Source organism: Trichomycterus rosablanca, chromosome 22, assembly GCF_030014385.1.
Source record: "Trichomycterus rosablanca isolate fTriRos1 chromosome 22, fTriRos1.hap1, whole genome shotgun sequence".
NCBI classification, from domain to species: domain Eukaryota; kingdom Metazoa; phylum Chordata; class Actinopteri; order Siluriformes; family Trichomycteridae; genus Trichomycterus; species Trichomycterus rosablanca.
The window spans coordinates 3,829,355-3,901,443 of NC_086009.1; the positions used below are offsets into that span (position 1 = coordinate 3,829,355).

At 39.9% G+C, this 72,089-nt stretch overlaps 2 protein-coding genes and 16 non-coding genes across 18 annotated transcripts; 1 reads left to right on the forward strand and 17 right to left on the reverse strand.

The window, feature by feature from the left end:
• Window positions 1-13,255: 13,255 nt before the first annotated feature.
• znf281a (zinc finger protein 281a) lies at window positions 13,256-26,752 on the reverse strand. The gene is made up of 7 exons (XM_063018994.1): window positions 26,638-26,752; window positions 20,999-21,481; window positions 17,332-17,433; window positions 16,662-16,785; window positions 15,427-15,510; window positions 15,215-15,333; window positions 13,256-14,944 (listed from the first exon to the last, which is right to left on the reverse strand). Exons 2-7 carry the CDS (start codon window positions 21,422-21,424, stop codon window positions 13,388-13,390), a joined length of 2,412 nt encoding a protein of 803 aa, XP_062875064.1. The 5' UTR covers window positions 21,425-21,481; window positions 26,638-26,752; the 3' UTR covers window positions 13,256-13,387.
• A 4,215-nt stretch (window positions 26,753-30,967) lies between these two features.
• kcnj19a (potassium inwardly rectifying channel subfamily J member 19a) lies at window positions 30,968-53,728 on the forward strand. The gene is made up of 4 exons (XM_063018461.1): window positions 30,968-31,167; window positions 31,626-32,333; window positions 49,477-49,693; window positions 52,937-53,728. Exons 2-4 carry the CDS (start codon window positions 31,665-31,667, stop codon window positions 53,578-53,580), a joined length of 1,530 nt encoding a protein of 509 aa, XP_062874531.1. The 5' UTR covers window positions 30,968-31,167; window positions 31,626-31,664; the 3' UTR covers window positions 53,581-53,728.
• trnac-gca (transfer RNA cysteine (anticodon GCA)) lies at window positions 37,353-37,424 on the reverse strand. Its single transcript has one exon. It is a non-coding gene; the product is annotated as a tRNA-Cys (tRNA).
• trnac-gca (transfer RNA cysteine (anticodon GCA)) lies at window positions 37,780-37,851 on the reverse strand. The gene has a single exon. It is a non-coding gene; the product is annotated as a tRNA-Cys (tRNA).
• Window positions 38,388-38,459, reverse strand: trnac-gca (transfer RNA cysteine (anticodon GCA)). The gene has a single exon. It is a non-coding gene; the product is annotated as a tRNA-Cys (tRNA).
• Window positions 38,687-38,758, reverse strand: trnac-gca (transfer RNA cysteine (anticodon GCA)). The gene has a single exon. It is a non-coding gene; the product is annotated as a tRNA-Cys (tRNA).
• trnac-gca (transfer RNA cysteine (anticodon GCA)) lies at window positions 38,921-38,992 on the reverse strand. The gene has a single exon. It is a non-coding gene; the product is annotated as a tRNA-Cys (tRNA).
• Window positions 39,142-39,213, reverse strand: trnac-gca (transfer RNA cysteine (anticodon GCA)). Its single transcript has one exon. It is a non-coding gene; the product is annotated as a tRNA-Cys (tRNA).
• trnac-gca (transfer RNA cysteine (anticodon GCA)) lies at window positions 39,557-39,628 on the reverse strand. The gene has a single exon. It is a non-coding gene; the product is annotated as a tRNA-Cys (tRNA).
• Window positions 39,856-39,927, reverse strand: trnac-gca (transfer RNA cysteine (anticodon GCA)). The gene has a single exon. It is a non-coding gene; the product is annotated as a tRNA-Cys (tRNA).
• trnac-gca (transfer RNA cysteine (anticodon GCA)) lies at window positions 40,040-40,111 on the reverse strand. The gene has a single exon. It is a non-coding gene; the product is annotated as a tRNA-Cys (tRNA).
• trnac-gca (transfer RNA cysteine (anticodon GCA)) lies at window positions 41,799-41,870 on the reverse strand. Its single transcript has one exon. It is a non-coding gene; the product is annotated as a tRNA-Cys (tRNA).
• trnac-gca (transfer RNA cysteine (anticodon GCA)) lies at window positions 42,199-42,270 on the reverse strand. The gene has a single exon. It is a non-coding gene; the product is annotated as a tRNA-Cys (tRNA).
• Window positions 42,391-42,462, reverse strand: trnac-gca (transfer RNA cysteine (anticodon GCA)). The gene has a single exon. It is a non-coding gene; the product is annotated as a tRNA-Cys (tRNA).
• On the reverse strand, window positions 43,052-43,123 carry trnac-gca (transfer RNA cysteine (anticodon GCA)). Its single transcript has one exon. It is a non-coding gene; the product is annotated as a tRNA-Cys (tRNA).
• On the reverse strand, window positions 43,239-43,310 carry trnac-gca (transfer RNA cysteine (anticodon GCA)). The gene has a single exon. It is a non-coding gene; the product is annotated as a tRNA-Cys (tRNA).
• trnac-gca (transfer RNA cysteine (anticodon GCA)) lies at window positions 43,720-43,791 on the reverse strand. The gene has a single exon. It is a non-coding gene; the product is annotated as a tRNA-Cys (tRNA).
• Window positions 44,152-44,223, reverse strand: trnac-gca (transfer RNA cysteine (anticodon GCA)). Its single transcript has one exon. It is a non-coding gene; the product is annotated as a tRNA-Cys (tRNA).
• Window positions 53,729-72,089: the final 18,361 nt, after the last annotated feature.

A 72,089-nucleotide genomic window follows, 5' to 3' on the forward strand; every position in this document is an offset into this window, starting at 1 on the left:
TCCTGACCTCTGAACAACTTTGGAACAGCCCTTGTACCACACCTTCTTGTACAACATCAGTGCCCGACCCTGTGTAAAGTCTTTCCTGAAGAGCCGAAACTGTCATAGACACACAGCGGAGGCGAGAACTCATGGTTTGGGAATGGGATGTTGTCAGGTCATACTTTAGGTCAAAATAATGTCCATGTCCCACATGCATCTTTTCTGTTGTTCATTTTAGTTCATTTCAGTCTACTAAGGTTCCTCTTCTAAAATACAAAAGGAAGTTTTTAAATGACAGTCACATCACGTACGTGTTCAAACATGCTGCTCACGTTATTGCAGTCTAAAGTTCACACGCCAGCTATAAAGCACTGTTTTAACTCATTTGTGCAAGCCATACTCACAAATTTCCACAGACACACTAAAAATTTCTGAAGGGAGGATGTTATATTTTGGCAGTATAGGCAAAAAAGTGGAACAAAACTAACTCAAACAATGTAAAGAAATTAAAACAAAAAGAATTAAAAAAAAATTAAGACCATTTAAAAATGGTACTGACCTTTTACCTTCCTACCAAACTGAGCATTGCTTTTCTCAGACTGATCTCACCTTCATGGCTGAATAGCAGCGTTCACATTTACAGCTGAGACACCTTGAATTCCTGTAAAAGAGTTTCAGTGTGAAACAGTTCGTTAAACACTTTCATAAACGTTAGGGGAAATTACTGAATAATAAGCTATTAACTCCTCGTGGATTCTATTAATATTTACCTCCGATTCAGTCCTGATCAGGATCACAGTGGCTTTGAACCCCACCTAAAAACACCGGGTGGAAGGTGGGATTACATTCATTCACACACACAAAATCCAGTCTGGCCTTTTTGTGTCTGGGGTGTAAAAGAGGGGTCTTCTTGGGTTTTTATTTTACCAATGAGCCTATTTTGATTTAGATTCAGTCAGATGGTGAAGTTTTCTCAGCTATTTCTCAACCATCTTTGTGTTCAATCTTGGGCCATTCTATCTCTTGTGACCATGTTCAGTGATGCTAACTACAGTTCTTTGGGCCTTGAACTTCTTAATAAAGTTGTGACATCAAGTTTTTTCGAGATTATCCTCTTATCTGTTTTAAAGCATACATTTAGTGGGATTATTGTTAAGATTATTTGTCAGAAAGACCATAAACAGGTGTATTTCTGGCCGATACCAACGCATTGCGTGAGCAGTTAAACTAATAAAAAAGTGCAGTAGAGTCAAATGTTAATTAATAACAGGCTATTCCGACAGGCCTTGCGTATAAGTTCCAGATTCCCAGTTCTCATTACATTTTCATTGGCTTTATTTAGGAGTGGTGGATGACTAAGTTTAACAGTACAGTATTACATTATCGTTAGCATTACGTTACTGGGCGTTGTGAGTCAAAGACTAATGGATAAACCTGACCGAAAGACAGAGATTTAGCGTGTACTCCAGGCGAATGATAATCTGATTACATTTCTGTTTTACTCAGTATATCTTTATGTTTCTATGTACTTTTTACACATCTTACTGTCAATGCTCGAAGGATAATAACATCCAACAGCGTCCTGTGATCCGAAAGTGTTCACTGATAAAAGACAAGGGGAAGATTAACACAGTGTGCATAAAAATAGTTCTAGTCTCTAATTGTCCAATTATATTCAGTATTGACAGTGTATGTGTCCATTATTTAAAAAAAGCCTGTAACATTGCTACACCTGATACCAGAACAAGACACACTACTATGTACTTACCATGTTAGTGTTATTGCAGTGCTAAGAATGATCCACCAACCAAACCAAACATCATCTGGTCAGTGGGGATCCTATGGGGGTTCATTTTGGTTGACAGACAGGGTACAAGTGGGCTACAGTCAGTAACTGTATACCCACAATGTACATCTCTATGGTAGGTGTAGCTTATAAGACAATCAATGAATGTACATGTCAAATGTCAAAATATTAAATGGATTTAATAAAGTGCTCGAGTATTGATAGAATTACAGCCCACAAGAAAAATGTAACTCCATTTTTATACGACATTGTTCATTCTGTACACAGACGTGTTTTTATTAGGGTAAATACACTGTCGTTCCATATACAGTGTATCACAAAAGTGAGTACACCCCTCACATTTCTGCAAATATTTCATTATATCTTTTCATGGGACAACACTATAGACATGAAACTTGGATATAACTTAGAGTAGTCAGTGTACAGCTTGTATAGCAGTGTAGATTTACTGTCTTCTGAAAATAACTCAACACACAGCCATTAATGTCGAAATAGCTGGCAACATAAGTGAGTACACCCCACAGTGAACATGTCCAAATTGTGCCCAAATGTGTCGTTGTCCCTCCCTGGTGTCATGTGTCAAGGTCCCAGGTGTAAATGGGGAGCAGGGCTGTTAAATTTGGTGTTTTGGGTACAATTCTCTCATACTGGCCACTGGATATTCAACATGGCACCTCATGGCAAAGAACTCTCTGAGGATGTGAGAAATAGAATTGTTGCTGTCCACAAAGATGGCCTGGGCTATAAGAAGATTGCTAACACCCTGAAACTGAGCTACAGCATGGTGGCCAAGGTCATACAGCGGTTTTCCAGGACAGGTTCCACTCGGAACAGGCTTCGCCAGGGTCGACCAAAGAAGTCGAGTCCACGTGTTCGGCGTCATATCCAGAGGTTGGCTTTAAAAAATAGACACGAGTGCTGCCAGCATTGCTGCAGAGGTTGAAGATGTGGGAGGTCAGCCTGTCAGTGCTCAGACCATACGCCGCACACTGCATCAACTCGGTCTGCATGGTCGTCATCCCAGAAGGAAGCTGACGCACAAGAAAGCCCGCAAACAGTTTGCTGAAGACAAGCAGTCCAAGAACTTGGATTACTGGAATGCCCTGTGGTCTGACGAGACCAAGATAAACTTGTTTGGCTCAGATGGTGTCCAGCATGTGTGGCGGCGCCCTGGTGAGAAGTACCAAGACAACTGTATCTTGCCTACAGTCAAGCATGGTGGTGGTAGCATCATGGTCTTGGGCTGCATGAGTGTTGCTGGCACTGGGGAGCTGCAGTTCATTGAGGGAAACATGAATTCCAACATGTACTGTGACATTCTGAAACAGAGCATGATCCCCTCCCTTCGAAAACTGGGCCTCATGGCAGTTTTCCAACAGGATAACGACCCCAAACACAACCTCCAAGATGACAACTGCCTTGCTGAGGAAGCTGAAGGTAAAGGTGATGGACTAAACCCAATTGAGCACCTGTGGCACATCCTCAATTGGAAGGTGGAGGAGTTCAAGGTGTCTAACATCCACCAGCTCCGTGATGTCATCATGGAGGAGTGGAAGAGGATTCCAGTAGCAACCTGTGCAGCTCTGGTGAATTCCATGCCCAGGAGGGTTAAGGCAGTGCTGGATAATAATGGTGGTCACACAAAATATTGACACTTTGGGCACAATTTGGACATGTTCACTGTGGGGTGTACTCACTTATGTTGCCAGCCATTTAGACATTAATGGCTGTGTGTTGAGTTATTTTCAGAAGACAGTAAATCTACACTGCTATACAAGTTGTACACTGACTACTCTAACTTATATCCAAGTTTTATTTCTAGTGTTGTCCCATGAAAAGATATAATAAAATATTTGCAGAAATGTGAGGGGTGTACTCACTTTTGTGATACACTGTAAGCTGTAACAATGCCCTCCACACTGCTCTCCCATGCATGTCTTTATCTAAAAAGAACTCACAAACAAGAAACAAAAGCACTCAGTAAATGGACCTCTTTGTTACTGAGTTCCTCTTTAGTCCTGACATTTCTTCATAACTTCATAAATAATTACTTCCACCCTTTTAAAGTAGATTTTTAATTCTTTGGTTATTTGTTTATTAGGATTTTAACATCATGTTTTACACTGGTTTCATTTGTGACAGGACTGGTGGTTACAGTTCACTGTCCAACATCGTCATGGCCAGTTTTGTATCTTCAATTCACCTCACTTGAATGTCTTTGGACTGTGGGAGGAAACCAGAGCTCCTGGGGGAAACCCACACAGACACAGGGAGAACATGCAAACTCCATACAGAAAGGACCAGGACCCACCCATGGTTGGAATGAGATGTACAATATTGCTCATGCTTTTTGACCTCTATAACTGTTCACTTTTGTGACTGAATGACTGGAACAGACCTCATTGTCCAAATGAACCCAAACTTTGGAAGCTTTCTCTCATTTCTACAGCAACTTAGATTTAAATGACATTTGGCTTTGATTCCTTGTTGGTTGTTTTAAACATTGACTACATTTGGTGACACTTTCTGTGCCTCTCTGAACAGGGCCAATTTATCTGCACCCATAAAAAGTCATGAAGCAACTGTGGTAGAAAATCTGGTCACCTCATACTAAGAGAAAATTGTCAGATGCTAAGAACAAAAAAAAATGCACGTTTGAAATAATAATAAATAAATACGGACAAAAAGCTTTCCTTAAAATCAGCAGAAACTGAGGCGATTCACTTGAGACTCCAGTGGTTGCCAGTGGTAGGGGGCGAGTGTATTTTACCACTGTGCCACCTAAGCGCCCATGTCTAATATTACAATTAATTGGAAGACGGTGGAAAAAAAGCAAAAAAGAATTCTGGTGAAAGGGAAATACTTCCACGTTCCTATGTGGAACAGGTGTGCACAAACTGGCTGAATTTTATGGCTTTATGGAGTTCAGCTCGATCCATGAAAATAAAAATGTGCACCATAAAATGAAAACATGATATTAAGCTGTAAGTTTGCCGAAGCGAACGATGCTCTATAAGCAAAGTACTGCAGTAACAGAGAAATATTTCTGTGTGCCAGAGCGAATGCAGAAATTTGCATGACATGTTTTAGTGGTATTTTTATTAGATCACATGGATCAGTTAAAACAAACAATTACTTACAGCCTAGTGTGTGAACTTTAGACCACAGAAACATAAGCAGCATGTTTGTACACGCAGGTGGCGTAACATCTGATGCAAAACCTCCTTTTGTCTTTTATAAGAGGAACTTCGGTGGAAAATAAAAGTGAATAATGGAATTGTTAAATGTATTTATAGTCAGAGAGTATATTTATATGCATACACACATCTGTTAATTTGATATGTTATTTGATACGTTCATATGTCATTTGGGACACAACCAAAATATTGGGTTGGATGTTTATTTACTTCTTTAAGTGACTCTAGATCAAAGTATAATATATAAAGAGAGAGAGAAGGAAATCGATAGATAGATAGATAGATAGATAGATAGATAGATAGATAGATAGATAGATAGTTGATAGACAGACAGACAGACAGATGATAGATAGTTGATAGATAGACAGACAGACAGACAGACAGGTAGATAGATAGATAGATAGATAGATAGATAGATAGATAGTTGATAGACAGACAGACAGACAGATGATAGATAGTTGATAGACAGACAGATAGACAGATAGACAGACAGACAGACAGACAGGTAGATAGATAGATAGATAGATAGATAGATAGATAGATAGATAGATAGATAGATAGATAGATAGATAGATAGATAGATAGATAGATAGATAGATAGATAGATAGATATTAAAGTTCACAGGTAGAGAGAGACTAACAGATTGGCACTCTGACCATGGTATGGTTGCTGGCACAAGACCGGCGGGTTTATGTGTCAGAAACAGGCAAGTCCACTGGGATTTCAAAACATGTAACTAATAAACAAACAAACAAACAGTCCAGTAAGTGGCAATTCACCTAGTTGTTAAGAAAGGTGAAAAGAGATTGAAAGCTGATTGAAAGGCCAAGGCAAATCAAACAATATTTGTAACAATATGTACAATATGCCAAACCGTGAGATGAATAAGCTACCACAAGTGTTCCATACGTGTCGGCCAAAAACAGAAACCTAAGACCACAGTACATTCTGACATAAAGATACTGAACAGTTAAAGATTAGAAATATAAAGGTGCCTGAACTGATATCTGTCGGTTTCTGCTGCAACAGAAAAAGGTAGGGTCAGGATTTTGCTTTAACAGCATGAATCTCTGTTAATGGTGTTCACATCACAAGCAGGTTAGAAAATGGTAGTGTAAAACAAAGGCTGTGTTCTAAATCACACTGTATATAGTAAATCAGGAGCGCCAACATCAAGCATCCAGAATAACTGGGAGCCGCTAAAGAAACCAGCATGTCAGTCAGGAAAATGGAATGCAATTCAACTTCTGCAAACATCCTAAAACCTGTGCAAACATAAAGCATTTCATGACATTAAAACATTTTCTCTCTTAAACAGAGAGCATAAATCGTGATTAATGTTGAACAAACATGCTAATCATTCTTATTTCCAGACTTCCTGTTACTATGGACATTTTGTTCCTCTTCTAGTCGTCAAATATGGCTCATACGAACACCTCACTTTTCAAATATTGACCTACAGTAGCATAAAATAGACGTAAAGGCAATAGAATGTACACACAGACTCATAACTCAGAACTAACACATTCTTAATCACTGAAGTAAGAAAATGATTCTTGTGTTATTTGATATACTTTCAACGGCATATGCTGATGGACTGGCACCCTGTCTAGTGTATTCCTAATGTTTCCCAGTGAAACCTGGACCGGACCCAACGCGACCCTTGTTTTTAACAAAACAAACCTGAACAAAACTAAAACACATTTGTTTTCCAAAGGAGGTAAATGTACATGCATGGCCTCGACTGCTAACCTTTGGCTTCTGGGACTAATCACACTGAACAAGAAAGAATCCTGGGGAAAGACAAGGTTTAAGATCAAAGTTGATCCGTGTTTTGTATTTACAGAATTAAAAGCCATCTTGTAGATATTTGCACCACAAATAAACCAAATAAAAACATCAAAAGTGATTGATTTTTTCCACTATGAATCAGATTCGACTCTGGCTCTATAACCAGATTATATTCATTAATTAATTCAACCGCTTTATGCTGATCAAAGTATTTTAAAGCCAAAGCCAGTAACAATAGATGATGTAGACTTAAAAAGATCGTTATTTTACTTTGGCGAATTTGTAAAAAATTAACACAATAACATTGTGTGAAGTTTGATGCCTTCAGCACATTCAAAAACAAGTTTAGACAGGAGCATCTTTACCACCGTTACATCACCTCTCCTTATGACAACACTGGGGGCTAAAGATACCAACTCATCCAGTTTTTAAGGTTTTTTTTGTTTTTTTTCTCTTATGCCACCCTGGCTGCATAACCACACAGTGCCTTGATTGTGCACCAGTTTTTAATAACTGACAGGTCTGCACTGCAGGCAGAGTTTCAGTCTGTGGTTACACATGCCGTATTAACAAGTGCAGGATGAGGCTTGGCTAGGATGAACCTGTATACAATGGTAGCATGAAGGTCTTGCATCTTTAGCAGCCTCCATGTTGAATCACATTATTATGCGACAATATGCTTTCTTGTAAAGTCCTACAGAAAAGATATAAGATAAAAACCGGACACAGTACTCTAACTTTAATTGTCGTTTGATTTAAGGCATGTAAATGTAACATTTTAACCTAATGACGATGTTTCCATAATTGCGTAAGAGAGGTAAATGTGTAATGAAATACCTGGGTTGGTCAGTTCTTTTCTTTTGTCTTATAAAATAATGAATAAGTGAAGACCAACACACCCACTGATAACAGCATTTTTTTATTTTCTCCTAATCAATAATAAATTCATCGACTGGTACAGACCTGTGAGTAAGACCACAAGAATCTGTAATAAAATAAGACAGAACAAACACAGATTTGGTGTTATGACAGAGGGCAAAATAAGAAACAATGTAGTGTTCTGGTTAAGCTTCATGTAAACAATAAAAATACATCATTTTGGTAAAACATGTTCAGGACACCGTACAGTTCTTAACGGTAAAAATAAACACTACAAAAGTGTACCAGTTCAACAGAGATTCACTCAAGAGAGACACACGGCTATGCTAAAGCCTTTTTACTGCTTTAGTACAAGTCTTACAGGAGTCTCTGAATGTCTGAAAGTGAACTGACCTCACGCCCGGATGAAAGTGTGTCAAATTATAACGATTCCAGTACACTTACATCTGTAAGAGCCAGCAGATACGCAAATACATCAAGACCTGAGATATCAACAAGTTTTTGGTTTCGATATCAACGACCGAAACCAAAAACAAAAAAAACAAGTGGCACAAGACAGATCAGCCAGAATTATTACTGTAAGAGTCATTTTATTTACTTAAACAGCTTCAGACCTGAGAAAGGAACGCTGCCAAAATCAGTTCATGCCTTAAAGTTAAAAGCAATGATTTGACCCTAAAAGCATGATTATTTTCTTTCTTTTGTAATGTTAAAACGATTTTTGTTTTAGAGATGCACTGATTCAAATTTTCCAATTGATGATCTGATATTGACTGACACACAAGCATCATTCTTGAATCCTACAACACTTGGGAATAATTTTAGTCAGTCAACCTGGATTCCACTAAGATTTTAGGGTCATACTGTAAAATGCTCAGAGCTTAAACAAATCTGGCAGGGAAATCTTAATGTTTAGAAATAAATCAATCCAGTACCTGGACTCAGACATCAATAGATCTGACATGTATCTGAATCTGAAGTACAGGTGGATTTAAGGCAAGAATGTATGCTTTGTTGACTGACATTATCATGTGTAAATACAGGACATCCTCATTATACCAAGCATGACACTGGTTTAAATAGGGCAGCTCACTTACAGTAACGACAATGCCACCAGAGTATCGAAACAATATAAAAACAATCATTTTTTCATTACATTTATATTTTCAGCATTTAGCAGACGCTTTTATCCAATTGAGCAATTGAGGGTTAAGGGCCTTGCTCGGGGAGAGTGGCAACTTGGTGGTGGCGGGGCTTAAACCGGCAACCTGCTGTTTACTAGTCCAGTACCTTAACCACTGAGCTATCACTGCCCTTCATTATCTGTTGTTAGCTGAATATACAACAGGGGAAAACAAAAGAATTTTTTTACAAAGTCTTAGAACAGTCTTAAAATATTTAGAATTTCTGGCATTTCCTTATATGTTTTCCATACACAGTTTCAATGTGTGTGTGAAAAACGGCTGATAAAAACCTGGCTGTTAATAACTAGGGTTGCACGACTTGCTTTAAAAATGGACTTGTATTGGACAGAATTCAACATTATCCAACATTATCCAACATTATTCGCTACCGTTTACACAATTCAGGTTTGTTCCCAAATAGGTACATTTGTTTACATTTGCATTACGGTAAACATTTTAGCTGAGCTGAGCAAACAGTGGCAGAGCCAGAATTTAAACTGACTTGTCCAGAAACTCAACTACTCAACACCCACTGTCTACAACCAGTGGGACAACACAACGGTAAAAGATTTGTATGAGTAGAATTCATTGTTCTGACCATGATCCATTTGTCAATTCTACCTGGTATTTAAAGATTTGCAGTCCGGTTTGTTAAAAGGAAAGTGATCCGTTTGTACAAACACATGGAATTGGGGCCTGAACTTGTGTACATTTTGCTACAGTTAAACGTGCTTTTGGCTTTGGCCTACTGAGTTAAAAATCGCTAGCCATATCTGAAGACACGTCTTACATCAACAGGCACATATCGTTTAAAGTAGTGGCATCCAGTCAACAGCAGCCAGAAATAAAACACTGGATTTTAATCACCACTAGAATTTGTATGTTTTAAAAGTAGGTTTTAGTGTGGATGTCGGTATTGGGTAAAAGCTTTGATATTGTGCATGTGTATATATATATATATATATATATATATCATTAAAAAATGGATTTGTGCATTAATATTAAAAATAAGCAGTGTGATGATGCATAATGAACATAATATACATAATGAAATGGGCAAAAAAAGACATTACATTTATGTAATTGAGGCAGCAACATGATTCTCACAAAAAATAACCACTTTTAATGCAGTTGTGGTATTTCCAGCAACAAGTGTGTCAATGCAATGATGTGGAAATTTAAACTGAGTTTTTAGTGTATTGACTAGGGAAACCTTAAAGCACAAATAATTAAACAAAATGTAAAGCAAAATTATTGTTGCTACATGCAAACTTCCTTTTTTTGTTTGCCTTCTTCTCACTGACACGAGGTAATAGTGATTAACCGTTGTGACTGGTAACAGTACCCAGACTTGCTACAAACACAGTATGTGGTTCTAGTGGTCACGTCCTGATTCCCAACATTCCCAAAAAACGATTACGAGGTTTGGTCTACAGAATTAGTCAGTGCATAAAGAGGCCGTACTGATCGTGATTCAAGGACGAGTCGGCAGCAGTGGTGGAAGACAACATGGTGACTGATTTATAATACTTTTAAATAAAACATTACAAAAACAACGTTATGTAGGTAAATTAAACATCACCCTGCATGCTCACGACAATATTACAGACTTGCACTGCTTTTTGGATCGCTTCAGCCATCACTCACAGCAAAGAGTGGCACATTTCAATGACCTTTCAGTTACGCTAACAAGGGGCCGTTCTGATCAGCTAAAGAAATAAAACTAAACTAAGTTTCTTTAAAACTAAAGAAATACCACCTGTCCTCCCAAAAGTACAAAAGAGACACACCCACACACCGAAAAACCCACCCAGTTCCAAACTATCAAGATTAAGCTAATAAAATGTAAGACCATGTCACTACAAAACACTCACCCACCCGTTACTACACCCCCCCCAACAGCATTCCCAGCATCCAAACATGGGCTCTTTTAAACCAGTATTACTGCTACAGTGGACATCCTGCATGATCAACCCGGAAAAAAGCAACGTGTTTAAAAAGTGCTTTGCGACTGGACTCTAAAATGAAGAAGGGAACCAGGTAATGAAGGGACAGGGGAAGAGGTGGGGGTGAAGAAGAAGAATGAAAGAGGCACAGCTAAAGTCCTATGAGCTGGTGTGTGCCAAAGGCACTCGTACATGTTACTTGTTAATTCATAGCGCCCTCTACTGATCCACATGGCCTAATGTTTTGTATTGTATTGGCCTAATGCAAATCTCCAGACTGGACTTTTCCAGAGGCATTAAACTTTTGAAATATGTAATAAATACAGTCTTAATGATAAATAAATAAAACCGCTTTACACAGATTTAAGATCACATTTTTACCAGTCAGTTCTACCTTTACAAAAATGAAGCAGTACATTAAAACCTAGTGGACGCCAAGCAATTCAGCAATTAACTTCATTCAACAATGAAGATGGACCAAGTTTTAGTGGTTCTTTCTAAAACCATAACACTGGTCTTTAAATCAGGTATCTTTCTTAATAATGAAAAATTAATTTGGACCCTCATCTAGATCTTTATCTGTCCTGAACAAATATTCCATATTATTAGTGTTCGCTTACATTAATATTAGTGTTTGCTAAACAAAGAGAGAGAGGAAGCTGCAGCCCTAACAAAATTGCTGTTGTGCATGGCAGAGAATGTACAGCTGTAGTCAAACACTTACAAAGGGTGGCAGACTTGAGTTTTAATATTTTAGTAAATATTTGGATATTTTTTTCAACCTTTTTGGTGACTAAATGATTGGAACACACTTTTTTTTAAACAGAAAAAAATCTGTTAATAGGTTCACTGCACTCCTGCCAGATCAAAAATACTCAGACAGAAACTTGGATAATTATTTTGGTGCTGTAGAAGGTTCCATAATTCTCGTTTAACTTTGTAGTATTGGCTCCTAATTCCTTGCAACAATGATTGACTACAATAAGCGACTACTCAGTGCCCTCATGCCCACAAAAAAAAACAGGACTGGCATAAATTTAAAGCAGCCGCATTAAAAACTGAAGCCACTGTTACAAGTGTATGTAAACTTTTGACATTAAGTGTACTTTACCACATTACAGTCGAATGTAATCTATATAATTTTGTATTACAATATGTGTCATTTATTTTTTTTATTACTTATTATCTTCTTGTTGTTATTCTAAATCCCACTGTGGTACTACCAACCTTGACTGTCCATTTACATACAGTAGCTCTGGAAAGGTTTGAGCCGCTCTGGAAAGGTTTGAGCCGCTCTATGGTTGCTACAGTTTGTACACAGTGGTCATTCACTCCTACATCAGTGCAGCAGGGCTGTACATTAAGCTTTTAACCAAAAATATCAGCCGAGGTATCGGCTTTCTATAATTTGTCTTTTAGTGGATTATTATTTAAATGGCAGAGGAATACAAACATGTCAGAGTACTAGGACCATCAGAGTCCACCTTAAGTAAGTCATTATTGCTCTGAATCCTATCACTTCACTTTTCTCAGGCTGTTTTTTTAACCTATAGAATTACTCTAGGTTACACTGACCTATATTTAACTGTCTGGCTTGGTTATCTGAAATAGCCATTATAGAGGTCACTGCCTCCTAAAAAAGGTTTAGTAGTGTTTTATTTAGCCGTTTCATTTTCATTCATTTCCATGCGTTCCACTGCAGTGCCGTGATTCATGTCACGTCCGAGTCGATCTGTCGCGTATAGCTGGAGATTTACATTAGGCCTATACCTGACACCCCCTTTTCCCCTCTCTGTATCTCCCCACATCACCCACTATTCCCCACAAAGGTTGTAAATGTTATTTCACACATAGATATTCTTATAAATATATATATGGCCCTTATTGAAGGAGAATGTGAGCGTTTCACATTGACATAAAAGTACCATAATCTCTATACAGCTAAGTGGAAAGTGTTATCAGTTTAGCAGAGCAGGCAGCAGTTTCCTCACATACGCGTCACGCATTTACAAAGTAATACAAAAATATCAGCCAAAAAACACAAAGCTTTTGAAATTGCAAACCGTCCGTCTCGTCGATGCGTTATTGCTGCCCCTCTGATACAATTCTCCTGTACACCTTTACATTTATTCCTGAGTAATACTTAAATCTTGTAACAGACATGTTTTTTTTTAAATTATTCGAGGGTTACTCCCTGAAATGGCTACATCATCACTTACCATGCTAAAACTCGAATCATTTGAGGAGGAAAATACTAACTTACTACTCTATTTTTTTTCTTAAAACGTTAAATCGATTAACAGAGCAGATTCTACAACACTACATAGAGGAATAAAAAATTACTAATTGTTTCCTTTTTTTTTAGAAAAGTGAAGAGAAAATTGTAAGAGAAAACTTCATTCGCATTTCGATTTGAATTCTCAGGCCAGATGGGGTGAAAACTTCATAATAGCAAAATAATTACCAACTCAAAACAATACAAAAATAATAATAAAATAACTAAATAATTAATAATAATAACAATAATAATAATAACATTAATATGATACAGGAAAGGACAAAATAGCAGAAGACGTGAAGGCGTAAGCTCTGCAGCCGCTTTACTCGTAGCTTTGGCTCGGTGGACTTTTGGCGTCACTTACGTCAGCCAAGAGGCTGCTGTACCCTGAGAATTGCTCCACGTCCACACCCGAATCCGTACCGAAGCCGAGTGGTCTGCGTCCACCTTGGAACTGCCCCCCGAACGCCTGCGCAAAGTTTTCAATCTGGTATGAGCCCTTGGTCGGGATCACAGGGAAGCCAGTGGCGTCGTTTTTCGAAACCTGGCCATTTTTCTGGACGCTGAGGTCAGTGGGTGGCGCTAGGATCTGGTAGGTGTTGGAGTTAGGGGTGTGGGGGGGAGCGGGAGGGGAGGTGGTGTGTGGCTTCCCTAGCTGTTCTGTGAGCTCCTGCGATGGCGTGAGCTGTTGATGGGGATGCTGGGATTGGGATTGCGAGTGCACCGTGTGATCCAGGCCGCTTGGAAGATGATGGAAGCCCTGCAAAGGCGAAGAGCTTCCTAGCAGGCCGAAGTGGGACTTCGGGGCCGGATTAAGAGTCGTGGAGGAGGACGAAGGTGGCATACCGAAGGAAAACTCCATAGGGGAGGTGGTGTAGGTAGGGAAGGACACTACGGCACTTGAGGAGGAAGAGGACGAGGAAGGTGTCGGGCCGAGGACGAAGCCACCGTTGTGACTCGTTCGCTCCAGAGCCTGCAGAAGGAAGCGCGAGTATTCCTGCATTATGGATGTTCTTTCCCCACCACCTGGGTTGGCATCAGGACCCAGAGAGTCCGCTCCCTCTGCCACCCCTGGCTCCAGGTCCACGTGGGATAAATCGAAATTCATGTCGGACTTGTAGCCGTAGTGTTCCAGCAGGCTGTGCAGCACATCGTCCGGGATGGTCAACTTGTCCGGCTTGATGTCACCCAAAGCCGATGAGTCGAGGAGTCCTAAAGAAGTGTCGCCATCCATCACCCCGGAAACGGCACACTGAACGACTACGGGCTGGGGCTGCATGTGGCCGACACCCACGTCATAACCGGGCGCTCCAGTGGATGCAGCTCCGTTATTGGCCGTGTGCAGGTAGCGCCGCTTCTTTAAAAACTGCATGGCATCGTCGTAGTTGCTACTGTTCTGTTCTGCCTTGGTGCTCTGCATGAGACTCATATCGTCCAAAGCAGCATTACCGGTCAGCACCACGCTGTCGGGCTTGGACTCACCGTTCTTCTCCAAGCCCTTCCTGTGACCCTTCTTAAAAGCCATTTTAGGCGCTTGGCCAGGTTCGGCGTGCATGCTGGGCCCGGGCTGGACCTCCGAGGATGAAGATAAAGAGAGTCCATGGTTGTCCACAGTGCTAAAGTCGTGCAGGCCGTAACCCTCCGTTTCCTGACTGTGCGAGGGCGCTGGAGCCTTCCTGCGCCTGCCGCCCACGCCACCCGTTTTAGACTTGCCCCGCTTGCGCCCGGGGGTGCCCACGTTTCCCTGAGTGATTGAGTAGCTGCCGTGCCCACCTTCTTCCTCACTGCCAAACTCGAGCTCCTCACCGTCCAAACCTTTCCTTGCAGTGTCTCCGCACGTCCGCTTGTGCTTCAACAGCCGGTCTGTCCGGGAGAAATTCTGTAAAGGAGGCACAAACTCACTTACTGGGTGGTTTAAGAATTCAAGGTAAAAATTTGAATCAAAATCTTCACCTCAGGTGAAAGCAGTCTGATTTATCAGAATTTTACTATCCAACTTTAAATAATTAAACAAATTTAATTTCATGTGTACTCTATGATGGGAATCCAGTTATAAAGTTAAAATATCTGAGTGTCTGTAGTTTGTTTGTAACACTGTTGGGCCTAGAAAATGAAGTGCTAGTTTGGGCCGGCTGCGTGCGAGCTTTACCTGTTGGCAGGTGTCACACTTGTATGGCTTTTCTCCACTGTGTGTTCGTTTGTGTCTCTCCATGTGGTATTTCTGAATGAAGCGCATGTTGCACTGATCACAGCTGAACGGTTTCTCTCCTGAAAAATAAACGCAAGCAGATTAAAATAAATAAATAAATAAATAAGAGCAAGCAGGATGAAAAGTCGATAAAGAGTGTAGATCTTACTCACCACTGTGGATTTTCTCATGTCTCTGGAGGAGGTATTTCTGAATAAAGCTCATGTTACACTGACTACACCGGAATGGCCTCTCACCTGGAGTAAACACAACACATTACTCATTAAGCCTTACTCACCACCTGTATTAAAATCACAGACAATATTAGTTTATTTAGATGTTTTACGCCGTGTTTACACAGTGGTTATATTCAAGGTAGGAGAGGTAGGTAATTCTCATATTTCAGTTTATAGTCCTTGTCAAGTGTTGTTCCTTAGATGTGCTCTTTAAGACCAATTTTTTCCAAAAACTTGAGGGTTGTTTTCATTTCGGTTCGATTACAGTTTTTTTTCCACAGACAATACAAATACATTTACTGTTTATAGTGTGGGGAAACGTATACAGACAAGCCAAAGCTTCTAGAGTACAGGCTGAGTATGCTGTCAAACATCTCTGACCTATTAAAACCAGGCTCAATTAGACATCTAAAGGAGTCGTGTTTGTTTATTTGGATTTTAACGTCATGTTTCACACTCTTAGGCTACATCAACGACAGAAACGGTAGTTACTCGTTACACAAGATTCATCAGTTCACAAGGTTATATCAAACACAGTCATGGACAATTTTGTATTCCCAATTAACCTCACTTAACCCGGAGTAAACCCACGCAGACACGGGGAGAACATGCAAACTCCACACAGAGAGGACCCGGACCGCCCCACCTGGGGATCGAACCCAGGACCTTCTTGCTGTGAGGCGACAGTGCTACCCACCGAGCCACCAAGCTGCCCGTTTATAGTGTGTGAAACAGATGCAGACGAGCCAAAGCTTTCAAAGCACTGGCTAAGTATGTTGTCAAAACATCTCTGACAAGACTATTGGAACTAGGATCCATAAGACATCTAAACGAGTCCTGTGGTATCTGGGACCAGGACATTACCAGTACATCTTTTAACATCTGTATGTTTTGATCGTCCTACCGGGCATCCTGGTGCCATCTCACACCACGCACATGATCATAGACAACAGAAGGATCCTTCCTTGATTTAAATCTTCTTCTTTAGCTCAAATGTCCAGTTCTGATGTTTAAACTTTGACTGGACTGCAACTAAGCAGCCTGAACAGAAGGGTTTGATGCACCGTGTGTTGTGATACGTTCACCTCATTATCAGTGTTTCAGTGATCTGGAGTTTGAGTCAAATCTATGTATATACAGTCTGTCTGCAAAGTCTGGTAAACTACACTGACCTGTGTGGATGAGAACGTGTCGGCGGAGATGGTAGGAGCTTCGGAAAGCAGCGCTGCAGTGCTCACAGATGTGTGGTTTGGAGCTGGGAGATGCCGTTTCTCCATCTGGATCCAGCATCATAGACTACAGGTACAAAATAAACGTAGTCAGCACACACAGCACTCAAACAATATTAATGCAAACCTAAAACCATGATTGCTTATTAAAATAAATTACTGCCTTCAACAAACATGAGTAAAATTGAAGTATCTGCCTTATTTATACTGTATTCTCGGTCATTATTAACATTTGGGGGAAAATAGGAGGAAAAGCCCCTTAGACACTTATGGTTTGCACTCTCATAACCAGAGCAACTTCAAATGAAACAACCAAACATGCAAAAGTCTGGATGCATGTTAAAACTGGCGCACTACTAATTAAAACCACAGTAATTTATACACTCTTTAAAACGCTGGTAAACAGTAAAAGCATCTTAGAAAGCACAGCATGTCAAACCAAACCACAATAATATTGATTCATGTTACACGAGTTACCAGTGTTGGTGGTTTATAAGAGTAAACTAACAATTCAGATCATCCTCTTTTAACAAAAGCTTTATTCTTATTATATACTTAAAAGACTGACATTTTTATTAATATTGTTTATATTATTAAAGAGCAGGAATAGAACCTTAGATTCTCCTCGTTTCCGTCGCATCTTGCCTTCCTGTCCTTCACCATTTGACCTTCGGCCTTTCTTTTCTGAGGAGTCCTTTCCCAGCCTCCCTGACAGCTGGGGCACAACAAAAGAGAAGAGCAGAGAAAAAGAGAGAGCATAAAAAGATTAGCATACATCATTAAAAAAACCATGTCTGTGAGCACCCTGTCTGAAAACACAACACTGGGCCAATCAGTGAAATATATGAAACAACAACACGCCACGTAACCAGTCAAAACACGAAATTCTGACACTTTAAAACTGCTCATGATTGGAGCTATGATGAGGAGCTGGTTTGGGCATCAGTAGAGCTATAATTATGTAGCCTTGTGTGTGTGTGTGTGTGTGTGCGTGCGTGCGTGCGTGCGTGCGTGCGTGCGTGCGTGCGTGTGTGGCAGAAGGCATGGTAATAAAAAATTATTTACACCCCGCAAAATCTTTCCCCTGAGAGCAAATGTGCTTCCTCAGCCTCTGTCATTTATGTAAAAGACCGTTCGGATTAATAAGCAGCTGAGTGCAAACGAGTGACGACGACTTTCATCCCAGTTCACAGCTGCTTCAAACAAAGAGCTGCACCTCACAAAGCTGATCCTCTCAGTCTGCTCTTTAAATACTGAGCCAAAACAAATAGAAAGAGAGCGAAAGAGTGTAGAAGGAAAAGAGAGCCGTATTAAAGAAAATGAACCAAGAAAAAAATTTATAAAACGGTTAAAAATTGAAGGTAAAAAGAGAAGAATAGAGCAACAGGAAAGAAAAAAACATTGCGATAGAAAATCAAACACAACAGAACTATAAATTATAAAATGCAAAACACAATAGGAAAATCAATTAACAAAAAATTAACAAATGAGCTAGAAAATATACACGAGAGTGAAAGGCAAGAGTAAGAACAAAAGAAAAATGGCAAAGGAAAATAATGAAGAACTCATTTAAAAAGCCATTAAAAAGGAAGCAAGAGCCCAAGAGAAGAAGAAAACAAATGAGGACAAAATTAAAAAGGGAGCAAGACAAAAAAAAAGCTAACAGTTAAATGTTGTAAGAGCAAGAGGGAACAAGAAACCGAGGACAAAAGAGCAAAATAACTGAAATAATAAAATAAACATGCAGAAAAACATTGAGAGAAAAGAAAAGATGTAATGAAAGAAGAAGAGCCAGGAAGTAAGAATAAACTAAGATAAAACAGAAGACATTTCAGTAAATTTGAGTACATTTCAGACAAACAGTACATTTGGCACGTATTCTGAATTAAATTAGACAGTTAGCCGAAACAAACCCACATTTATTCATTTCCTCTAAGAAAGAAAAATAACCACATCTCCACACATGCTAAAAGCTAAAAAAAAAAAAAAAAAAAAAGAATATAAAAAGAGAGATCGTATCTTGACAGAGTTGCCAAGATGTGACAAATTATTTGACGTTTCTCAGCTGAGTGTGAATTTAAACGGCCGATTTTTTTTTTTTTTTTTTTGCAAATGTGAACAATTAGTCAGCTGCCGACGCCTGCAGTGAAAAGACACAGATGCTGAGAGACTCGCGGCCTCAGACTAATTTACCCCTCAGCTGTCTGTGCAGCAGCAAAGCTCATTTATATATAATTATTTATATATATATATATATATATATATATATATATATACAGTATATATATATATATATATATATATATATATATATATATATACACACACACACGCGCACACACACACACATATATATATATATATGTGCGTGTGTGTGTGTGTATATATATATATATATATATATATATATATATATATATATAAAATCAGGCATAACATTATGACCACTGACAGGTGAAGTGAATAACTGAAGCAGGAAAAATGATCAAGCGTGAGGATCTGAGCGAGTTTGACAAGGGCCAAATTGTGATGACTGGGTCAGAGCATCTCCAAAACTGCAGCTCTTGTGGGGTGTTCCCAGTCTGCAGTGGTCAGTATCTATCAAAAGTGGTCCAAGAAAGGAACAGTGGTAAACCGGCGACAGGGTCATGGGTGGCCAAGGCTCATTGATGCACGTGGGGAGTGAAGGCTGGCCAGTGTGGTCCGATCCAACAGACGAGCTACTGAAGCTCAGATTGCTGAAGACGTTAATGCTGGTTCTGATAGAAAGGTGTCAGAAAGGAAGCACAATACAGTATTAAGAAGGTGGTCATAATGTTATGCCTAATCGGTGTGTGTGTGTGTGTGTGTGTATATGTATATATATATACAGAGAGAGATAGATAAATATAGATGTGTGTTTCTGCCTAATTTGTGCTCTCATGAGCATACTTGACAGCTTTATGCTCTGAAGGTGTGTGTGTGTGTGTGTGTGTGTGTGTGTGTGTGTGTGTGTGTGTGTGTGTGTGTGTGTGTGTGTGTGTGTGTCTTAACATATCCTTACTGTCCTTGCCAAACCTCCCTCATTCATGTTAATGGAAGGGTGATGACATCACTGTTCACACAGAAGAGATTTATTATCAGCCCTGAATCCTCTGCAGATTTATAGCTAATCTGAGACTCAGCTTTGCTTCTTCTATATGAGAGCTGAAGCACCGATATACCAGAACAGGACAAAAATAATTATATACCAAATATACATCAATCAGGCATAAGATTATGACCTAATATCCTAATATTGTGTTAGTCCTTTTTTTTGCTGCCAAAACAGCCCAGCAACTGTGATGCTCTGTACATTCTGACACATTTCTATCAGAACCAGCATGAACTTCTCCAGCAATCTGAGCTACAGTAGATCGTCTGTTGGATCGGACCACACGGGCCAGCCTTCACTCCCCACGTGCATCAATGAGTCTTGGCCGCCCATGACCCTGTCGCCAGTTTACCACTGTTCCTTTCTTGTAGCACTTTTGATAGACTGGAAACACCCCACAAGAGCTGCAATTTTGGAGATGCTCTGACCCAGTCGTCTAGCCATCACAATCTGGCCCTTGACAAATCCATTTTTCCTGCTTCTAACATCAACGTTGAGGATAAAATGTTCAATTGCTGCCTAATATATCCCCCCCCCCACTAACAGGTGCCGTGATGAAGAGATAATCAGTGTTATTCACTTCACCTGTCAGTGGTCATAATGTTGTGCCTAGTTGGTGTATGCACTAGGTCTTAAGTAAAACCTTTGTCAGTTTTTATAGATCTGTGTGTGTGTGTGTGTGTACAGAAATACAGTTACGACAGAAAATATTTAACCCTTAAAGAAAATAAGGGATTTTAAACCCACATAGACACGGGGAGAACATGCAAACTCCACACAGAAAGGACCCGGACAACTCCACCTGAGAATCAAACCCAGGACCTTCTTGTTGTGAGGCGACAGTGCTACCCACCAAGCCACCTCCGCCCTGATAAAAGCTAGATGTGGCCGCAAAACTTCAGATCACACACACACACACACACACACACACACACACACACACACACACACACACACACACACACACACACACACACACACACACACACACTTCCAGTTCATTCCAGATTTCCGGCTTAGGGTACGTATAAAGCGCTACAGAACCTCATCCAATAAAAGACAGAGAACCACAGTTGGCACTTTATGATGCGCGGTGCTTTGTGGTCTCACACATCAACACATGAACACACCACACACACACACTTACGTTTCCCATGCTGAGGTCATGCACCAGCAAGCTCTGATGGTTGCTCAACGTCATATCCAGCAGCTCAGTACCAGCCTGTCCTGCATCACCTGAGTACAAGGGCAACCTGTAGTCTAGTTCAGACACCTTCTCCTGTTTAATGCCCATAGCGGGCAAGTAGTTGACCGCACCGTGCATCATGCCCACGCCGTCGGGCAGCCCTCCCCCTCCTCCTGTGTCTGCGCTGCAGTCGGGCGAGTGCCGCTCCTTCTTCAGGATGAGCTCGTGCGGCTGCAGTTCGGCCATGACGCTCTGGCCTGCCAGGCGGGTGAAGCTGGTGACAGGCGGCAGGTGGCTGAACATTAACATGCCCGGGCCGAAGCCGGCGTCCATGCCCCCACCTGGGCGTAGGAACTCGCCGCCCAACTTGTCCTGGATTAGGCTCATGGTGAAGACCGAGTGACGCCAGATAATGGAGTTTAACACACGTCCACCACGGTCATCCTGAAATACAGACAGAAAAAATACAATTTATTTAGGTACTAGATCCTACAACTACAAAGGGTGGCTATGATTTTGCTAAGCAGTTGGTTGCTAGATTGTTGCTGTGGTATTTCAGGTGGTTGTTAGATTGTTGCTGTGGTATTTCAGGTGGTTGTTAGATTGTTGCTGTGGTATTTCAGGTGGTTGTTAGATTGTTGCTGTGGTATTTCAGGTGGTTGCTAGATTTTTGCTGTGGTATTTCGGGTGTTTGCTAGATTTATGCTGTGGTATTTCGGGTGTTTGCTAGTGTGTTGTTAAGCAGTTGTTACAGTTTTTCAGGTGGTTGCTGGGCTGTTCTTGGGGCATGAAAGGATGCTTGTTTGGTATTAATTGGCTGCTTTAATATTTCATGTGGTTGATAACGTTATGGTAATCTAGGTGGTTGCTGGGATGTTTCTAAGGCATTACAGGACGCTTGTTTGGTGCCAAATGGCTGCTTTAATATTTCAGGTGGTTCATAAGCCGTTGTTATGGTATTCTAGGTGGTTGCTAGGTTGTTGCTTAATAATTGCTATGGTATCCCAGGCCCTTCTTTCACCAACAAATCCCCCCCCCCCCCCTTTTTCTCCCCTTTAGCGCATCCAATTGTTCAATTTGCATCGTGCTTCCTCTCTGTCTATGCCGAACCCTGCCCTGACCGAGGAGATCAAAGCTAACCCATATCCCCTCCGAAACATGAGCAGCAGCCAGATGCATTTTTGCCACCCACACATTGATGTGTGGCGCCACCTAGCGCGAGAGACACACCCTAAGGGCACTCTTCCTCATCTCTTGTGCAGGCGCCTCTAATCAGCCGGCAGAGGTCGTAATCGCATTGAGACAGAGAGAGACCCACATCCGGTTCTTTGCCCCAACTGAGCAACCGGCCAATCGTTGCCCATACAGCCACTCAGCTTCGAACCGGTGAAGCAGAGCTGGATTCGATACCACGTACTCAGAATCCAGCCCTGGTTGCAGCGTGTCTTTTTACCGCTGCGCCACCTGAGCGGCTATTTCACCAACAATTTTGACCGTGCATAAAAATATGGCAACAGAAAATGTATGTATAATAAAAAAACAGTGAAATATTTATACATCTATATTAATTTTTCTTAGTAAAAGCCTTATTCTGGTTAGAGTTCCAGTGGGTCAAAGAAAAGCACAGTATTAAACTCTTCAGAGTAACTACAGTAGAGGAACAAACCCAGGACCTTAGGACCCATGCTGCTGTGTGACATTCAGTCCACCAGCCACACCGCTGTGCTGTTACCAATGCTTTATTTAGATTATTAAAATAACAAACATACAGGAAGATTAAATTGGGGGCAAGTACGGGATGTCCTTTAACAGCACAGAGTGTGACGGAGGCATTTTGCTCCTCAGGGATTCCAGAAGTGAGCTGAGTGATTCAGCCATTAAGTGCTTAGCAGTATTAATCACACCGGCTAATGGGTCAGCCAGAAAACACTGAGCCTGCCAACACACTCATAAGCACACACACTTATGCTAGCCACTCCATCTACCTTAAACACTACACTGTATGAACTGTACACAAAGCATTTCTGTACACATGAAACAGCAGCATCCATTACGAAAACATGCCGGAGTGAATGTCAACTCAGTGAGCTACAGACTGTCTGGACAGGTTTGGAACTAAGTAAGCAAACAAAAGCTTTCAACTAGTCTTTAAGTAAATAGCATGTAAATATACGCAGTACAAACTGTTTACACATGCATGATCTCTGTGCAAATAACATTTCGAGGCAAAAAGATTAAAGGCACTGAATTTACACAACTTTCTACAGTTCGTTTCTGGATGAACCTGATTGTTCCAGGCTAGCCGTACTGCACAATTGGTGAGGAATATGGATGCCAGGTTACTGAGTTTCTCCACTCACACACACACACATAGAATAGAATCCAAAAAATTGAGGGTTAAGAGCCTTGCTTCGGGTCCCAACAGAGACAACTAGATGGTGATGGGGCTTGAACCAGGACCTTCTGATCACTAGTCCAGCACCAAGTTAAGAAATGTGCCAGCAACCAAAGATGGCACAAGACGACAACACAACGGATGGATTTAACCCAGCCTGTGTAGATGATGAATGATAGCGATGGTCACGTCTTTTAGACCATCTGGAGGCTCCTTAAAGTGGATTTACACTCAGTGCATTGTCTCTGGTGCTAAGGTGCCCCACACGAAGCATGTTCATGCATATTCTAAATGTAATGCACGACTGCTGAGCCTCTACAGGCATTTATATGATCCCTCAATAAGAATGGAGAAAATAATGGCTTAAAGTGCAACAACCAAAGCAATAGTATAAACACATAAAGGCTGATATCAGGTTCAAGCCACAAGTACCCAAGTAAATGAATATAGCCTTTTAAATACGAGAAGCACTTTAGCGTTTACGCCCTAATAAAAAAACACAAATTCTTAAAGACCATTAAGCAATATTTGAAAGAAGTTTAAACTTCAAGATTCAGGTTTATTTTATTTAATGTTTAATGCCATGTTTTGCTTCTACTGGATGCATCCATGAAAGGATAAGGTAATGTTTTAGGTCACTGACTTGTACATGTGTGTTTACAGTTTTATGTCTTCAAGGAAACTATTTTCTTTTCTGTCCTGTTCAGGCTGAATAAATCTTTGATTGTTCCAGGTATGGATGCTCGTCCACTTTCTCTTTGGTACTTTGGGAGTTCGATCAGAATGTTTTTCATGGTTGTAAGTATTCTGCAAGCTTCAGGACCTGTTAAACATTTAACTAACAAATCGGATTGTTTTGCTACAGTGCAGTTGTCCATGTTATTGAAAGAAAAACTACAGTGTGTTACAAATAAATAATTGTTTAATGACGACTGTGAGCAATAAGCTAGCTGATGTTAAAGCTTAATTTTCATTCTTAACAGCAAACTTTATTCAAACGTCATTCAAATACTATTTACCGATGTGAACAATTGAAAAGCAAATGCTTTTAGACTCTCCGTTCTGACTCTCTATGCCTAGAACTTTAAATTATGCAGTTATAAACTATACTGAAAAACAGCAAATTCTTAACCAATGTAAATTAAATATCACTTTTAAAATCTGTGGCTAAAAGAATGATGTGTGGCATAAACATACTGGCCAGCGTTCTTTCGTAGCTACTATATTTGCAGCTTCATGAATGAGTGGGTGCTGTCAACACAAACACAGATGTTCAAAGCACTTCAGTCTGAGAGGCTGTTAAAACCAACACTGTACAACAGGGCTGACAATAAGAGCCGTACGCATCGCTTATAATCAGCCAAATCCCTGGAAACAGGGGTGAAAAGAGTGTGAGAATATTTCCTATGAGGAAGCTGAACGCATGCGTGAAATGAATGGTGGTTAATGGGTTCAGGATTGAGCTTTTCAACACTGCGTTAATTATTCACACTGCCGCACACAGTCCACTGCTCTTTGTTAACAACGGCTGGACACGGTACTCTCAGCTATGCAAATGGACTGAACCTGTCTGGCAACTGCAACCTGAACTCTGACTGGGACGTGCGTCTTAAAATCAAACCCCATCTTAAAGACATAACACACACACTAACACACTAAACCTGGCTGTGGTTGCTCAGCAGTTAAGGTACTTAGACTAGAAATCAAAAGGTCAGTGTTTTAAGCCCCACCACTTCCAGGTCAGCATTGCTGGGCCCTTGAGGAAGACTTTTAATCCCCAATTGCTTGCACTGTGTATAGTCACAATTGTAAGTTGCTTTGGATAAGTATAACTGAACTATTGTTACTCTGAGCGATAAGATCTCACAATGTTTATTTTTCGGGTCACTGGAATCAACTATTGAATAATTTCATAATTGATTAATGACAATTATTTATTATTTATTCATCAATTAGTCGATTTACATTGTTATCGATATACTAAATTCCACAAAAATGGAAATCTTAATAGAATGCACAGTGCCATATTCTTGATTAAATCTCATGTAACAAATATAACTACAATAGAAATACAATTCAAGTACTGGACACTAAATAAGTAAAAGAACGGTCCACCCAAACATTTAAGGTCTATGCAGAAAAGACATTCGAACAATAAACTTTAACATTGTCCACATTAAGCCCATAATAAAGTATACCTCCAAAGAACCCACCAATCTAGCCATGGCGTGTATATTAATAATAAAGCAAGGGACAATCGATTAACAAAGAATCCACTCATAACAGCTCACAGTTGAGTAAATTAAGAACAGAGCTGCAGATCTGTCACACACATGAGCAACACCACAAGGAAATCCAATGCTGTGTTATAATCTGAGTCAGCTTTGTGTGCAGCTGACTACAAATGCTCCAGACACGATGGAGACATGATGGAATTGTGTGTGTGTGTACATATCTGTACATCTATAGTTTTGCTGATTTTCTAGGTGGCCCTCTGTACAATTTACTTAGGTTGACCTGGCAGTTGTTTACTTAATATATTATTATAAAACGTGGCATGTGTAAGTGATGTTGAATGCTAAAATATAAAACATTAATTTCAACAAATAAGTAGCATTTAAATTATATATTTGTTTGTCCACATGGGGTGTTATTTTCACAAAGAAAGTTCACACACAAATAAATAAATAAATATATGTACATATGTGTGTGTGTGTGTGTGTGTTCTATTGTATGTTCATAAATATATGGATACATACAGGATTGTATGAACATCCCATCACATTCAAAAAACATCCAAGAACATTCGCAATAACAGTTAAAAGTGAAAAACAGGAGGTATTGGAGGCTTAAAGTAAATTCAAACCATAAAGGATAAACACAATTATGAAGTAACGCGGTGTTGGTTATTAAAAGCTCCGCCATGCGTCTCTGTGCGGGAACAATTGATGCTGTGTCTGTGCTAGGTGGCTAATGCTAGCGGAGCGTCAGTACAACTGATGCTGGGTTCGTGCTAAGTGGCTAATGCTAGCGGAGCGTCAGTACAACTGATGCTGGGTGCGTGCTAAGTGGCTAATGCTAGCGGAGCGTCAATACAACTGATGCTGGGTGCGTGCTAAGTGGCTAATGCTAGCGGAGCGTTAGTGCAGCGGTGCCTTTGTTGTCTGACTGAGCGAGTCCTCTCCCTGCTCTCCCGCTTACTGACCTTCAGCAGGCCCGCGTTGTTCCGCCGCTCCCCCGCTCTGTCTTTTCTTCTCCGTACTCGTTCCCCACAGCTCGGCTCGGTCCCGTCTTTCACTCCTCAGCGCTTAAACATTGTTCTCCCGCGCCCCCTGCGCTCCTCCATGTTCACTCTGCGCGGGGCACTGTGGGTAACAAACGAAGACGGGTCCCGCGAGGAGCCAGCCCGCGTGTGAGACGGGATGGAGGAGGGGGGAGGATGGGGGGAGGATGGGGTGATAGGGAGGGGGAGGTTTACGTTCCCATCCTTACTCACCAATCAAGGGCAATTATAATCTGCCCCGTGTAAATACATATAAAAATAAAGGGTAACAGAATAGAACAGAATCGAACTTAAATAATAGAATGTACAAACATACCACAAAATTAGGAGTACTACTCACATCCAGCGCGCACTTCAACCAGTTAAGATCACCAAAACACCAGAATACTGCACATTACTGAGCTTGGGGTTGTACTGGACATACCGTGTCTGTCTGTCTGTCTACCAACCTGTCTATCTATCTGTCTGTCTACCAACCTGTCTGTCTATCTATCTGTCTGTCTGTCTGTCTGTCTATCTATCTATCTATCTATCTATCTATCTATCTATCTATCTATCTATCTATCTATCTATCTATCTGTCTGTCTGCCAACCTGTCTGTCTACCAACCTGTCTATCTATCTGTCTGTCTACCAACCTATCTATCTATCTATCTATCTATCTATCTATCTATCTATCTATCTATCTGTCTGTCTGTCTGTCTGTCTACCAACCTGTCTATCTATCTATCTGTCTGTCCTCCTGTCTATATAACTGTCTGTCTATCTATCTATCTATCTATCTATCTATCTATCTATCTATCTATCTGTCTGTCTGTCTGTCTGTCTGTCTGTCTGTCTGTCTGTCTGTCTGTATTTCAGTCTGTATGTCTGTCTGTCTGTCTGTATTTCAGTCTGTATGTCTGTCTGTCTATCTATCTACCTGGCTGTCTGTCTGTCTACCTGTATGTCTGTCTGTCTATCTATTCATCCATCCATCTATCTGTCTGTCCATCCATCCATCCATCAATCCATCTATCTACCTACTTACCTGTCTGTCTGTCTATTTGTCCAGATCATCTATCTATATGATGTACACGCATAGCTGTAATGATTAATTGTATATTGCAACATAGATCCTTCCTGTCATGCCAATAACGCTTGATGAATTTGAACTTGAGTCATTTTGTTTGTTTGATCGGTATTATGTTTGAGTCTGCTTATTGTTCCTTGTTGTTATATTATGGGTTAAACTTAAATCAGAGAGAGAGAGAGAGAGAGAGAGAGAGAGAGCGAGAGAGAGCACTGCTAAAGAATTGGGAGAAATCAAACAGCTGTTTAGTCTCATCAGCACCAGACTGGTGGGGTAACATTATATTTATTTGTTACCAGTCCCCTTTCTTTCCAAGACAACAAACTAGCTGTAGGGAGAACACCCGCTGTTCCAGTGCTTTATTATGTATTAGGATTATCTTCTACTCCGACAATGGTTGCTGAGACAATCGTGAAGAAATCTGTGTGATTATCAGGACCCATGGAGAGTAATCTGTGTGTGCTGATGCATATTAATTTAATAAGAACATGGATAAAAAGACCAGTACTATTATTACTCCATAGTGAGGGTTCATCATCATTGTTTATCTTCCACCTTAGTGCAAAAGATGAATAAATAATTAAATACAGAACTGCACTTTTGCATGAGCGTGGTGGTTAATGGCTGAACTCAGTGGGTACTGAACTAGTAATTGGAAATATTTGGCTGTTTATGAATCTAAAACACTTAATACAAAATCTTTCCAGATCTTTAAGGTGCCAAGTTTACATGTTTTATAGTTTGTTTTACAGCATTTACTACTAGTAAAATTGCGCCCCCTTGTGGATACTACTGTATGAGATCAGTTTATCAAAGAACCGACCCTGCTTGCGTTAAAAATAAAGAATTGTTGTGTTGTGTTGGTGGTGTCTCACAGTGATGAATTTAACTCACTGTGTTCAGTTCTCTAGGATAGTTGAATAGCTTGGCGACACAGAGGCACACACATGGTTCACTCCCACAACTCTCACCAGCTCACCAGACTTGAGACTTGCATCTCATCTTGACTTTACAGAAGAGAATTTAAAGCTGCTTTACAATAATACGTTTTCATACACATGTTTATATTCTGTACTGTTAAATATAAATAAATAGGTCAAAATAGTTTATTCTTACCAAGAGGACACCACACACAAACATCAGAAGCACCATCAACATGACATAGTGCCTAACATAAATTAGCACAACTACCAATCATATAGGTACAGTAATGTAAAATTGTATTTTAACAGAGTATGCCCTAAATATTCATTTGTTTTGAAAAGTTGTAGTTTTTTGTTATAAAAGAAATGTATATTTGTATATGTAAATTGTATATAATGTTTGGTACCTACACAGGCAAAGTAAGGGAGGTGGTTACCAGGGCTACTGCATTTAAGTATAAACTTGGATTTAAAGTATCTATAACCAACTAAAAAGCTCGATTAACAGGCGACTGAGATTTATAATTATTTTATTATTATTATATTATTATTATGTCATGATAATGGAAAATCCTGGTTCCTTATTGGAACACAGGGGCACTTTAGGAGATCACCTATAAATTAATGTGTTTAATGTGAATAGTTGACCTAATGAAATGTAACCATGATTGAGTTTAATCATCAGTCAATAACAAGATTATATTTATAAAAAGTTAATAAAAGTGAAATACAGTATAAGAGGGGGGAATTCACAGCAATAACTGAACGCCACTGTGATGTCTATGATGAACACCAGATGGCGCTGTAACATTAGTTCAAATTTAAGTTGCAGGCAACTGGACTCAAGAGTTTCAAGCGTAAGAAAAATAAATAAATAAATAAATAAATGAGCGAGTAGAGAAAAAGAAAGTTGAGAATGTCAATAATAAACAAATGAAATGAATGCAGAGCTTCACATGAACACATCAGAGAACACAGAGAGCTGCTGTGTTCCAAATACCATCCTATATACTAACAGTATGATAAATCTGGTTTCGACCAATGGCAAGGCTGTATAGGATAGTAAGTACAGATTGAGACACAGCCCTTAAGCTTGCAGGTTAAACTATCGTCCTCTTTACTCTTGGTCTGATACAGCAGGCTTTTTCAAACTTTATTTCAAGCGACCCACATTTTGTGCATGATTTTTACGCGACCCAGGCAAAACAATGCATCTCTATACAATATGTAACATAAAGCCTCCACAAGGGGGCGTTCGTGTGCAAGCTTAATAACAATTAACCTACCTACAGCAAGTTTTAGTTACGTCCCTACTGGGCTGGGGCCGAAAATATGGAAGGCACATTGTGGTACGTAAACCTAGCCATGGGGCGCATATCAGTGCACCCTAAGTGCTGGTCCCAAGCCCCAGATACGTAGGAGGGCTGTTTCAAAAAGGGCATACGGAATAAAACTGTGCCTATAAATATTGCTTGTTTTATTTGCATTATTACCTTTTGCTTTTCTACTAAATTTCACTATACATTTTTCTATTACATTGATCCATTCACAAATTAGACTTGGCTGTGCTTTCTACATTCTCAGCAACCCCAAATCTGGTTGTAAAGCACTATAGGTTCTATAATCTGGCTATACTGCAAATGCATTCTAAACATTCTGCATAAAATGGACCATTAACAGACAATTAACAATTTTTTTATACTGTGTGTGTGTGTGTGTGTGTGTGTGTGTGTGTGTGTGTGTGTGCGCTGAAGCTTTTTCAGTGTACAAGTGTAGCAATATATATAAGAAAACCTGTATAGTAAGTAAGTTCATAAACATATTCGTTAAGTTCTCTCTGTGGTCAAAGGTAGCTGTATATAGGAAGATAGAAGCGTATTTAGTCTTATTGGCTTCATTACTAACAATGAAAATAAAGTAATCATCGGTAATAGTAAATAGTAGTTGACGGAGATGGTAGGAAAAGGGGTAAGAAATAATAAAGAGATATGCAGGAGCGGGGGGATCATTTAAAGAGCGAGAGAAGGGGAGAGAGAGACTGAAAGAAAGACAGAGGGAGGGTGGGAGAGAAAGAGAGAGAGAATACTACATCGGTGCCGACCCATACTCTCCTCTTCCCTCCTCCTCCTCTCTTAGTTCCTGAGAGCTCCTGTATCTCTCAGAACTGATCAACCTGCAACACCAGAGAACCACACAGCATCTCTCTCTCATTTTTATTCTGATTTATCCACTTCTAAAGGAAAGGAACTCTATACATGAGATCATCACCAAGGACCAGTTCACCAGGACTTGAACTACTTCTTTCCAGAATTGCTTAAGAAAAAGTCTGGAAAATCAGAACTGTACCGGGGTCAAGAACCTCAGTGAAGTATCAGACATGAACTGAATTTCATGACATCTGAGGCTGAGATACCTGAGAATGAAGTCAGAAACAAGTCTTCTGATTCCTCATTAAAAGGTAATATATTGGTATTTTTTGCTTTATGTAAATTGTGCCTTGGAGATACAACATGTTTAACATTATTAAGTGTAATTTATTTATTAGGATTTACACACTTTGGTTACATTCAGGTAGTTACCTGTTACACAAGATTCATCAGTTCACAAGTTTAATGTCAAACACAGTCATTCAGTATCTCCAATTCACCTCACTTGCACGTCTTTGTACTGTGGGAGGAAACCGGAGCTCCCGGAGGAAACCCACGCAGACACGGGGAGAACATGCAAACTCCACACAGAAAGAACCCGGACCGCCCCGCCTGGGGATTGAAGTCAGGACCTTCTTGCTGTGAGGCACCAGTGCTACCCACTGAGCCACCATGCCACCCTTATTAAGTGCAAATGTAAATGTAAAGGTATTGCATATATATTATAATTAAAAGTACACACAAGTAAGAAGTGTTTGTTCCCTAAAAGGTCTCTTTTTCCTGAGTGGGAAAGACATCTGAAGTTGGCATGGCTGCCCTCCGAAGAAAGTTCGGCGAGGACTACCACCAGGTCGTAAACCCAACCCGTGGTGGCACGTTTTCGGCTCCTGTAAAGAAAAAGCGACAGCGCTTCGTTGAAAAAAACGGTCGCTGCAATGTCCAGCATGGGAACCTGGGAGGTGAGACCAGTCGCTATCTCTCAGACCTCTTTACCACGCTGGTAGATTTGAAGTGGCGCTGGAACCTTCTCATCTTCATCCTGACCTACACGGTGGCCTGGCTGGTCATGGCATTCATGTGGTGGCTCATTGCATATATACGGGGGGATCTGGAGCGCGCCCGAGATTCATCCTACACACCCTGCGTCGCCAACGTATACAATTTTCCCTCAGCCTTCCTGTTCTTCATTGAGACAGAGGCCACTATAGGTTACGGGTACCGCTACATCACTGAGAAGTGCCCGGAAGGCATCATCCTGTTCCTGTTCCAGTCGCTGCTCGGCTCCATCGTGGACGCCTTTCTTATCGGTTGCATGTTCATCAAGATGTCGCAGCCCAAGAAGCGCGCAGAGACGCTCATGTTCAGCCAGGACGCTGTGATCTCACAACGCGATGGCAAACTCTGCCTCATGTTCCGCGTGGGCAACCTGAGGAACAGCCACATGGTGTCGGCACAGATCCGCTGCAAGCTCATTAAGGTGGGATTGAGAGAACATGCACACTTGAAAGCACCCACATGTGCACACATACAGTATAGAAACATGAGCGCCCATGCATGCACACCAAAAGTAAAGTGTCTGAGTAGGGTGTTGGGCCACTACGAGTCTCCAGAACAATCAGAATGCACCTTTAAACTGTACTGGAGTGATGAAACATCATTCACCCGTTAAATCTTCCCTCAACTTGCTTTAGGATCCTAGTGGTGGAGAAAATTTCCCATAGATTGATATCTGCTTACTTTAAAGGCCAGAGCTTATGAATTACATTATTTTCATAATCATCATACCATTTAGCAATCCCTCATGCCCGGTGGATGGGCGAATTATGACTCTAAAAGAGAGAACTGCCATGTGAATTAAATTTGTTCCATTATTTGGATCAGGTGGTCAGTCAGGAACTTTGTAAGAATTTCCAGTGGTTCTTTATTCTTAGGGAACAAGTGATGACAGATCGTGCAAGCAAAATGCTGTCCCACACACTACGTAACAATCCACCAGACCCCCCTAAAAGCCTAAAAAAGTTCTGCTCTTTTTCTATTTTATATTATTTGAAAATAATAAACTGTAGGGTAATGGATGTAAAATAGGAAGATACAACGCGGCTTGGTCAGTCACTACCACGGTCACGCTGATATTAAGTCATCCTGTTAATCCATGACCCATGAATTATGCTGCTAGGAAACAACTGCAGACTAGAAAAATTATAGAACAGAGTTTCAGTCAGGAAACACACATTTTTTACTGAGAGAGTATCTGATTTTCAATGAGTTGGTAAAGAATCTCATATTGCTATTGATTTTCCCCCTAAAATGTCATGTTTCATAGTGGAGCCCTTATGATGTGTACGGAATTGGACATTATGACTTTCAGGCTTGGTTAGGTGTACACATCAGGGTGAAAAAAATATATTTTGAATTAATATTGAATTAAAAAGAAAAAAAAAACAGAAGATATTTTGGAAAAAATGTGAAAACACAGACATGTATTAGCTCGGGTTTTATACACACAATTAAATCTGATCATGAATCTATGTGTGGGTACAGGAACACTGAGTGAGTTTCATAGTTTCCAGCATTTTTCACTAAAAGTTCACTGCACCAACAAGCAGTGATGAGCAAACAGTGGAACACGTCTCAGGAGTGTTTTCTTACCTCTTGCTAATTTTCTAAAGAACAATATTAGGTTTGGTTCTTTTGTGTTGCCCAGGAGTGTATGTGTGTGTGTGTGTGTGTGTGTGTGTGTGTGTGTTTTCTCAGGATGTTAAACAAACGGAGGTGTAGCTTAATGACTGTTCTACCACAGGAGTGACCACATTAGACACAATCAGACTCAGACAATATGACAGTGAACACAATCTGTAATGAGCACAGAGTGCCTGGACTGAATAGGACACCGTCCTTCATTAAGCTCTGAAAAGCTGCTGAAAGGTAGTAAACAAAACAAATGAAAAAAGCAGACAGATGTGGGAACACAGTGATTCACAGTGGATCAACATCCCAGTGATGTGTTTCAGTATAAGTATCACTGACATGCGGAGGTAGAACTGCAGTATTTTAAACTAATCTGGATCCATCACATGTCCATGGCATAGATAGACATGTGATGGTATAAAGTGTAAAGTATTAGTGTAAAGTATTAACTATAAAGACATCTATAGTGCAAATATAAATGTGTGAATGGAAAAAACAATAATATGAATATTTATATTTATATTATTTACTCCTAAATATAGACTTTTACTTCTGATAAAGTGATAGTATATACTAAATAATGAAATATACAAAACTATACATGACCCTTAAACCCTCGACATCACATCCAAAACCATTAACATTAATATGGAGATTGTTCCTGCCTAACCTGCTGATGTATCAACATCCAATATTGCTTCCATTTAACCACAATAATGATGAACTTCAGCTGTTTATGTGGCCAGTCAGACCTGGCTGACTGTTTTCATTCCAATAGTGTTAGATATGTATAAGTTCAGAGCTCTGTGCCATCTAAACTCAGCCAACAAATATATTAGAGCTTGTATTTTGTTGCCATTCTTAAACAAGCAATGAAATTCAACAGATGGTTGGAATTTACAATGTTGGTAAAAAGTACATCATTCAGGAATGTAACTGTATGCAGCATTATGATTTCACTCTACTAAAACCAAGCCGTCCAAGCCGAACCATCAGCAACAGCTTCCACTTGTTGGCTTGTGTAACCCACCACTTTGCAGCTGAGTTGTTGTTTTATCTGCATGTTTTTGGTTTGCACTACCAGCGCTTACAGCAAGGCAGAAACCTGTTGAAAAGTAGCCCAAACTGGGATGATTAATCCTATGTATTGGGTCTCATCTCTCTGTGCTCAGTGAAGTGTACAATCCAGACAGCAAATCAGGAGAAAATGAGCTTTATTAAAGCACAGCCTGTCAGTTAGACATGAACCGAGGTCTCCCTGATTAGAACAAGCTAAAGCAACAGAGTGACAGAGAAAATGAGAGAATTAAAACATTCTACTGGCGACTATTAACTTCAAAGAGTTTCCGCAACTCTAATATTAGTTAATATTATTAAGTATAATAATATTATTAAGAATTTCAAAAACAAATGACGTCACTTTTCTACATAGTCGCCTTCCGATGCATTTTTCCCAGCGTCATACCAACAGCCATCAGCAAAAAATGTTTTGGGTTGAGCGTGTAGCCACTGATGCGCCGCTGCTTTCACATCATCACATGAAAATCTTCTTCCCCTTAAAGCTTCTTTGAGCATCCAAAAAGGTGGAAATCAGATGGTGCTAAATCCAGCCTATAAGCTCTCTCAGTCTCTTAGACACGACAGATTACTACTCCTCCCACCCTCACCGCTTATCACCAAAATATAAAAGTGAGGAAACTTTTTGAAGATCCATATAAAACTATCAGTCAACAGTCGGTGTCATCTGTCACACTGACTTTAATGTTGACAGCTACAGCAAAAGAGGTTTAGTTTATTTAAAACAAGCAAGAAACTGCCTGTGTTGGCACTTCTCAATCCCATAGCACTGCTCACATTGTTGGATTGGCTTGTTGGATAGTTTACATTGTCCCGTTGTCCTACATTCAGTGATGTAAAATAAAAACACCTTTTTATATACCTGTATATTAAAATTATGAAGGTTCTCTGGTGGTGCAGTGGTAAATTGCACTAGCCCACTACCACTCGGCTCCAGGGATCAGATCCCCAGCAGTGCCACTGGCCAGTTGGGAGTCTATACAATCACACTTAGTTATTTAAATCATTTCTCATACAGATATCCTTACCTTTACCTGTTAGCTGTTCCTTTGGTTCCATGGCAGCACTTGCACATGTGCATTTGTTTACCACTTTTCTTGGATTGGTTTGTGTATTTATACTGCTGTCTTTCCAGCATGACTTTGCACATTGTTGCTGTTTTATTTAAGGTAAAACAGGAGAGCCTTGTTTCTTTGTTAATAATTCTTGTTATTTTATGGATTGTTTCCTGGTGTTGACCTCAGCTGGGTTTCATTCGTCATTACCCTGTCTTGATGTTTTGTGACCTACACTAATAGTTATTGAATTTACCATGATATACATCTTAACTCTGACCTTCAGCAATCGCCACAAATACCCCGTGTTGCCAAACAATGGCATTTCAACCCTGTGCTCAGTGTTTCTGGAAGGCTGGGAATCATTGCAACCCAGACCAGAAGTGATTACTGGGAATAATTAAATAATTGATTTAATAAGTAAATGAGAGACTTAGAGTAATGTGAGCAGAAATCAAGAGGACAGCAAAATAACTAAGTGACACAGAGAAGGAAGCTGCAATGAACGTACATAATAAAGAATTTTATTAAGCGTAACATATAAAGGTAGGTCATTTGTCCAGAGATTTAAGCCTGAGGGCAGCAACAGTGTGACAGAGAGAGAAAAAGGTGCAAATAAAAGAGACTAGATACTTTCATTCAGTAAAACACATAGATAGCTTAGTAAAACACTCTCGTTCTGGTCCCCTTTTCGCCTACACTTTAATCTCCGCAGTATTTTAGTTCTGCTTTATGACTTTTAAAATAAAGTCCTGTATTTTTTTTTTACTTATCATGAAAGACCCTTTAAATGCTGAACATTTTAGTTTGGCAACACAAAAATAGCTTTAGAGACAATTGTGAACGATTAGGTGTGTGACTCACGTCAGGGTTATATAGAGAAAGAATCAAATGTTCATGTCAGACCTAAAAGTGGTTTTACATCCAGCAAAAGAAACCACTTCCCTAAAGAAAAATATTTTTATTAATAAATACATACACCTTTTCGCTCGGGTGAGACAGCTGTCTTTTATGCTAGCCCACTCACCTGTCCAGGAAGGGTGGCACAGTGGCACGGTGGGTAGCCTCACAGCATGAAGGTTCTGGGTTTGATTTCTAGGGGGAGTGGTCTGGATCCTTTCTGTATGAAGTCTGTGTGGATTTGCTTTGGTTTCCTCCCACAGTCCACAAACGTGCAAGTGAGGTGAATTGAAGATACATGACTGTGTCTCTCTTTATTATAAAATAATAAAATAAAACCTGACCAGGGTGTTTCTGTCTTGCACCCAGTGTTTCCTGATGGAACCAGGCTGCCATTACCCTGAATAAGATAAAGCAGTTGATGAAAATAAAGAAATATTATATAATATTATATTATAATATAGCATCAAACAAATAAATTATGTTTATCTTTGCAAAGCAAGATTACAGTGGGGAGTTGAGCTAGAGTTGAACTATGGACCTTCAGACCTATTGTTCTACAAAGGTTCTAACGCTGAGTTCTACCCCCACACACATGGTTAATGGCTCATCCTACATAAAGCATTGACTTTAAAACTTTTAACAAATTTTCTGGTTTCAACAACCTACTGTTAACTACTTATCAAAAACGTATCAACCCTACGGACAGATCAACATAGTTTTACCAACGTGTCAGAGCCAGAGCGTTTAGATGATAATCCAAAAGAAGGCTGGTAAGGGGGCACCCGGATTTGAACCAGGGACCTCTTGATCTGCAGTCAAATGCTCTACCACTGAGCTATACCCCCACTTGCTTGCAAAATGTGTACGATTCCAAAGGTGTGCCTTCTCAATGCAAATGGTGCAAACCTGAGTACACAGTGGAAAAGCGAACACATTGTTTACACAAGATGGCTCATTAGCACATGACTAGCAGTTCTAACACAAAGACAGCTGTTCGACTACCAACACAGAGGTTTAACCACTGACTAACCAGTGCCACTCATCTGAGGTAAAACACTGTAGCCTTCCACCATCCGACTATTGTCAGTTTTTGCTGCAAAGGTCATACAAGATAGAAACTGTATTTAAAACAGTTTATTGGTACTTACCAACGAGTCAAAGCCACAGCATTTAGCTAATAATCCAAAAAGCAGGCTGGTCAGGGAGCACCCGGATTTGAACCAGGGACCTCTTGATCTGCAGTCAAATGCGCTACCACTGAGCTATACCCCCTTACACAGTACAATAGCTGTACAATTCTAAAGGTGTGCCTTCTCAAAGCAAATGGTGCAAACCTGAGTACACAGTGGAAAAGCTAACACATTGTTTACAAATGACTAGCAGTTCTAACACAGAGGAGACCATCCAACTACTAACTCAGAGGTTTAACCACCGACTAACCAGTGCCAAGAGTTAAGCCACCCATCTGAGATAAAACACTGTAGCCCTTCACTATCTGACTATATTCAGTTTTTGCACATTGTTTACACAAGATGGCTAATAACTAGCAGTTCTAACACAGAGACAACTGTTTAACTACTAGCACCAGAGGATTAACCACTGACTAACCACAGCCAAGAATTTAGCCACACATCAGAGGTAAAAATGGTAGCCTTCTACCATCCGACTATAGGCAGTTTTTGCTACAAAAGTCACACAAGATAGAAACTGGATTTAAAAACAGTGACCTCCAAATATTCTGTTTATTGCTACTTACCAACGTGTCAGAGCCACAGCATTTAGCTAATAATCCAAAAAGCAGGTTGGTCAGGGGGCACCCGGATTTGAACCGGGGACCTCTTGATCTGCAGTCAAATGCTCTACCACTGAGCTATACCCCCATACACAGTACAGTAGCTGTACAATTCCAAAGGTGTGCCTTCTAAAAGCAAATGATGCAAACATGAGTACACAGTGAAAAAGCGAACACATTGTTTACACAAGATGACTAATGACTAGCGGTTCTAACAAAGAGGAGACCGTCCAACTACTAACACAGGTTTAACCACCAAGTAACCAGTGCCAAAAGTTTATCCACAGATTTGATGTAAAACAACATTCATTTTCGAAGGGGCACCCGGATTTGAACCGGGGACCTCTTGATCTGCAGTCAAATGCTCTACCACTGAGCTATACCCCCACATAAGATACAATAGCTGTACAATTCCAAAGGTGTGCCTTCTCAAAGCAAATGGTGCAAACCAATAAAAGTCACACAAGATAGAAACTGGATTTAAAAACAGTAAGCTGCAAGTATTTGGAGCCACAGCATTTGGCTAATAATTCAAAGAACAGGCAGTTTAGGGGGCACCCGGAATTGAACCAGGGACCTCTTGATCTGCAGTCAAATGCTCTACCACTGAGCTATACCCCCTCATGCAGCATCAAACATTACCAAAGCTGTGCAAGCCTGAGTACACAGTTGCAAAGCTAGATGGCAAATGACTAGCGGTTCTAACCAACTACTAACTCAAAGGTTTAACGACTCACTAACCTTCCACCATCCAATAAACGTGGTTATTGAGGGGGCACCCGGAATTGAACCAGGGACCTCTTGATCTGCAGTCAAATGCTCTACCACTGAGCTATACCCCCTTACACAGTACAATAGCTGTACAATTCTAAAGGTGTGCCTTCTCAAAGCAAATGGTGCAAACCTGAGTACACAGTGGAAAAGCTAACACATTGTTTACAAATGACTAGCAGTTCTAACACAGAGGAGACCATCCAACTACTAACTCAGAGGTTTAACCACCGACTAACCAGTGCCAAGAGTTAAGCCACCCATCTGAGATAAAACACTGTAGCCCTTCACTATCTGACTATATTCAGTTTTTGCTACAAAAGTCACACAAGATAGAAACTGGATTTAAAAACAGTGACCTCCAAATATTTGGAGCCACAGCATTTGGCTAATAATCCAAAGAACAGGCTGTTTAGGGGGCACCCGGAATTGAACCAGGGACCTCTTGATCTGCAGTCAAATGCTCTACCACTGAGCTATACCCCCATACACATTACAGTAGCTGTACAATTCCAAAGGTGTGCCTTCTAAAAGCAAATGATGCAAACCTGAGTACACAGTGAAAAAGCGAACACATTGTTTACACAAGATGACTAATGACTAGCGGTTCTAACAAAGAGGAGACCGTCCAACTACTAACACAGGTTTAACCACCGAGTAACCAGTGCCAAGAGTTTATCCACCCATTTGATGTAAAACAACATTCATTTTCGAAGGGGCACCCGGATTTGAACCGGGGACCTCTTGATCTGCAGTCAAATGCTCTACCACTGAGCTATACCCCCACATAAGATACAATAGCTGTACAATTCAAGATAGAAACTGGATTTAAAAACAGTAAGCTGCAAGTATTTGGAGCCACAGCATTTGGCTAAAAATCCAAAGAACAGGCTGTTTAGGGGGCACCTGGAATTGAACCAGGGACCTCTTGATCTGCAGTCAAATGCTCTACCACTGAGCTATACCCCCTCATGCAGCATCAAACATTACCAAAGCTGTGCAAGCCTGAGTACACAGTTGCAAAGCTAACACTGTTTACCCAAGATGGCTAATTAGCACATGACTAGCAGTTCTAACACAGAGGCAAATACAAACACAGGTTAAACCAGTGCCAAGAGTTAAGCCACCCATCTCAGGTAAAACACTGTAGTCTTCCACCATCTGATAATTGTCAATTATTGCTACAAAAGTCACACAAGATAGAAACTGGATTTAAAAACAGTGACCTCCAATGTTGTGGTTTAATGCTATGTAATGCTATAGTTAGATAATTAAGGGCAAAGCTTAAGCACTTACTTGACAGCTACATAACTGCCATTGCACAAACGAGGCATTAAGAAAGTAATGACGAGGTCTAAACACAAACCAGCAAAGCCGACGTAAGGCTCATACTGCTAAGGTAGGAACATGACTTTATAACGCAGTGAGAACCTACTTTAAAAGCATGTTAATTAGGGTGCACCAAGATTTAAACCGGGGACTTTCCATTTAATGCACAGTTTAAATAAGTGCTTTTTAAATATCCAATCATCTGGGCCACAATGGGCACAGTTTTTAATTTCAGATTCTCTTTCTGATGCAACTTTGGCTTGGAACTAGCACTGAGAGCCTCTCCCAGTGAGACTCGAATAAAAACATGGGCTGTGGTCCATTATTACAATACGCTAACCCCTTCAAAGTGTACACTCCTTGTAATACACTGTTGAAAGAGTTCTTAATTTTCTAAGTCTAAATGGTATAATAGAATATTATTAATGCGCTGTTTCACACAACACTTCTTCATGAGGATTAAACACACCAAAAATAATCTCGAGAGTATGAAGTCCAAGTTGTAGATGAGTTGTTCCATTCAGTACCGTATAATTCACTGCTGCATGCAGTCCCACATTACAGGGATGATTACCTTGCACTGGACTTTAGTCAAGGACAAATCCATAATTGATATGACGAACTGAAATGTGTTTCTTTAAATAATGCTAACCAACTGTTCACAATTCTTCCACTGCTGAAAAGTTCCACAGGTCCACACACACACACACACACACACACAAACAAATTCAATAATGGTTAAGGAAACACCAGAGGGAGGTGACTGAGCTGTCTGCAGTCTTTATTGTTTATCTCGTATTGTGCCCTGTTGCCTGTAGTTAAATCAGACACCTGGGTGAGGTGATGAATTGTGTTCATTAACAATAATTAGAAAATGTAGGAGGTATGACTTAGGGCTTAGCCAGCAATGAGTGTGTGTGCATTGTGTGTAAGATAGAGAAATCGGCTTTGTTCACTCTGTAGGCTGATATAAGTCAGTAAAGACAAATTAAGGTAGAAGATTAACATAAAGTCTATTATTAGTGTTAAGCCAAACAACACGTAACCTAATACTAGTCAATCAGTCTAGACAGTGAGCGCTGTTAATCTTTATTTAACTGTAAATTCCAGCATTGGATTGCCCTAGGATTGCACAAGGAGGCACCCAGATTTAAACCAGGGACCTCTTGACCTGCAGTCAAATGCTCTACCATTGAGCTAAACCCCCATAAGAACCCTAGAAGTCTCACAAAGCTGACCTGTGGTAGAGTGACAGAAAACAGCCCGTATAAAAGCACCTTATGAAGTCTTGTTCATACTTTACAGAAAGTCAATAAATTAAAGTACAAGGGGGCACCCGGACTTGAACTGGGGACCTCTTGATCTGCAGTCAAATGCTCTACCACTGAGCTATACCCCCATGCAGAAAACTATTTGTCACACAGCTAAAATTCATCTCAAAAGGAGTTGAATTTTACATATAGACATTTACATACCCCCCACCCCCCACATTGAACCTTGAATGTCTCATAAGACTGACCTGTGTGGTAGAGTGACAGAAAACAGCCTTCTGAAAAGTACCCCATGATGTCTTATTCACACATTGCACATGATTAAAGTACAATACACCCCCTCTTGAATCTTGGATGTCTCATAAAACTGACCTGTGTTTTAGCATGACGGCCTCTTAAAGAATGCTACTCACAGTTTAGTTCACACTTTGCAGAAAATAGTGGATTAAAATTACGAGGGGGCACCCGGATTTGAACCAGGGACCTCTTGATCTGCAGTCAAATGCTCTACCACTGAGCTATACCCCCATAAGAAATCAAGATGTCTCACAAAGCTGATCTGTGGTAGAGTGACAGAAAACAGCCTGTATAAAAGCACCTTATGAAGTCTTGTTCATACTTTACAGAAAGTCAATAAATTAAAGAACAAGGGGGCACCCGGATTTGAACCGGGGACCTCTTGATCTGCAGTCAAATGCTCTACCACTGAGCTATACCCCCTTACACAAACTTGTTTGTCATACAGCTACATGAGAGTACTCCACCTAAACAAACACTAGTTTAAAGGGAGTGGAATTTTACAGTAAGGCCAGCAATCCTAAGCACACACCTGGAAACACAACTCAACTCATGCTGCATGACCTATCACACATAAGGATCTACCAAATATTTTGGCCTTTCTCTTTAACATTAAAGTGGGACAAGGTGCATAAATCTGGGTACAAAGTAATGCTCTAGCACACAGCTATACAATCAGAAGCTTTTTTAACCCATTACAAGTAAATATCTATGTTAAATTTACCAAATCATTAGTGTTAGGGCACCCACGTTAATATTAATATTCACCATACACAAGTCTTGTTCACATTTTACAGAAGTCAGTAGATTAAAGTAAAAGGGGGCAGCCCAGATTTGAACCCGAGACCTCTTGATCTGCAGTCAAATGCTCTACCACTGAGCTATACCCTCTCTTGTACCTAAAACAACATAAGACTAACCTGTGTGGTAGAGTAACAGAAAACAGTGTGTTGAAAGGCTCCAAATGAAGTCTTGTCCACAATTTCCTGAAAAGTCAGTAGATTAAAGTACAAGGGGGCACCTGGATTTGAACCAGGGACCTCTTGATCTGCAGCCAAATGCTCTACCACTGAGCTACACCCCCACGCACACCATAAATGTCTCACAAGGCTGACCTGTGTGGTAGCATGACAGCCTCTTAAAAGATGCTACTCACAGTCTTGTTCACACTTTGCAGAAAATAGTGGATTAAAATTATTAGGGGGCACCCGGATTTGAACCGGGGACCTCTTGATCTGCAGTCAAATGCTCTACCACTGAGCTATACCCCCTTACACAAACTTGTTTGTCATACAGCTACATGAGAGTACTCCACCTAAACAAACAAGCATCAATAGTTTAAAGGGAGTGGAATTTTACAGTAAGGCCAGCAGGCCTAAGCACACACCTGGAAACACAACTCGACTCACACTGCATGGACTATCACACATAAAGATCTGCAAAATATTTTGGCCTTTCTCTTTAACATTAAAGTGGGACAAGGGGCATAAATCTGGGTACAAAGTAATGCTCTAGCACACAGCTATACAATCAGAAGCTTTTTTAACCCATTACAAGTAAATATCTATGTTAAATGTAACAAAATCGTTAGTGTTAGGGCACCCATGTTAATATTATTATTCACCATTCAAGTCTTGTTCACATTTTACAGAAAGTCACTAGATTAAAGTTTAAAGAAGAAGGGGGCACCCGGATTTGAACCAGGGACCTCTTGATCTGCAGTCAAATGCTCTACCACTGAGCTATACCCCCATGGAAATGATCAGCAATGACACAAGTCCATGAGGGTAGAGCAACTAGTAGTCTGAACTCTTCTTGACCTTGGCTAGTTCTCGTTTGCCAGAATCAACTGGCAAAGAAGGAAGTGAACTCCCTATTGCAATCCCATGGAATCTGCATACAGAATCTTTTAAGTAAAGAGAGAGTGCAAATGAGAAGAATCCACCTAAACAAACAAGCACCAATAGCTCAAAGGGAGCGCAATTTTACAGTTAGGCCAGAATCCTAAGAACACACCAGGAAACGGCTCACGTTGCATGGACTATCACACATCAGCCTCTTGAAAAGTGCCACATGAAGTCTTGTTCACATTTTAGAGATAGTCAGTAGATTAAAGTACACTCGGATTTGAACCGGGGATCTCTTGATCTGCAGTCAAATGCTCTACCACTGAGCTATACCCCCTTGGAGACAAGTGGCAATGTCACAAGTCCAAGAGGTTAGAGCAGCTATTGGTTTCAACTTAGTCTTACACCTTTAGCACTCCCCTGTGAAATCTATTGCAATCTCATTTGTGTATAAAAGAGCACCACGGAAACTGCATACAGAATCTATTAAGTAAAGGGAGAGTGCAAATGTAGGAGGTGAATCTGTAGCTTTTAAACGAAACCCTGAGTGAAAATAGAGTGCTGCGTATCCTCTGCTGAGAGTTTAATGCTCTGCTGTCAGATCCAGTGTGGATCACTTCATGTAAAGCGCAGAAATCCCAGCTCTAATTGAACTGTGCATTAGAGAAAGTAGAACTGATGGCACTGCTACTGAGACGTGCTTTCTCTTAGTCTTTACTTCACTTCCCCTCTTTTACAGAAAGTGGAATAAGGCATGTAATTAGGTTTTGGGGTTGTTATTTAGCAAATGTGCAAAAATGTGCAGACAAAAGGCTTACACAGACTGCCCTGCTAAGATATGTTGGAGTGAACACACACATATAAAGTCTAATCATTTGTGCCCACAATCAGTAGTTGTTTAAACTTCACCAGTAGTGCTAATCTATGAATTTACAAACCCCACTTCCAAAAGAAATGGGACTTTTGAACTTTTGTTTAACTAAAAAATACAAAGAAATGATGTCCAATGTTGTCACTGAGCAACTTCATTATATTCTGTAAAGATAACACACTCATAAAAAGTTAGGACAGAGGCATGTTTACCACTGTGTGAAACTTAAGCTCAGATGAGCTCACATTCCTAGAGAATTTAGCAGTGCATCTACATAGAATCGAAGTACGGCTTTCTCTTTGTGTAACAGATGAGATTTGCAGGTTGCAATGGCGAACTGTGTTAAGTGACAATGGCTTTCACAAGTACTCCAGAGTCTGCGTGGCTGTATTTAGCACCGTAGCACAAAGGCTTCTCATGCAATGCCTTCATCTTGGAATGTGTGTGTGTTGTCAAGTGAACCATGGCATATCCTGCAGGGTTCTGTGTAAACAGATTCGTGTATCTGCATCTCGGATACAGTCGTCTATTCTCCTAATCTTGAAACAAGCAGACAGAAGTGAAACAGCAGGTTGACCACAGGCGCTGAACAGAAGAACACAGCTCTCAGTCAAACGGCTTCAGATGCCGAACAGAAACGTGCAGGAAGGCCTTTAATCCCTGATGGTTTCGGCTGAACACCGTCAAACTGCATAAACTGTTCTGTCTTTGTTTTTGCCTGAAGTTTAGTTGTTGTTCTAAAGTACATGCTGGACTGATTTATCTTGGCATCACTGTCAAACCAGCAGAGGATATTATAAAAGTCACCAGTGGGTATGTATGAAAGAAAGGTGTGTTTGGTTCTTGTTGAAGCTTATTGGTTGGCTTATTTAATTAAATGCCCATTGTCTTAAAACATATACAAAAGTGTACAACATAAAACTTTTACTGGTTTCTATACCTGACAGATTTATTGAAGGAATTTATTCCTGTCGGTCCTTACGAAGAAGGTGTGGCATCTGTGTGTCAATCCCAGTAAGAGTAAGAGGCATTTAGGATAGTGGGAAATATAGCCACATTTCTGCTGGCATTACACTGGGCAGTATTTGGAATGTAGAAACTGAGATCTTCTAATACCCTGAATGTGTGTGGGGGGCATATGTGCCATAAACCAAAATACAAAAGGTTTAATTCAAACATTTGTCAATGCATCTACTTATCCAGATGAAAGCCAGTGATCAAGACACAATAAGAAACTTCAAAGGAGTAGCAGCATCATTCATCATTACTAACTGCTTCATCCTGATTAGGGTCACATTACATCCCTGGGAACACATGCTAAAATGGGCTTTAAGATTTGAACCCAGTTCACATAGGACCCTAAAGCTGCCATTTTCCACCATGTACCTTCATGAATTTGAACGTGGGTCAGAAGCATATTCCAAAAACAGTGTGAAAGGTGGGAATACACCCAGGACTGGGAGTCAACTAATCACAGGAAATTCCTCACCCAGTCACTCAATCACACCTAGGGTCTGTTTAAAATAGCCAATTGTTATACGGGAATGTTTAGAAGATGGGTGAACCCAGTACCACAGGACCTGCTGTCCCTGGCATCTTCATTTTCATTCCTTAATTTTCACTGATAATTTTTGCTTATTTTCGCTGGTTCGCGGATTTCTGCGGACAAGGAGTCTTTTTATTTCTGGTACATGCTTCCTCAGTTGGTTTGCCCAGTTGATTTCATACACGGGACGCTATTGGTGGATGGCTGAGAAGCTACCCAATCAGAGCACGCGGTTAATTATGCTGTATAACTGCGGGAAATGTTTATAAGAGTGTGGGAGGGTTTATAAGGGCTTAAAATATATAAAAATAACCATATAAATGCATGGTTTTTACTTTGCGGATTTTCACCTTTCGCTGGGGGTTCTGGAACACAACCCCCGCGATCAAGGAGGGATTACTGTATTATGCTGATCAGAATCCTGGTGGATCCAAAAAGATTTAGTTAAACAGGAGAACCTGGCGGTAATGTTTGAAGGATCTAAGACCCTAAAGCTGTTGCTCTTGGAATCTTCATTTGTATTTATTCACAGGGAATCACACACTTACAAATGCACCTACTCACACCTATCATCAATGTAGAGTAGCCAGTCCATCTACTGACATGATTTTGGAAGGTGGGAGAGACCCATAGTACTCAGAGGCATGGTTTGAACCCAGCAATCCAGGACCATTTGAATACAGTTCCTTTTAAGATAACTTTCTGGCAGAGGATACGAGGCAGATAAAGAATATAAATAGAGCCTAGATGGATTGCGCTAAGTGTGGTGAAGCTCCTTAGTGGGAATACATGCGGGGTACAGACTGAACACAACCAAAACCTGTGTGTGGGTGAAGGTTGGGGAATGAGAGTGTGTGTGGGTGGGAGTATTGCTGTGGTTCGATACATTCCTCTCACAGTGCTGTTAGCTGTCCCACTGACCCATCCTTTAATCCATTTCCAAAATGAGTCAGTTTTTTCTTACACAATACACACAACTAGGTCTATTTTTTGTTTCATCTGACCACAATTTTCCTTTCTAGTCAAGCTTTAAGGTGCTTATCTCAGATTAGGGGCTTCTTATTTATTTCCACAGCAGCCTCTAGACCTATAATGACTCAGAGCTTGCTCAGCTGTGGTCAGCTTCACCTGAGTTCTAGCAGCTTCTAATTCACAGTGGTTTCTGGATTACATTAAAATACGCACAAATTTCCTTTCAGCAAAATTTCAGCTTGGCAAACAGACCGCTGTTCCAGTCCTTTTAGAACCTGAATGAATATGTATGAAATAAACATGAAGAAAAATGTGTGTGTGTGTGTGTTATGGTTGGTCGGTCTGTCTGGATAAGGACTATTAAATGTTTCTGCATGAGTGTATGGCTATAGAGGGGAGATGGCCTGTCCAAACCTGTTCCCACACACTCTGGTTGAACACACACGCAAATCTACTTCTCATCCTATAGGAAGCAGCCGGGTGTGCTGAACCACTGATTAATATTCCTGTATGATTTACATGGAGGGATGTGATGATCTTAGTCACTGTATACATAAATAATCAGAATCAAACACTTATTATTTACATAAACTAACATTTACAGTGACTATCAAAAACTTTAACCAAATCCCAATCAAATCCAAGATCATAATCCTAGATTTATTCTTACTATAGACAATAAACATATGAGTTTAATAGAACACCTTTATTTGTCATATATACATATACAGGTGTACAGTACAACGACATTATTTCTTCGCATATCCCAGCTTGTTTGAAAGCTTGGGTCAGAGCGCAGGATTAGCCATTGCACAGCGCCCCTGGAGCAGAGAGAATTAAAGGCCTAGCTCAAGGTCCCAACAGTGGCTGGGATTTAAACTCTCAACCTTTCAATTGATAGTCCAAAGCACTACCCACTAGGATACCATTATCACTGTCCCTAGTCAGCATGTCTCATTTTATATTCTGCTTAATTTGTATGAATGAATGCACTGATGGATAAATGAATGGATGAATAATAGGTGGAAGAATAAGTGAATTTTCAGGGGTTTTGCACTGGTAGTATCAGTAATGCTTATATTGAACCAGTACAGCAAAGATGCTGGACAATAATTTGTGCCCAATCAGTCAAAAGTGAAGAAAGCCCCAACTGATGTTCTAGTTCATTCCAAAGCTGTTTAGTTGGGCTAAGATCAGGGCTGCACCAAAAATGATTCATGTGGTGCAGTCGAAAGTGCTCTAGTGGAATTTAACTGTTTGAAATGGCCTTCTGAGCCACTGTTAGTGATTTCTGCATAATTTACTACAACCAGTGACTTTTCTGTACATATTAAAATAGTCAAAAGTCATAAACTGCTCTTACATGAAATTGTCTCTCTGCTTTTTGTTCTTGGATGCTCTTTTATTCCGGGTCATCAGAGTGGATCATTCTGGACACAGTTTTTAAATCAGATGCCTTTCCTGATGCAACCCTTCTTATTTTATCTGGGCTTGGGACCAACACTGAGAGCACACTGACAAGGGCACCTCCCAATAACTAGACTGACCGACCAGCCACCTCCCTTCCATGATAATTTATTTAAATGCTTTTAACTCAATTTTGTATTTTGACCTTTATTTATATATTTTATTAAGATTTTAACATCATGTTTTACACTTTAGTTACATTCATGATAGGACAGGTAGTTACTAGTTACGCAAGATTCATAAGTTTTGATGTCAAACACAGTCATGGACAATTTGGTATTGCTAAGGCACCTCACTTGCACATCTTTGTACTGTGGGAGGAAATCCACACAGACACTGAGAGATCATGCAAACTTCACACAGAAAGGACCGGGACCGCTCCACCTGGGAATGGAACCCAGGACCTATGAGGCGACTCACAGGCGACCCACTGTGTGGTGACAGTGCTACCCACCGAGCCATCGTGCCACCCTGTATTTTGAAATTTGCAAACTATTTACTGTGAAACATGACATGCATGCCACTAACCAGTACAGCAGAGGGCAATTACTGAGGGTAAAGAAATGTACTTAATCTCTTTACAGATATTCAGATTAGTATAAATGCTTGTTTGTCATTTATGTATATAATTGTCATGACCTGGTTGTATTTTATAGCTCTTAGTTGTTTTATATTATTATATTATTCCTGAGATTAAGACAATCCTTGATCTTTTCTCTTTTTTTGTCTTACAGTCTCGACAGACACCTGAAGGCGAATTTTTGCCATTAGACCAGTGCGAGTTGGATGTGGGTTTCGGGACGGGTGCGGACCAGCTCTTCCTCGTCTCCCCTCTAACCATCTGTCATGAAATCAATCCCAAGAGCCCCTTCTTTGACCTGTCGCAGCGATCGCTAATTAACCAGCAGTTTGAGATAGTCGTCATCTTGGAGGGCATAGTCGAGACGACCGGTAATAATCAGCCTTCTTCTACTCTCTCAGAAGTTCAGATTTTATTATTATAAGATTATTATAAAACATTAAAATAGTTAGTTTGAGATCCGTTTGATTAATCATTCTGAAAGAACACTGTACGTCATTGTGTCTAATTACAAAGACCAGATTAGTACAACTTGCTACATTTTTAATTTTACTTTACTCTTCATTCTACTTCTATATCAGATTTGCTCGCTGCTCTTAGCTTTTCTGGCTCTTTCTTTCCTTTCTGCTCCTTCACCAAATTTCTGTCTCTGGTGTTCTCTCGCTCTCTCTCTCACCCGCACCCACTCAGTGGAATAAAGAGGAATGGGTTTCAGATTGAGTTATGAAAGCTGTATTATGAGCATGCCAGTGCTTCCAGCTGTACTCTATGCATAATAAAATGCTTTGAGTCTCATAGGTGCCACTTTGATGTACGAGCCTCTGAACCATCCGAAGTTCGGCTCATTCGCATTGTTTTCCACACGGCGCATTTAAAGACTGAGAGAATAGGAGAATGGAGTGCATTTTATCAGGCTTCAGGCAGTGCTTTGTTTTTCACATTTCATAACATTTTCCCTCAAGGTTAAATGCACACAGACTACTTCCCAAATGCAATTAGAGCTGTTTCACCCGAGGATTTAATTCATCACTTCTATGTACACACATGGACATGTTTCTATATCATATGTGAATGTGAAAAGCGATTTCCACAAGTACATCAACATGAATCAGACAGCAGTCAGACTAAACCCAATTAAACTGGATGAGATGGGTAAATCAATTATTTTGAAAAACGTTAAATGTTTCTTATTACTTATTAAGTAGATTAAAATCAGCCTTTCTCACTCACTTTCTTAACCGCTTATCCAATCAGGGTCGCGGGGGGTGCTGGAGCCTATCCCAGCTTTTCAATGGGCGCAAAACACAGTAACATCCTGGACACGGCGCCAGTCCATCGCAGGACAGACACACACACACACACGCATTCACCTATAGGGCAATTCAGTGTCTCCAATTAACCTGACTGCATGTTTTTGGACTGTGGGAGGAAACCGGAGCTCCCGGAGGAAACCCACGCAGACACGGGGAGAACATGCAAACTCCACATAGAAAGGACACGGACCGCCCCGCCTGGGGATCGAACTGTGAGGCGACAGCGCTACCCACCGAGCCACCGTGCCGCCCCCTGATCTTTCTGGTTTCACTGATATTGCACATACTAAAATTTAATGATATAATTTTTTCTAGACCTAAATGTTAAATCTGCATAATATATTCCATTTTCCATAACATTAACTTTTTCTAATTACCTTGTTTTGGCTGTATTATCATCAGATTACAGTTAGCCTTTTTATTAAAAAGGCTTTCTTTCAATTTCATAGTCCTTTGACTTTGTAGCACTCTCTCCCCATGACTCTTTTTTTCTCAGTCCTCCTGATGGTTTAATCTCCTCTTTGTTCAGTGCAGTTTTCTCTTAAATAAGAGAATAAATAATTAATTTTGATCAGCGCTAAAAGACTTCCTTTTACTTTCCACCCACAAACACGTCTCATCTAATCGGTTTATTGACTGCTTTAAATTGAACGGAAGAGCGGCTAAAATGCGAAATTGGATTGTGAGCGTCTCGTGTTCAGCCGGCAGTATAAAAAACGCTGGCAGAGCTCGGTAATGATGAGACGGCTCATTTTATTCTCCAGTTAAACCTCAGTTAGTTTTGGGCTAAAGAAGAGTGTATAGCTGGCACACAGTGTTAATCAGTCTCTGAGTACGAGATAAAAGATGAATTATTTTCTGTCAGATGAATATCTTAATCCGTATCTGTTTTGGTCAGAAATCTATTTTACTAAAATACTATAATCCTCGTAAATATAAGTAAATGTTTTAGTTAAAATTAATTTTTAACTTGGAAAGTCATTCATTCATTTTAACCTTAAACTTTAACATGGTCAGGGTCATGGTGGCTCTGGTATCAACTGGAATAAGTGGATGCAAGGTAGGAATACACTATAGACAAAGCAACTCATTTAAACCTAGGTGGAAAATAAGAGCTCAGAAGGTCAACAGTGGCATGAATTGAACCCAGATGCCCAGAATCCTTCAAATCGTCTAATAGTACACAGGTCATTCATTCACTGTGTGTTTTACCACTGCTTTATCCTGGTCAGGGTCACAGTGGGTCTGATTCATCCGGCAAAAAGCAGGACACACCCCGGACAAGCCACTAGTCCATCACAGGGCAGACATACAATCTTACACAGGGCAATTTTACTAGCTCCAATTGGCCTGGGTGCATGTCTTTGGACTTGTGGAAGGAAACCAGAGCACCTGGAGGAAACCCATGCTGACACAGGGAGAACATGCAAACTCCACACAGAAAGGATCCTTGCTGCCCGGTCGGAGGATAGAACCCAGGCCCATCTTGCTGTGAGGCAACAGCGCTACCCACTGAGCCACGTCACAGTACACAGATCATATTACAAATGTAAAATCATCATTTTGTAATTTGGACAGTAAATAGACCAAATAATGGAAACATACCAGTTAATATGAAGGAAATATACCTTCAGGCCAACACATAACTACTGTTTGGTGGAGAGGTGGTTAGAGTCTTTCAGTTAGTGAGTGATCAAGCAAACTTATCAGTGTATTTTGCTTTGCAATAGATTGGTGCCCTGGACAGGGTAAAAACCACCATGACCCAATATCAGAAAATACGAGGGATCTTTAAAAAGTTTCTGCACTTTTATATGTTGGTTGGAAACGGTGAGGGTGGAGGAGTAGTAATCGGTCGTGTCTGAGAGACTGAGAGAGCTTCTAGTCCGGATTTAGCTCCATCTGATTTCCACCTTTTTGGACAATCAAATAAGCTTTAAGGGGAAGAAGTTTTTCATGTGATGGTGATGTGAAAGCAGCGGCGCATCAGTGGTTATGCGCTCAACCAAAAACATTTTTGCTGATGGCATTAAAAAAGTGGTACGGCGCTGGAAAAAATGTTTTGGAAGGCGACGATGAAGAAAAGTGATGTGATTTGCTTTTAAAATTCTTAATAAATACATTTTTAAAAAGTCTGGAAACTTTTCGAAGAACCCTAATAATAAGCATAGAAAACAATAGTTTGCATTGTGCTTTGTTGAAAACGATCTATTACAATATATTGAAACAAGATACGGTGATACTGGGTAAATCATAAACACAGGATATAATGGTAAACATCAACGTCTCTTTGTCTCATAGGTATGACATGCCAGGCACGGACCTCCTACACAGAGGACGAGGTGTTATGGGGTCATCGCTTCTTACCCGTCATGTCTCTGGAGGAGGGCTTTTTCCGTGTCGACTATTCACAGTTTCACAGCACGTTTGAGGTTCCCACACCACCCTACAGCGTCAAAGAACACGAGGAGAAGCGCTCGCTCCCATCTCCACTCATGGTGCCCCACCGTGACCGTGTCTTTTCCGTCAACTGCCTGGAGCTTGGAAAGGAGAATCTGAATCTGTCTGGTAGCGCCTCCTGCAGGCTGCCCAGCAAGGTCCAAAGAATGAGCTCATCTGGAAAAGACGATCTGCCCAAAGACGTCCTGCGTCTGAGCTCTCAAGCCTCGGAGAAAGCGTCCAGCACGGGCGATCTGCCCCTCAAACTGCAGCGCATGGGCTCGAGTCCGGGCCAAACAGACGACGATGGTCGCTTTCATCTCAAAGCTCTTCGAGTGGGCTTTGAACCCATGACCATGTCAACTGGAGACCTGCAGCAGAGGAGCTTGCCCCCAATGTCATCACCCATCAACCCTGGTCCTCCACACACACCTCTGCCCTCGGCTGGGCCCAGACTGGGAGATAAGCTTCCAGCCAAGCTGAGAAGGATGAACGCTGACCGCTGACCGCTGAGGTCACATGGACAGAGGAGAGTTGTCTCTCTCTGCTGATTCTGGATCAGAATTAAATGAGATTTCAGTGAAATACGTCTAATCAGTATGTAAGAACAACTTCTTTAAAATAGAGAGTAGGCTTACATCAATAACGGTCAGAATGAACGGATAAACTGGATATAATTCTGCAACTAAAGAGAGAACTAGAGCAGAATAAAAGAGAGAGGAATTAAAAGACTGATCCATGCATGTTCAGATGGTTGTTAGGTTTTTAAATGTGTGTTTGTTTGTGTTTATTTTATACACAACACCAGTATTCAGTATGCAAATGCTTTCATTTAGGACTCAAACCAATATACATTTCTGGTTACCAGTATCAGTACAGATTTTAAGTAGCTAATAGGTGGCAACGTACACAAATAGCAAAATAACAAAAAGTGGTTTATAGTTTGACCAGATTATCACAAATACAAGTTCCAACTACAGCGGTACCTTGAAACTCAACGTCAATTGGTCCTGGGAGTGGCGTTGAGTTTAAAAGCTGTTGAGTTTCAAGGTATTTTTTCCCATAAGGATGTTTGGGAAACCTGTTAATCCATTCCATAGTCCTGTGGAACTGCATATATTTTAGGCTCATGTAAAATAATGAGGTTGTTTTTGACACTTATACACTGAAAATAACACAAATATAATATAAAAACACTGAAATAAAAAGCTGATTCTCACAATTTCTCAGAACCTCGAGCTGTAACACAAGTTTAAAAGTGAAACAGTGAGGAAGATCCAGATAAACACAGATACATGTGGAGCTTACAGAGTGAATCTGACGGTTATTCCACACAAATGCAGATTCGTCTCATATGCACACTTTGATGACGTTTTACTCCACCGCTCAAGCAGAGCCCTGATCAAAGCGACTGTTCACTGTTAATTTGAAATTAAATAAACATTGAGTTTAAGAAAAACGTTGAGTTTAAGGGTTCAAATTTCTCAACGAAGGGCGTTGAGTTTCAAAGATTTTGAGTTTAGGGGACGTTGAGTTATGAGGTATCACTGTATTAGTTTATCTGTCAGAAATATTATTCTTTCCAAAGTTATTTACAAAAAGAATTGTATTTGAATAAGAATATTAATGAAAAACAATAAATTATCAGTAAAATGTAAATTTATTTACCTTATTACTCTTCCAATTTGGTTGTTACCAAATATAATAAATAAAGACCACATTCATACTGCGGGTTATGCAACTTTTTGGGGCCAAATAAGATTTATATATTTTTATATTATAACATGTTGCTGCCACACCGCTGATGTTTTGCACCAATTCTTTGCCAAATGGAGCAGGCACAGTGGCACTGCACTCATGGGTGGTGAGGAGTTTCTCATGTTACCCCTCGGTAATGTGGGTATATACAGGGTGTCCCTAAAGTCTGGACACATAGGCAAAATGCATATTTCAATACATTTTTCAGCAACATTTTATTTCATTAGAATATTAATCGATAACATCTTCACTGTGTTTTCCACTGTTTGTGATGCAATGTGTATGTGTGTGTATTTTAGTAAACATGTAGGTAGTTATAGTTCATGATATTTCCTGTGTTCAGACTTTAGAGACACCCCATATATATATACAGTGTATCACAAAAGTGAGTACACCCCTCACATTTCTGCAGATATTTAAGTATATCTTTTCATGGGACAACACTGACAAAATGACACTTTGACAAAATGAAAAGTAGTCTGTGTGCAGCTTATATAACAGTGTAAATTTATTCTTCCCTCAAAATAACTCAATATACAGCCATTAATGTCTAAACCACCGGCAACAAAAGTGAGTACACCCCTAAGAGACTACACCCCTAAATGTCCAAATTGAGCACTGCTTGTCATTTTCCCTCCAAAATGTCATATGACTCGTTAGTGTTACTAGGTCTCAGGTGTGCATAGGGAGCAGGTGTGTTCAATTTAGTAGTACAGCTCTCACACTCTCTCATACTGGTCACTGAAAGTTCCAACATGGCACCTCATGGCAAAGAACTCTCTGAGGATCTTAAAAGATGAATTGTTGCGCTACATGAAGATGGCCAAGGCTACAAGAAGATTGCCAACACCCTGAAACTGAGCTGCAGCACAGTGGCCAAGATCATCCAGCGTTTTAAAAGAGCAGGGTCCACTCAGAACAGACCTCGCGTTGGTCGTCCAAAGAAGCTGAGTGCACGTGCTCAGCGTCACATCCAACTGCTGTCTTTGAAAGATAGGCGCAGGAGTGCTGTCAGCATTGCTGCAGAGATTGAAAAGGTGGGGGGTCAGCCTGTCAGTGCTCAGACCATACGCCGCACACTACATCAAATTGGTCTGCATGGCTGTCACCCCAGAAGGAAGCCTCTTCTGAAGTCTCTACAAAAGAAAGCCCGCAAACAGTTTGCTGAAGACATGTCAACAAAGGACATGGATTACTGGAACCATGTCCTATGGTCTGATGAGACCAAGACTAATTTGTTTGGTTCAGATGGTCTCAAGCATGTGTGGCGGCAATCAGGTGAGGAGTACAAAGAGAAGTGTGTCATGCCTACAGTCAAGCATGGTGGTGGGAATGCCATGGTCTGGGGCTGCATGAGTGCAGCAGGTGTTGGGGAGTTACATTTCATTGAGGGACACATGAACTCCAATATGTACTGTGAAATACTGAAGCAGAGCATGATCCCCTCCCTCCGGAAACTGGGTCGCAGGGCAGTGTTCCAGCATGATAATGACCCCAAACACACCTCTAAGACGACCACTGCTTTATTGAAGAGGCTGAGGGTAAAGGTGATGGACTGGCCAAGCATGTCTCCAGACCTAAACCCAATAGAACATCTTTGGGGCATCCTCAAGTGGAAGGTGGAGGAGCGCAAAGTCTTGAATATCCGCCAGCTCTGTGATGTCGTCATGGAGGAGTGGAAAAGCATTCCAGTGGCAACCTGTGAAGCTCTGGTAAACTCCATGCCCAGGAGAGTTAAGGCAGTTCTGGGAAATAATGGTGGCCACACAAAATATTGACACTTCAGGAACTTTCACTAAGGGGTGTACTCACTTTTGTTGCCGGTGGTTTAGACATTAATGGCTGTATATTGAGTTATTTTGAGGGAAGAATAAATTTACACTGTTATATAAGCTGCACACAGACTACTTTTCATTGTGTCAAAGTGTCATTTTGTCAGTGTTGTCCCATGAAAAGATATACTTAAATATCTGCAGAAATGTGAGGGGTGTACTCACTTTTGTGATACACTGTATATATACAGTATATACGTATATACACACACACACACACACACACACACACACACACACACACAAATCGGTATTAAAAGTGTTACAAACCATTTCTAAGGTTTAAGCAAGTCACAGTTAGAGGCAAACTGAGGAAACTTGGAACAAAGGTAAACAGTAATGGCCAATATGTGACATAAAACATTTACACATATGTCATATGTTGTATAAGAAGCATTTATTAGTATTATTCTCAGAAACCGCTCCTTGGTGAAATGATGTTACTGGGCAGAATTGGCATCTTGCTGTAAAACGGTTAGATGAATATTCATGTTGCTGTAAGCAAACATGACTTTTGAGTCCAAACCCAGCTGAAGAAGCACTTACTGAATATCTGATACTTACAGAAAGTTCAAGGGTAGATTTCACATCATGGATTTCTCCCGAGGGTGTGTGGAAGTGCTCGATGAAATAATAAAATGCCTCGTATTGCAAAAATAACAAATATGAATGTTCACGTGAATTTTCACTGACAGTAAAAAGGTAAAAATTAAACACATCACAGCATGTGAGGTTGTAGTAAAATGTAAATTTTTAAACTGCCCCCTTGCTTAGGTTAAGGGGCAATTAAATCACAAGGGTGATACGGGTGTTGGATGGCTTTGATCCCTAAATAAATTAAATTATGTTTTACAATATGTTGTATCATTCATCATTCAATTTTACACAACAAAGTAGATCATGTACATGAACATGGGTTAAATTGTTTGTCATTAAAATTTCATCGGGAAAAAAGTGTTAAAACCACACGTGTCAGCCAGTGCTCACAACTAATCAAAACATCCATTTACTGCACAAAACAATGTAAGTGTGATTTTATTTCTGTTCCAAAACACTTCCAACTGCACTAAATAGTTTGTCAAATGAGTGCATCTGTTTATTTTGTAATTAGAAGAACGTGGTAAGTAGCTTTGCATGAGAATCATTTTACATAATCTGCTAAATGCTGTTAATGTAAATGTAAATGCAGTGTGCAGTAAGTCATCAGTCACAGCCACAGCACGCCACCTAATTAAAGTTTAATACACTTGTACAGAATATACCATAACTGTGATTTAATGAAAATGATGCTTGCAAACAGTGGGGACTGCCTTTAACATTAATGAAGCATATCAGCATATAATATTTTTAGCAATTTAATTAACAATAGTAGAAAGAAACAAGGAAAGATAATGACATTATAGTTTAGTGTACATGCACATATACAATTGATTCAGTAGACTGGGTTTGAAAACACTACTGTTCCTTAAATGATGGTAAATCTATTATCCATAATAATCATATAGCTGCATGTTTGATGTGCAGGTGCTTTATCCATAGATGAGAAACATTCAAAATAATAATTCCCTTTCACTCATTATTCATGCACAAGCAGATGTTTTATTCATGCTATATCCAGGTCCAATCCTGATGTGGCATGAATAAAACAATGTCCTAAAACAATAGTTGTCAGTTTGAACCCAATTAAAAAATAAGAGATTCGAATGACCCAGTAATAAGCAAACTGTAGCCTTTCACATACTGCAGCCAGACAAAACAAGAGCTGTGATGCTATTAAAGACATCACCAGCAAAAGCAGCTCTGGGTTACTGAGTGGAATCTACTGTCCATCAGCTGAATGTGTGGCCTGTGGCAAGGGTTTGTGATGGTCCGGTCTCAGGCCCCAAAATCAAGTCATGAACCTTGAGTAGCTCAACTTCACAACCCATCTAACTGCCTTTAAAAACTACAAACCACATTTTCTAAAAAGTTGGGACATTTTTCCATGGTTTTCACTGATCAACTTAATTGTCTGTTATGATTATAAACAAGAATAGAATTTGATGCCTACAACACACTCACAGTTTACCCCGTTTTACACCTATTTATTAATTACACTTTTTTAAATAGTTTGGGAACTTGTTGCAGTTCGGTAAGTGGAATTTTTGCTATACTTGCTTGATACGAGACTTCAGCTGCTGAAGTCACCACTGGCTAAAATTTCTCTTCATGATGTGTCAAACATTTTTAACAGGAGTCTAGACAGGACTGGACTGCAGGCAGGCAGGCCAATCAAGCACACACACTCTGTGTATTTTAAGCCACGCTGTTGTAGGATGCACAGAATGAGACTTCTCTAAAATCCCAATATTTGCCTTTGCACAAACGGTACCTTCACACATATGCAAATCATACATGTCATGTGTATTGATGCACCCCTTGCAATGACAGAGAACTTAATAACCAAAAAACAAGCTGAAACTTAAGACTCACCTGACCACAACACTCTTCTGGTCCATCTGAGATTAGCTCTGTCCCAGAGAACACAGCAGCATTTCTGTATAGAATTGACTTTGTATTTGTGTAACAGAATCTTAGGTTGCATTTCTTGATGCAGCGGTAGAATGTGTTTTGTGACAACAGATTTCTGAAGTACTCCAGAGCCCATGTGGCTGTATTTAGCAATTTAGCATTCTCTCACAAAGTATGGCACAACATGCTGAGCCACATCTTAGGCAGATCCTTCTTTTATACCAAATCATGATACCCTTACCTGCTGCCAATTCACCTAATCATGTGGAATATTTCAAGACAGTGTAACCTGCATATTCTAAAAATGTTTTACTTGTACTTTGCCTGTCCTAGGTTTTATCTTGAGTGTGTTACAGGCAAATTTTAACATGTTTATATTTACAAAATACAATCAATATACCGAAATATTTGTATTTGTAATTTGCATCCTCCATGGTTTCATGTCTGTATTCCCACGCCCTCTTGTTTGTAATTTGTCTCTTTGTCCATAGTCTGCACCTGTTCCCTATTATCCATTGATTAGTCTGAGTACAAGTACCCCATGTGTTTCATCTGTTCTTGGCCGAGTGTTGCCAAATCTACATGCAATACAAAGCATTGGGTTTGTGATATGAATCCGTGTTTTTAGTCTTGTTTGTGTGCCTTGACCCTGTTCCTAGTCCTGTGATCCTGTTCTTTGTTTTGTGATGTTTCTTAATCGTTGCTTCGTTGTCTTTTTGTTTTCTGGGTTTAGTAAACTGCTGGGTTTGACTCTAGCCTGTTCATTGGATTTTGATCACGGATTTGCCCGTGATTATGTAAACCCTGATGGAAACTCTAAGAGAGTTCTGATATTATGCACAGGTCCTGCATCTTCTGTCAGTCAGACATCACAGTACGATTGATTTTACTCGAGCCAGAGATACTAAATCACTGGGCTGTTATAGCTTTGGTTCTTTATTATAAAGGTAACTGTATAAAATGTTTATTAAATGACTGAAATAACTCACTGTTTCCCGTACAAATTCATTATACTTGATTATCCTTCCAAAGTATAATAACAGGCCACCTACTACCAATATTATATTTTATTTCATGCCATTTCCTTCCATTACATCTGATTTATTTAAATATATTTTATGACTCCAAAGAAAATTGCACAATTCATCAGTCTGTTTAAGGTGCACTGGGGTCATTTCTTCATTCATTCATCTACTCAACAATTTCATTCTAATCATGGTTGCCATGGGTCTTGAACACACAAGCAGTGTTGGCTTTGAGCTAAAATACATTCTGGGTAGTGTGACGATACATTGCAGTTCATTACACACTCCAACACGTACTTACTCCATCAATTACTGACTTACGTCAATGGGCAATTAAGAGCATCTAATCCATCTTCTGCATGTATTGAAAATTGAATTCCCTTGAGAAAACAGTGACCAAGACAAGGGGAAATATGGAAAAGAGTCATGCTTGGTTTTAATAGCAATTAACGAGCTTTTAAATATTTCTGGAGAAATTTTTGAGCATAATAATAATTTTTTTTTTTTTTTTGGTACAGACTAAATACCTAATGATCTTGAGATCAAAACTTAGCATGAAAATGGTAAATTCAAAACAATTTCCTTACAGCATAAAGTCATTTTCGGGTTTCTCTAAATCTTTGCATAGACCACTATTGTTTTAACATATGATCAGAACTGTTGGTGGTTATAAATGACTTTCCAAGATGCTGGATGTTTGTTCCCATTAGCAAGTTCCCACAAGGAAAACACCATGCCACAAAGCTGGATCACATTATATAACTTTATTTACCACCAAATTAATAATGTAGGTTGATGTATGTGTACCTTATGAGATGCAAATGGATTTAGATTTTGTCTTATTCCCAAAAAACCTGTAACACAATTTACTAGGGGTTGTTTTTGAGACAGAGGTGATTAAGAATGTAAAAACAGTTGCAGTTATTGAAATCCCAACTCTGCCACGTGTATGTAAACCTTTAAATGGTTAATTGTTCTATTTTATTTATTTTTTTCTATTTTATTTATTTTTTTCTATTTTATTTATGCATTTTCTCCCAATTTATCATAGTCTTCCACTGCTGGGGGATCCCTGCAGTCGAGGTGGGTATATTGCTGCTCACGCCTCCTCCGACCCGCGTGCAGCCCTTAGCGGAACCCTTTTTCACCCATGCACTCTGCACAGGCGCCTCTCTATCTGCCAGTCAGGGTTATTACACAGCATTTGAAGACCCCGCCCACATAGTCCGGTCATCCCGCCCTAGCAAAAACGTGTCTGCTGCAGGCACTGCCAATTATGGCCGATAGATGGCGCCCAGCCGAATCTAGCTGAATATCATGCTGCACCACCTGGGCGCCTTAATTGTTCTATTTAGAACTACAGTTGAGCTTAAAGGTCATTTGAATATTTTTTTTTTTACCTCTGATGTATTCATGCTCTAGGTTTTGTCTTTAAAGAAGGGCAGAGGTCCTCATCATTACCCACAGAGAGAGAGAAACATATTCAGTCATAATAAGTAATTACGAATGTAAAGTTTGATTGGCCTAATAATTAAAGCTGCAGGGAGCATAAATCCATGATTGCTTTTTAATTAATTTAATTTTGGTCTTGGTGGGAACACAAATAATTGGTGACTTTTCAATGTCAAGAGAATTTTTCCCCTTTTGATGTTAATTGGGAGGATATAATTAATGGTAAAGCTTCCAAAACTTCCAACTTCTTTGAGAACAACTTGGAACAACATCCCAATTACTTTTGGCTATTTAGTTAAAGGGACCACATCTAGATGTTCTCAGATTAGTTTATTTCGCTACACAAATAGGTTCCAAGTGTTTGAATGCATTTCTATTTTCATTGGAAATAGAGCACCCGGCCTAAACAATCAAAAAAGCTCCATACAAGAATTTCTTCTTTACCAAACTTGCACGGTATTCTGGCGGACAGCGCTCGTCTGACTTTTGTCAAACACTGATTGATGAGACAGACTTCCAGAAGGCAAAGAATGATGTATTACTTCCACTGTTCAATTATAATAGCAGCACAATCTGTCATGCTTTTGACCAACACGTTTTGTGCTGGAGTCGTTTTCGGAGCCAGTGGAGAGAGCCAGTTTGGAACCCTTCATCGAGCAAAACAAATGATAACAGAAGATTTTTGCTCGTTAGATGTTTCAGCAATCTGCAGTCCAATGCTCTGAGCTTGGATTTCTTTGTGGTGAAGCTGTTGTTGCTCATAGACAGTTCCTGTTTTTTAATAACAGTGTGTTTTTGGAAATGTGGCACTGACATGTTAAAAGTCATTAAAGTTTACTAAGTGAAAAACAAAACAAAATGATCTTATAAAACTTTCTACCCCAAACCATTTAGGGTGGCCCTGCTAACTCCTGTCCACCATCAAAAGCAACTACAATAGGCATGCAGGCTTTGGAACTGGACATCAGAGCAATGGTTGAAGGTCAACTAGCCTTGTTCTGTCCAAGGTCATGAAGGAGATCACCAGACTGCGCTGTGGGACAATTAACGTTTGCTTATTTTTTTTATTTTTTTGATAAAGAATAAATCAAACAGACCAGTAAAACTGTACTTTTTGGACAGATCTGACCTACAGGCTGTGAACTGAATAGCACAGATGAGTAGGTTTGGTTTATGTATCTAAGCAGGGCTCAGATGGTGAACAAGCTATGGGTTTTGCACCTCAGTGATGAAGTACACTGATACCCAGCAAGCATCAGAACAGTAATTGCTGACTGAACAGTTGGGAATACAGTCACGCTACGTTTGAGAAATGCATTAAACTGACTACCATATTTTTCAGCATCCACAGCTCTTGGCTGATATAGTGATATACAGGGAGCTGTTTTTAATCATGTGTGAAGTGAACATATGTGTTAAAATATAAAAGAAAAATATTTTAAAAAAAAAACACTAAATATAAAGAAATCTTAATGATTAATTAAGATAACAAAATATAAATAATTAAATATAAAAGAAAATTATTTCAAAAACGTAATGTAATACCTGTTACTCAACATTGCAATATTTACAGCTGAAAAAAAAAAAATCATTTTTAGGCATTTGAGAAGTCCTCCGACTCAACCAGTGATGTAAATAGGATCAGATAGGCCCCAATGCTCAACAATAATTGACTCTTGTAAGAAAATTACTTCTAAATTAAATTAAAACCTAATTAAAAACAGTGTCATTTACTTTGATAAATGTTGGAGCTGATTGTTAAAGAATGTCAGACGATTGCATCTGCTCAGTACAGTTATAAATGGTCCAGTAAATATGAAAGTAAGCCTCAGAGCCACGGGCCAACATATTCATGGGCCCCAGTGTGACTCCCAAAACCTCTGCACCACCAGAAGTCACACATTATATAACTTTATTTACCACCAAATTATTAATGTAAAGTTGATGTATGTGTACCTTAAAAGATGCAGATGAATTTAGATTCTTATTTAAAAAAAACTGATAATACACGTTTTACTAAGAGTTGTTTTTAAGACAAAGAAGTGATTAAGAATGTAAAAACAGATGCAGTTGCATTATTGAAATCCCAAAACTTAAGCTTTTATAATAACTTTAGTGTGAGATTTAACACACTGAATTTTTTTCTTTACGAATCCCTACCAAGAGTCCCTGTAACACAATCTTAAGAACCAAGTGTACAAGAGTTGGTCACTTTAATAATGACAGTTTTAAAAAGCAATTTAAAGTGATTCCTTTCCACATTTTCAGTCAGATTTTGGTTTAAAAGGCCATTCAAATTCCCTTCGAAGCTTTATAACTTTTGAGCTGAAAGTACTGCATGTAATTAATCTTGTAATACACTGGATTCAGGTATTTATATATAAAGAAATATAATTCAGAAACCTATAGACAGATTGACAGATTGACCGTAAGGCAGGACTGTAATTGCAGATGAAAGCTGTAAACGTGTTGAATTTCCATCTCAGTGATGTAATTAATGCAAGCGGGGGAGCGCTGATTATTTCTTCTGACAGACACTTTGATTACCCTAATGTGCTTCAGTGCTGGACTGTGCCGTCCATTCAAAGAAAGAGTGGTGCCTTTACGACTCCTCTCAAATTTAATGTGCTCCTGTCCCCTCCTGACCTGAACTGCTGCATTTTATAATGGCTTTGGTATTTTTACATACTGAGAACATCAGTTTGATCAGTCTCTTAGCATTTGAATCACTAAGGATGGTGATTGGCCGGAGGGCACTGTGTTATTTGAAAGTAAAAAAGGAAAAGGAAATTGGTTCTGGAGCTGTGAAGCAGAGATCATTTATTCATTCATTCCTTTTTTTCAACAACTGCTTTACTCTGGTGAGGGGTGCACACAAATAGAATATACTCAGAACAGGAAGGCAATTCATCTCAGGCCACCAGACAATTACTTCCTCACAACAAAGGGCAATTTACTTAACCTTCAAAATGTTTTTGGAAAGTTTGGGAAGAACAAAGTATCTGGAGGAAATACTTATGGAACATGCAAAACTCCTCCGAGACCTTATCTAGGAGCAAGGTTTGACCCAAGGTCCCAGGACCCACGTTGCTGCACCACTGGGCCACAATTCAGGGACATATTTAGAAGATTTTACACTAAGAATACATGATTTAAAAGCTAATGGATCATGTAATCCAGGGCAGATGTAATGCCTTTATTTGTCAGGAACAGTGGTGGTCTAGTGGGTAGAGCTTTGGGCTTACAAACGGAAGGTTTTGGGTTCAAATTTCAGCTCTGCCATGCAGCCACTGGCCTCATCCCTCTTAGTTCCAGGGGGACAATACAATGTCTGACCCTGGATTCTGACCCCAGCTCACAAACAAGCTGGGATGTACGGGGAAAAAAAGGATTTCATTGTACTGTACATGTGGATATGTGCATTAGACAAATAAAGCTGTTCCAACAGCTCCATATACTAGGCTACCACTGTCCCATATCTGAATCTGTCCACAGTCAAGTGAGCTTTACATGGATTTATGTTGGCTAAGAGGGCTTGTCACTCTAAAGCAGTCAAACAAACCTAGTAGGTAAGGTAAATCAATTTTAGAACTTTTACCCCATTAACTCTAACATTTTAGTCAGAAATTAAATAATCACTTAGCTGATTTTGTCATATATTAGAAAAAACTACTACAAGCTTATGAAAGAAACCATATTCATGAATCTTTTCAATGTTTGTAAAAGAGTACATGTTTAAATCAGTTATTATTATTAAAATCTGGCATTGAAAAATGCCACGACATTTCTGGTTAAAGTCAGCTGGATGAATTAACAATAGAACAGAACTTCATCACAACAAAATAATAAGGGGCAATCTATTTAATAATCAAATCAGCATGCACACACATGGTTAGACAATCAACACTGAATTTTGAACTATGCTGAGAACATTAAGAAATAAACATTGGACTGCAGCCTAGCGAGTAAACTCAGTTAAATACCCTCTCACTGACACAAAGCATTTAACTGAATGTGTGCTTTCTATTATACTGAACAATATCGACATCACTGACATCAATACCACATTACTGCTGAAATCCTTACAGACTTCGTAGCAAAGTAACACAGCCAGAACATTTTGCTAAACTTCTGCTTGCCATGATGGTAAACTACATCAACATACAGCGCTGATTCAGTGTTGTAAACAAGTCAATACTTCATTTCCGTGGCAGCGTAATATTATTTCAAACAGTGAATAGGAGGATGATGGGAAACTTGCTGGAGAATGCTTCGTTACCTCTCTCTCTCTCTCTCTCTCTCTCACTGAATCCATTATTTTGTGCAGATAGACTTATTGGTTTACACATTTCATTTGCACCATGTCAGGTGTCTTTATACCCCAGGACAAACAAGTTAACATAAACAACAATGAGATTTTACCTTATAGAACAGGGTAACCGTAGTGGTGAAATGAAAGACCTTTGTGCCCAGACTCTTCTAGTCGAATTTGAGAGCTCAAGCAGTGGGTTAAATGAGAAAGTCTGGCTTGCAATCAGAGTTCCAGTTCACCTCAAAGGTTTGTAATATGGTTGAGGTCGACCACTGCAGTTTTTTTCTATACTGGGCTATAAACACGTATTTGCAAGGATTAAATGCATTCCAGTAAGAAATGTCATGTGAAGCATCACTGTGGAAACACTAAATTGCTGATGACATTATACGTCTAAGCAAATTTAAGCTACTTTATCCTTTACAGCCAATCACAAAAAATAAAAATTTATTAATTCATATTCATTAAAAGGAAATAAAAGTACCTGGTGGAAAACCACATGAGCTTTACTTTAATAAAAACAATTCTGGTTGTTTTAAATAGATTTTACAGGTTTCCTATTGAGGCTAGAAACCTAGAAGCCATCTAAAGCATATCACCCTGGTTTAAAATGACCAGATTTAAAGGGAAAAACAAGCACACCAGACATTTAAGTGTTTTTACCCTGTAAATGATTACACAACTGTCTCCTGAATTATGTATTTTAAAGAATATTTAACGTTACTATTATTAATAGGTTTTCTGGCAGTAAACAAATTGAGTGAAAAATCTGGTCACCTCGCTTTCCACACACACTGACCAAGGTCTTTCAAATAAAGTGCTTTCTGCAATTACCATTTAATTACCATTTGATAATAGGTTTATACACCGACCAGTTATAACATTTTGAGTACTGACAGGTGAGTGAATAACACTGATTATCTCTTCATCACGGCACCTGTTAGTAGGGGGGATATATTAAGCAGCAAGTGAACATTTTATCCTCATGTTAATGTTAAAAGCAGGAAAAATTACAAGCGTGAGGATTTGAGCCAGTTTGACGAGGGCCAAATTGTGATGGCTAGACGACTGGGTCAGAGCATCTCCAAAACTGCAGCTCTTGTGGGATGTTCCCGGTGTGCAGTGGTCAATATCCATCAAAAGTGGTCCAAGGAAGGAACAGTGGTAAAACCACGACAGGGTCATGGGCGGCCAAGGCTCATCGATGCACGTGGGGTCCGATACAACAGACGAGCTACTGTAGCTCAAATTGCTGAAGAAGTTAATGCTGGTTCTGATAGAAAGATGTCAGAATACACAGAGCATCAAGGTTTGTCAGTTTGGAAGGTGGTCATAATGTTATGACTGGTCGGTGTATACTAGAACTAATCTAAAATCTTAGTGCTAGTATTGCACTATACAGAGGTATCATCTGTTTAACTTAGGTTTCCTCCAAATAATATGATAATCATATAATTCTCATAAGTGCTACTAAACTGACCCTGAGAGCCACAAGGACACAACTGAAAAATAAGAAAACCATAAAAACTGCTGACACAGAAGTTTATAATACAGCATCCGGAGACATCTGATGTCTCCTCTCTCTCCAGTCGCATATTGCTCTATTCAGTAACATGCTTATTTGCAGAAAAAATTAAACAACCACTTTCGATTGTTATTCTTCTTTTCAGTAGAAAGCAATTTTAGAATGAATTAATAATCCATGAGCGAGAGTCTCGGAGAGATTAAAAGGTTCATAAAGGGGAGCTATCGGTCAAGCCTTGCATTAGCAATAAATGAACAAAGCAGGTGGCAACAATGTCATAAATAAAAAGATATAAATAATGCAATGTTTCACAATGTTTAATAAAAACTTAGAGAATTCATTTCACATATATTGAGGGATTTACTGTTTTCGGTGTACACAGCCTTTATAAAATAAGTGAGCTGAAAAGGAACTAATTCTCTTTCTAACACTCACTCACTTTCTTAACCGCTTATCCAATTAGGGTTGGAAATTCACGCAGACACGGGGAGAACATTCTCCACACAGAAAGGGCCCGGACCACCCCGCCTGGGGATCGACCCCAGGACCTTCTTGCTGTGAGGCGACAGTGCTACCCATCCAGCCACCGTGCCGCCTATGCACGGCTGAAGTCAAAAGTTGTACATTTGTATGTAAATTTAAGTATGTACATTTGGTGTGCTGAATGTTATATAAGATCATTATAAATTCTCTGATATTGATCATGACTGACTATAACTGATGACCTTTTGTAACCATATAAAGAGGGATAGTTTTACTAAGAATTAAAAAGTACACGGACGTTAGTAGAAGCATACTGAGGAAGCAGAATGATCCTTCATACAAGCTGAGACTTTCTGTGTCAGCCATGTTTCAGCAACTTAATCGACTTCTTATCTTCTTATCAGCCAAACCTCAGGACCACCAACTAAAATGTGCATGGCAGTGCCCGTTTCATAACACCTGTGTAGGTCATGCTCAGGGATTTGTTAAAAGTTGAGCTGATGTGTTGAGTACAGCAGATATGAACAGCAAAAAGTCCTGATAGATTTAAGATAAGTGAAAAAAACGCTGTGCTTCAGCCACTATATAAACACATTAATAAAAAAGCTCAGATCAGGATCAGAGTCAGTGAATCAGGAATAAACTGTAATGAAATTCTGAAAAGTAAAGTCTATAAAATGATAAAAGCTCTCTTTATCATTGTTGGGAAAAGTGCTGGGGACAAGGATCAGCAAAAAAACAACAACAACATGCCTGGTTTTAATGTTTTAACAGTCTGATGCAAACAGCTGTGTTCTGTTCCAGGATTACTGTGCCCCTGTGAACAAAACAAATTAAATGTAGACGAGTGCCTGTTATTACCCCACAAATTTCTGTAGAGCACGGCAAACACAATTCTCTGCAGCTCCTTCAGCCCGGTTTTTAAAAGAGCGTCATAAAATAATATCTGGGAACAGAGTAAAACCAGAACAATGCATCCAGTAGTAAATAAAAATGCTTACACTTGGTGCTAAGCCAGTTTTCTAACTGTTTACAGATAAATAATTTGCATTAATCTAAAGATTAAGAGCTTGTCTACCTGGCATAAAGAACTTCTGACTTACCTGTGTTTTCCATGTACGAGTTATAATAATAACTTTTATATGTACGGAACTATTCTTGACCCTGACACTTATTTTATGGGCTACTTTTAGAGTATTAGTGAGAAGTGAGTCCCAGCGAGTGAGATGCAAGTCCCATGGGCTACTTTTACAGCATTAGTGAGAAGCAAGACCCTGGATTTCAGCACTTTGGAACTTCCCAATATCATTATGTTAGCAGTAGGAATGCTGTTTTGTTAATTTATATACAGTGGTACCTTGTAACTCAACGTCCCCTAAACTCAAAATCTTTGAAACTTAGCACCCTTCGTTGAGAAATTTGTACCCTTAAACTCGATGTGTTCAGTTTCTTTTTTTTTTTTTTTAAAGTATTTAATTTCAAATTAACAATGAACAGTCGGTTTGTTCAGCGCTCGGCTTGAGCGGTGCAGTAAATCGTCATCAAAGTGTGCATATGAGACGAATCTGCATTTGTGTGGAATACCCGTCAAATCCACTCTGAAAGTTCCACATGTATCTGTGTTTATCTGGATTTTTCTCACTGTTTCACTTTTAAACTTGTGTTACAGCTCAAGGTTCTGAGAAATTGTGAGAATCAGCTTTTTATTTCAGTGTTTTTATATTACATTTGTGTTATTTTCAGTGTATAAGTGTCAAAAACAGCCCCATTATTTTACATAAGCCTAAAATATATGCAGTTCCACGGGACCATTAACTGGTTTCCCAAACATCCTTATGGGAAAAAATACCTTGAAACTCAACGCCTTTTAAAGTCAATGCCACTCCCAGAACCAATTGACGTTGAGTTTTAAGGTACCACTATAGTTGTATATTGTTGAAATCCTTGTGAACTTTCAGGAGCATTGTTTGAACAGTTTATGGCTTCCCCTGTCACCAGTTAACACCTTCTTAATAACATTTCTAGGGCCACATTTATAGCATTACTTTTATAGCAGCGCTCCTTGGTAACATCTTACTTTATTATATATAACCCCTAAGTTTATAAGTAAGCAACTTCCCAACTTAATTTTCAGGGCCATATTTAAAGTTAAATGTTATTTATATATTTATTAGGATTTTAACGTCATGTTTTGGTTACATTCATGACAGGACAGGTAGTTACTGGTTACACACGATTCATCAGTTCAAGTCTGAAATGTAATGGACAACTTTGTAACCCCAATTGCACGTCTTTGGACTGTGGAAGGAAACCGGAACACCTGGAGGAAACCCACGCAGACACAAGGAGAACATGCAAACTCCACACAGAAAGGACCCGGACCGCGCCACCTGGGGATCAAACCTTGGACCTTCAGTACCACCCACCAAGCCACTGTGCCACCCTATAGCATAAATGAGCAGCAACCCTTAAACACACTTTAGGCCAAGAGTTCATGACTGCCATCATTCAACAGCCAGGAACCTCTTTTTCATTCAGTCATTTAATTCAGTCATTAGTGAGCAGTGGCTCCAGGGGTCCCGAATAGATGTTAGTTTTAAACCCTAAATCACTAGACCACTAAATTATTCATTCATTCATTCATTTCTTTATTCGCCTCTTATTTTGTGCCCTAAGTGGATTTTCTTTAAGTACTTAAGTTCTCTCACCTCCAGAAACACACCTCCTCTAAACTGTCCTTCAGTGTGAATAAAGCTGTGATGCTTCAAACGGACCGGTTTCCTGTCAACATTGAGCCTAATGCCTCCCGAAGAGCCGAGAGCACCGTTCAGAATATAGAACCCTTCTCTTACAATGGAGGAGCAACATTTCCTGTCAGCACACAGGGAAGCTTGCTTTTACCTCTGTTTGATCTTTAAATCTTTAAAAATCAGCGCTGCTTCAGTTAGTCTTTGATGTGAGGTGGTATTTGGTTAAAGGGTAAACTGTCAAAACCCCAACACACACAAATCCAGACAGACGCAACACAGGAGGTCTTGTTCTGTGGAGAAAAGCTCTGACCCTGCCTGAATGTACAGCTATTGATTTATGGAATGATCCATAAGGCTCATCAGACCTTCCTACTCCCACGTAAACCCAAAAACACAAGCACACACACACATACACACACACACACACACATACACCTACACAAACACCCACCCACACATACACACAACACCCGAGCTCAGGCAGGTTTACATCCCTGAGGGAAACTTTACTACTTATTGTGATGAGAAACCAGTCGTTCTGATGATCTGTTATGACATCATAAATTATTTGTTTTTCTGATGCAACCTAGATGTTATTTCACTGTTATTTTTTCTCTTCAATACTCTCCAGTATTAGCATAAGAGAACAGAACTGAAAAAATCCAAAAAACTAGTTACCAAGGAACTAACAAATACTGCCATTTTAACTGTACAGCTATTCATGTGGTGCTCATTTACTAAATGTAATTAAGAACCAAGACACTGCTTTATGTGGCAAATGAACTTTTAATTGTACTATAAGCAACAGGTAATGGGGAATCAGGGTTCGATTCCGGAGAGGGAGCCTGAGAACCTACCACATCCAAATGCGCACAAATTACCCATTCCCAACACGGGGAGGCAGTGACGAAAAATAACGATACAGGTCTCTTTCAAGGCCCAGTAATCGGAATGAGTGCATCCTAAACCCATGGGTGAGGACCCATTGGAGGGCCAGTCTGGTGCCAGCAGCCGTGGTAATTCCAGCTCCAATAACACATAAATATTCAAACATTCTGGCTGTTTTATTGAATGAATGTAATTACAAGAATCAAGACACTGCTGTATGTGGCAACTGAATATTTAATATTTGCACTCCAGTACACCCCACCACATACCGTTACACAGTCCAGTGGCTCTGTATGGACATCTGCTGACTGTTTTGCTGTACTAATGGTCATTTTCCTTCCGCTACTCAGCATTATTAGTCACTGCCAGTGTTTTTTCTTTGACTGTCTGGTTCTGTCTCCATCCATCTGCTCGGTCTTGCTTTCAGCTTCTTTGCTTCATTTTTCCTATGTTTGTCTCAATTTGCAGGTAATTGAAAA

Bases quoted from the DNA above. Each gene is read 5' to 3' on its own strand.
- znf281a (XM_063018994.1), bottom strand. From the start codon at position 21,424: ATGAGCCTAATCCAGGACAAGTTGGGCGGCGAGTTCCTACGCCCAGGT. The intron at 15,511-16,661 runs GTCAGTGTAGTT...TGTTTACTCCAG, and splicing joins ACACGTTCTCATCCACACAG to GTGAGAGGCCATTCCGGTGT. The intron at 15,334-15,426 runs GTGAGTAAGATC...TTTATTTTTCAG, and splicing joins ACATGAGAAAATCCACAGTG to GAGAGAAACCGTTCAGCTGT.
- kcnj19a (XM_063018461.1), top strand. From the start codon at position 31,665: ATGGCTGCCCTCCGAAGAAAGTTCGGCGAGGACTACCACCAGGTCGTA. The intron at 32,334-49,476 runs GTGGGATTGAGA...TTTGTCTTACAG, and splicing joins TCCGCTGCAAGCTCATTAAG to TCTCGACAGACACCTGAAGG. The intron at 49,694-52,936 runs GTAATAATCAGC...TTTGTCTCATAG, and splicing joins GGGCATAGTCGAGACGACCG to GTATGACATGCCAGGCACGG.